The sequence below is a fragment of the Hibiscus syriacus genome, unplaced genomic scaffold, assembly GCF_006381635.1.
Source record: "Hibiscus syriacus cultivar Baekdansim isolate YM2019G1 unplaced genomic scaffold, ASM638163v2 tig00000340_pilon, whole genome shotgun sequence".
Lineage (NCBI taxonomy): Eukaryota > Viridiplantae > Streptophyta > Magnoliopsida > Malvales > Malvaceae > Hibiscus > Hibiscus syriacus.
Genome location: NW_024061783.1, coordinates 12,477,319 through 12,549,407, shown reverse-complemented (window position 1 = coordinate 12,549,407; position 72,089 = coordinate 12,477,319). Strand labels below are relative to the sequence as shown.

The window sequence follows — 72,089 nt, the reverse complement described above, 5'->3', positions numbered from 1 at the left end:
TTAACAATAGTTATCAGTCTAGTATAAAGATGGCCCCATATGAAGCATTATATGGAAGAAAATGTCGTACTCCATTAAATTGGTATGAACTCAAAGACCGAAGGTTCTTGGTCCGGATTTAATTCAAGATGTAGAACAGAAAGTTCGAGAAATTCAGCATAACCTCAAAGTGGCCTCTGATCGGCAAAGTCCTATTCGGATCTTAAAAGGAAAGAAATTGAATTTCAAGTTGGAGATAAGGTGTTTTTAAAGTGTCTCCATGGAAGAAGGTGTTGAGATTTGGTCGGAAAGGAAAATTGAGTCCTCGGTTTATTGGACCATATGAGATTGTAAAGAGAGTAGGACCTAGCATATCAGCTAACTTTACCACCTGAGATGGAAAAGATACATGATGTTTTTCACGTTTCAATGCTTCGAAGATATAGATCTGACCCTTCTCATATCGTGACACCAGAAGAGATTGAGGTTCGTCCTGACTTGACTTATGAGGAAGAACCGATTCAAATTTTAGCACATGAAGTTAAGCAATTGAGGAACAAGACCATTCCTTTGGTCAAAGTGTTGTGGAGAAATCACAAAGTAGAAGAAGCAACATGGGAGCGTGAAGATGATATGCGACATCAATACCCTCATTTGTTCGTGCAATGAAAATTCGAGGACGAATTTTCTTAAGGGGGAGAGATTTGTAACATCCTCCATGTCGGGTGAGTGATTGATTTGCAAAGTTTCAACATTTGGGGATTTAAGTAGAATGATTATATAGTTTAAAAATAAAGGTTAGTAAATATGAAATGAAGGTAGGGACCAAATGGTCATTGGTAAGGAAAATTTAATTAAAATAAAATGTTATGGGGTATATATGATACCCACGTGTGATTTTAGGTTCCAGAACCTCCCATTTCTTCTTCATTCTTCCTTACTTCTCCTCTTCCTCCTCCAACCGTGGGCTTGCAATTATAGGTAAGAAACTGAACTTGGTAGTTTCTTGGATTGTTAAGATTGGAAATGAAAGTTGGTATGTTATATAAGATAAAGGAAACCTTATATGACATTAAAACAACAAGATAAGTGATTTAGAGAATGATTTGGAAAATGAGTTTTTAGATGAAATCTTGATAGGAATGAGTTTTTGATGTTTGAATCAGATTTTGACTTGTCAATAAGCTAATTAAGAAGTATGAAGTAATAGAATTGAAATTAGAACAAGTTGAAATTGGAGTAAGATCTTCAATTCTATATGGATGAGGAGTTTTCTTAGTTTTAGAGGTATTGAATGGTTAATAATTAGTTTAAGTAAGTGTATGAGAGCTAAGAGTGTTAAAGGGATTGAAATAAGTATGTTTGAGCTGAAATTAGATGATTTCCGGGCTCAAAATAGGATTTCTGGGTTAGGGGAATCGGTACCCATTCAAGGGGAACCGATACCCCTTCAACGAAATGAATTTCCAGAATGCAAGAGGGGAATCGATACCCCCAGGGGGGGAACCGATACCCCCATCGTATATGAAATTCCAGATTGCTTGAGGGAATCGATACCCCTAAGGGGGGGAACCGATTCCCCCATGAGAAAAAGAAGAAGAAAGAAAAGAAAGCAAGACTAAGCTATAAATTCTTTAAATTAGTAAGCTATTAAAGCTTAATTGCAAGACATAGACATCTGATGATCATCTTAAAATTATGTTTATGTAGATACCGAGCCTACTCGAGTTCGGGAACAATCTACAAGTAGAATCGATCGAGGAAAAGGCAAAGAAGTATAGGTGAGTGCATATGCATAGCATGAATATAGTAGTATATTCAGTTCTAGACTTGTGATAAGTCTAGATTTCATGTTTTGACATATGATTACATTTCATATTATGATACATGACATGAATTTGTATTAAATGTATTACATGACATGAATTCATATTATATGTATTACATGACATGAATATGCAGAAAAAGTTATATGCACTATGTGATAAAGGTATGTAAATGATATGCCTATGTGTTAAAGGTATGGAAATACTATGTCTACGCGATATGAACTACGGGAAATGTATAAGCCCATGTTATGTAGATGAGAACTATAGGTATAGTTGGCATGCCAAGGGTAGAGGGTATACTCGGTTCTTTAGGACATATGTATATCCTTTGGAACCTGTGTGAAGTCTTGAAAGACACATACTTGATCCATAGTATGTATATGATTCTTAAGGAATTCTACGTGGTCCTTATGGACATAATTCTACGGGCACTTCGGTGCAATTCTACGGGCACTTCGGTGCAATTCTACGGGCACTTCGGTGCATTTATACGAGCTGTGGTGACAGCATAGTGCACAACCTCACATTACTCAAATACCTTAGGTTCTCAATATGCTATCATGGGCCAATAAACTTATTAATACAGAATAATGAATGTTACAGTCATACGCTTACAGGTATGGATATTGATAAAGTATACTACATTGATTAGTTACATGTTTGCATCTCATCTCATATGATCCTGACATTTTCATTTCAATACATTGCCCTTGTATTATTATTGCCTCACCAAGTCGATGACTTAGCGTGTGAGTGTTTCACACGTAGGATCCGGGGAATTAGACAAGACAGGTGAAGCAGCTTGACAGTATTACTCCTGCAACCACCAGATCAGAAGCAACTTAATCAGTAGGTCATTTTGTTATGTAAATAGCAGTTGGCATGTAATTAAAGGGTTAAGTTGTGTATGCTCTGAATATTTTTGTAAACTTATATTACAGTATGTATATTATTGTATTTTCTTAATACAAGTCCCAATATTTTACTATTATTTATTTCAGTTGTGTTTTAAAGTCAATGTAGTATCTCTGACTCATATCCGGGTCGGGTATGGGTTGGGGGCGTTACATGAACTCTGATATATATTTTGTAAACGTTTTGAATAAGTTAAATGTTATCAAAGTTTTTAAATTACTCACTATTTTATACGAATAAATGTTTGAAAAGTCAATGTGACACTTCGGACTCGTATCCGGATCGGATACGGGTTGGGGGTGTTACATAATAAGTGGAATTTGAAACTAAATTTGGCTTGTCAATGGTTGAATTAAGAGATATGAAGTGATAGAATTGAATTTAGAACAAGTAAAAAATTTGGTATTATTCTTGAATTCCATATGGAGGATGAGATTTTGAGGATAAAGATGTGTTAAATGCCTAGGAATTTGTTTGAGTATGTATCATTGAGTTAAAGGTATTAAAGGAGCTAAGTTATGAAGGATTTGAGTTAGAATGAAGTAATTTTCGGGCTTAAAAAGTGATTTTTTGGGCAAGGGGTATCGATACCTATTCATAAGGTACCGATACCTCAAGAGTAAAAATAACGAAGGCATTCAAAGGGTATCGATACCTGGGAAGCTGGTATCGTTACCATAGGTACCGATACCATAAGGGAGGTATTGATACCAGGGGAATATCAAATGTAATTTTGGTACTGATACCCGTCTTGGTATCGATACCCTCAGCTAGGGTAGTATTGATACCCTATAGTGGGTACTGATACTTATTCAAAGGGAAATTGAAAATAGACATTTCTTTTAGCTTAAAAAATTAAGGATTAAATTATAATTATTGGAATTTATGATTATGTAGATACCGAGCACAAGCAAGCTTTGGAACAACCACCGAGTTATGATTCGATCGAAAGAAATGAAGTCATAGGAATAATTGATAGTCAGTGAGGCCAAGGTGAGTGCATACTATAGATATAGTTCAAAGGAATTATGACTTGTGACAAGTCTATTCTTATATTAGTATTTATAGCATAATAGTTATGAACATGCATACATGATGATTATTATAAATACATACATAAGTTATATATGTTTATAGGATTTGATAAATGATATATGATTCATATGAATATATTCAAATACACATGATATATGATACGAGATTGATAATTATACGTACATGTGCTATGTGATAAAAGAAAAGCCATATGTGATTATAGGAGATATGATATGAATACAGGAACATATGAAGAATAATAATAATGCCCATGTTATGTGATATGAGAACTAGGGGTATAGTTAGCATGCCAAGAGTCGAGGGTTACATAGGTCATTCGGGACATATACATTGTAACATCCTCAATACCAGGTTAGTGACTAAATTGTAAAGTTTCAGAATTTGGTGATTTAAATGGGAATATTTCAGTATTGGATTAAGTGGTAAATATGAAAGAATTAAAAGGGTAGTATGGTAAATTAGTTTGAAAGATATTTTTATCTCCCTATTTAGAGAGATAATACGTGGAAAAGAAGAGAATTCTCCAGAGTTATCTTCTCCTCTTCCTTCTTCATACGTGAGGCTTGAAGTATAAGGTGAGTTTCTTAATTTTTGATTATTAGCTGAATTTTTAAGTTGGGTTTTGATCATTAGATGATAACTAAAATTAAGGAAAGCTTAAGTCATTTTAAAATCAAAAGATAAAGAAGTTATGAAAGATTAAAGAAAATGGATTTTTAAGTGAAATTTTGAATAAGAAGGTTTAAAAGAATTTGAAGGATTAATTTGACTTGTCATCTATGAGAATAAGAAGTTAGAAGTGTTAGAATTAAGTTTGGATAACATGGAAAATTTGGTATGATTATTGATTTCTATATGTAGAATATAATTTTGAGGTTTAAGATGAAATAAATGGATATAAATTAGTTTAAGTGTAACACCCCCAACCCGTATCCGACCTGGATACGAGTCTGAGGTGTCACATTGACTTTTCAAATCATTTACTTTGACAAAAATAAAATAATTAAATAAAAAATCAGTTTGACATTTTCAATAACCAAATAATTACTATTGTGTAAAACATATTGATTTACAAAACTTATCAGAGCGTATCTGTAACATCCTGAAATCTGAGTCAGTGACTAAAATGAGAATTTTTGAAATTTGGTGATAAAAGTAAAATAGTTTAATAGTTTAATGACTTATTGGAAATATAGTTGAAGGTTGTTTGGTAATTATTGAATGATTTAAAGGGTAAATTGGTCATTTGATAAGAAATATATTTTCCCTTTTTATAAGAATAAAAAACGTGGGGGAAAAGAAAGAGTTATCTGGGAAACTCTCTTCTTCTTCTTCTTCCTCCCGTATCTCTAAGCTCAAAGGTAAGTTTGTGATTTCTTGATTATTGGTTGATTTAAAGGTTAGGTTATGATCACTAGATGATAATTAAGCTTAAGGAAAGTTTAATTTATTCTTAAACAACAAGATGAAAGATATATAAGAGATTAAAGATTTTGAGTTCTTGAATGAAATCTTGGAATAGAGTTCATTACTCATATTGGAAGACAAATTTGACTTGTCATCCACTTAATTAAGGGATGTGAAGTGATGGAATTGAATTTAGAACAAGTAGAAAATTTAGTATGATTCTTGGATTTCATATGGAAGATAGAATTTTGAGTTTAAAGAAGTGATTATGGAGTAGAAGTGAGTTTAAGTATGCATGTGAAAGTTAGGAATATTTAAAGGAGGTGAAAGATGAAGAATTAAGCAGAAAGAGAGTAAATTCGTGCTTAAAATGTAAATTCTGGGTTGTGTGCATCGATGCATCTTCAATGTGCATCGATGCACTCTCAAATAAATGAACATCGAGTGCAATCAGTGCATCGATGCGTAAGGAGTGCATCAATGCACTTGCTTAAAATACAAACATCGAATAGGAGTTATGTACCGATGCATGAATAGTGCATCGATGCACCTGTCAAGGGATGTATCGATGCATGGTGTAGTGCATCGATGCATGCCTTCATTAAAAGATAAAAATAACTTTCTTATTAGCCTAAGGAATGATAGTTTAGAATATATCAATTAGTATACTGATATGCATCAATGTATTAATATGTAGATTTAGAACGTGATCTCGTTCCAGAACAATTGAAGGATTAGAATCGAGTCAAGCAAGGCTAAGGTGAGTATATATTAGAATTATGGTACAATGGAATAAGACTTGTGATAAGTCTAATTCATATGTTGATTTTCATAGCACAATAGTTATGAACATGCATACATGATCATTATTATGATACATGCATAAAGTATATATGTTCATATGATTTGATAAATGATATATGTGAAAAGACCCAAATGCACATGTGATATGATAAGTGATATGAGCTATGTGATCACAAGAGAAATGACATGAACACATAAACACATGAAACATAAGAATAATGCCCATGGTATACGATATGAGAGCTATAGGTATAGTTGGCATGCCAAGGGTCGAGGGTTCTACGTGGTCCTTCAGGACGTATATGTATCCTTTGGAACATTTACAGTGTCTTTTGAGACAGATCTGATCCACGGGAATATGTATATAGTTCTTAAGGAGTGGTCATTCGGGACAAATACAGTCATAGGTCCTTCGGGACAAATTTCATAGCCCCTAGTGAGACCCATACGAGCTGTGGTGACAACATAGTGCACAACCTCAATGTACTCGAATACCTTGAGTTCTCAAAAATGTACATGGGCCTATAAAAGGTTATCAAAGGTAATTACATTGTTATAGTTATATGTTATCATATTATTATTGTTTACATTGAATTGTATACGACATGATTGAATGTATAGATTGCATGTTCATATTCATACTAAATGCATTATTGTTATATTTATATGTCTCACTAAGTCTATGACTTAGCGTGTAAGTGATTTACACGTAGGTACCAAGAATCAGGAAGAGTGGAAATAGGGTTGCAAGAACAGCAGCACTGCTAGAAGATCAGATCAGAAGTAACGGATAAAGTATGTCTTTTGTCGTGTATATGGTTGGCATGTAAGAAAAGTGTATGTTACAAATGGTCTGATTAGTTTTGTCTTGTTTTGGTTAACTTGTGTAAAGTAACAATGTTATTTTAATGAAAGTTTTAAATTTCCTTGATTTTTCGTCAAAAGTCAAAGTTTGAAAAGTCAATGTGACACCTCGGACTCGTATCCGGGTCGGGTACGGGTTGAGGGTGTTACATTTAATGGTATCAGAGCTACGGTTTAGTCGATTCTCGGCATAAATCGGAGTCTAGAGTGTCTTATAAAGTATTCATGCCAACAAAATAATGAAAACTTCTGATCTGATATAATAGTAAGTATGTTGTTTTGCTAATAAAACGATATGGTTATGTTCTTATAGATGTCCGGGCATGGTAGCTTTAGAAGTGAAGCGGAAGATGATAGGCCCGCTGAAAGTACTAATTCACCTGCCTTAGCCAGGCAAGGTGAAGAACAAACACCTTCTGGAGTGCCTGTAACTGATCAAGATGTGTTCTTTAGAACATTAGATGCGGTATTGACACATTTCCAACCTCCTGCTACTTCAACTCCGAGAATGAATGTTGCAAAGGAGTTGAAGGGTTTAGGAGCTCCAGAGTTTAAAGGTGAAGCTGAGGAAGGTCCTGTTGTTGTAGACCTTTGGTTTAATGATGTAAAAATTATGTTAGATGGTCTCCACTGTTCTAATGTAGAGAAGTTAGATGGAGTGATCTCCTTGCTTCGTGGGCAAGCGAGAGTTTGGTGGACAAACGTCACTCTGAGAATGACAAGTGATGAAGTGACCTGGTCCTTGTTCTTAAAAGAGTTCAAAAACAAATATATAGGAGACCAGTTTATTAGGCAAATGAAACAAGAATGTTTGAACTTGAAGCAATTGGACCGTACTGTATATGAGTATGAGTGCGAAATTTAATAAATTAAGTCGCTTTGCAGCAGAGTTAGTGCCTACAGAGAAAGAGGCTTGCGAGTGGTTTGTTGAGGGCTTACGCCCAAGTTTAAAAGAGATGCTGATAGTGTTGAACTTATCCTCGTTTCAAGAGGTAGTAAATCGTGCTAAAGCCTTAGAGAGAGCTCAAAATGAAAGGTTTGGGAATCAAAGAACTCAACCATCTAAAAGAACTGGGGCTTCATCAAGTTTTGCACCACCTACGAGAAGTAAAGATTTTGATTTCTGATCTCAAGCACAATCAGAGTCGATGGCATCCGTTGCAAGGGAATCAAATTAGATGAGAGTTAGACAGACTCAATCTGTAGGGTCTGGTGATGGACGAGCACAGCAGAGTCAAATTAGACAATGTGAAATTTGTGGACGAAGTCATAGCGAGTTCTTTTTTTTTGTATTATATCACTTTGACTCCTTTTCCATTTATTCTATCATATTTATATTATTCTAATTCTATGTATTTCTTTTTTTTTGTTAATAATAATCAATTATTTAATATTTATTATTAATATTTATTATTAAATTATTGATTATTATCAATTTTCATTTACCTATGTCTAAACCTAGAAATGTATTTTTTTTCAATTAAAAATTCCAATAATAATAATTCTTATTACATCTTGCTCCAAACATAGGAGTCGCTAAGAGTAAAATTCGGGAAAAAGGGCCGATTGTATGGGAAATACTACAAGAAGTTATGCGGGGACATCCTGTATTGCTGAATAGAGCACCTACTCTTCATAGATTAGGTATACATGCATTCCAACCTATTTTAGTGGAAGGAGTTCATCGATGCATGCCTTCATTAAAAGATAAAAATAGCTTTCTTATTAGCCTAAGGAATGATAGTTTAGAATATATCAATTAGTATACTGATATGTATCAATGTATTAATATGTAGATTTAGAACGTGATCTCGTTCCGGAACAATTGAAGGATTAGAATCTAGTCAAGCAAGGCTAAGGTGAGTACATATTATAAGTATGGTACAATGGAATAAGACTTGTGATAAGTCTAATTCATATATTGATTTTCATAGCACAATAGTTATGAACATGCATATATGATCATTATTATGATACATGCATAAAGTATATATGTTCATATGATTTGATAAATGATATATGTGAAAAGACCCAAATGCACATGTGATATGATAAGTGATATGAGCTATGTGATCACAAGAGAAATGACATGAACACATAAACACATGAAACATAAGAATAATGCCCATGGTATACGATATGAGAGCTATAGGTATAGTTGGCATGCCAAGGGTCGAGGGTTCTACGTGGTCCTTCAGGACGTATATGTATCCTTTGGAACATTTACAGTGTCTTTTGAGACAGATCTGATCCACGGGAATATGTATATAGTTCTTAAGGAGTGGTCATTCGGGACAAATACAGTCATAGGTCCTTCGGGACAAATTTCATAGCCCCTAGTGAGACCCATACGAGCTGTGGTGACAACATAGTGCACAACCTCAATGTACTCGAATACCTTGAGTTCTCAAAAATGTACATGGGCCTATAAAAGGTTATCAAAGGTAATTACATTGTTATAGTTATATGTTATCATATTATTATTGTTTACATTGAATTGTATATGATAGGATTGAATGGATAGATTGTATGTTCATATTCATACTGAATGCATTATTGTTATATTTATATGTCTCACTAAGTCTATGACTTAGCGTGTAAGTGATTTACACGTAGGTACCAAGAATCAGGAAGAGTGGAAATAGGGTTGTAAGAACAGCATCACTGCTAGAAGATCAGATCAGAAGTAACAGATAAAGTATGTCTTTTGTTGTGTATATGGTTGGCATGTAAGAAAAATGTCTGTTACAAATGCTCTGATCAGTTTTGTCTTGTTTTGGTTAACTTGTGTAAAGTAACAATGTTATTTTAATGAAAGTTTTAAATTTCCTTGATTTTTCGTCAATAGTCAAAGTTTGAAAACTCAATGTGACACCTCGGACTCGTATCCGGGTCGGGTACGGGTTGAGGGTGTTACATTTAATGGTATCAGAGCTACGGTTTAGTCGATTCTCGGCATAAATCGGAGTCTAGAGTGTCTTATAAAGTATTCATGCCAACAAAATAATGAAAACTTCTGATCTGATATAATAGTAAGTATGTTGTTTTGCTAATAAAACGATATGGTTATGTTCTTATAGATGTCCGGGCATGGTAGCTTTAGAAGTGAAGCGGAAGATGATAGGCCCGCTGAAAGTACTAATTCACCTGCCTTAGCCAGGCAAGGTGAAGAACAAACACCTTCTGGAGTGCCTGTAACTGATCAAGATGTGTTCTTTAGAACATTAGATGCGGTATTGACACATTTCCAACCTCCTGCTACTTCAACTCCGAGAATGAATGTTGCAAAGGAGTTGAAGGGTTTAGGAGCTCCAGAGTTTAAAGGTGAAGCTGAGGAAGGTCCTGTTGTTGTAGACCTTTGGTTTAATGATGTAAAAATTATGTTAGATGGTCTCCACTGTTCTAATGTAGAGAAGTTAGATGGAGTGATCTCCTTGCTTCGTGGGCAAGCGAGAGTTTGGTGGACAAACGTCACTCTGAGAATGACAAGTGATGAAGTGACCTGGTCCTTGTTCTTAAAAGAGTTCAAAAACAAATATATAGGAGACCAGTTTATTAGGCAAATGAAACAAGAATGTTTGAACTTGAAGCAATTGGACCGTACTGTATATGAGTATGAGTGCGAATTTAATAAATTAAGTCGCTTTGCAGCAGAGTTAGTGCCTACAGAGAAAGAGGCTTGCGAGTGGTTTGTTGAGGGCTTACGCCCAAGTTTAAAAGAGATGCTGATAGTGTTGAACTTATCCTCGTTTCAAGAGGTAGTAAATCGTGCTAAAGCCTTAGAGAGAGCTCAAAATGAAAGGTTTGGGAATCAAAGAACTCAACCATCTAAAAGAACTGGGGCTTCATCAAGTTTTGCACCACCTACGAGAAGTAAAGATTTTGATTTCTGATCTCAAGCACAATCAGAGTCGATGGCATCCGTTGCAAGGGAATCAAATTAGATGAGAGTTAGACAGACTCAATCTGTAGGGTCTGGTGATGGACGAGCACAGCAGAGTCAAATTAGACAATGTGAAATTTGTGGACGAAGTCATAGCGAGTTCTTTTTTTTTGTATTATATCACTTTGACTCCTTTTCCATTTATTCTATCATATTTATATTATTCTAATTCTATGTATTTCTTTTTTTTTGTTAATAATAATAATCAATTATTTAATATTTATTATTAATATTTATTATTAAATTATTGATTATTATCAATTTTCATTTACCTATGTCTAAACCTAGAAATGTATTTTTTTTCAATTAAAAATTCCAATAATAATAATTCTTATTACATCTTGCTCCAAACATAGGAGTCGCTAAGAGTAAAATTCGGGAAAAAGGGCCGATTGTATGGGAAATACTACAAGAAGTTATGCGGGGACATCCTGTATTGCTGAATAGAGCACCTACTCTTCATAGATTAGGTATACATGCATTCCAACCTATTTTAGTGGAAGGAGTTCATCGATGCATGCCTTCATTAAAAGATAAAAATAGCTTTCTTATTAGCCTAAGGAATGATAGTTTAGAATATATCAATTAGTATACTGATATGTATCAATGTATTAATATGTAGATTTAGAACGTGATCTCGTTCCGGAACAATTGAAGGATTAGAATCTAGTCAAGCAAGGCTAAGGTGAGTACATATTATAAGTATGGTACAATGGAATAAGACTTGTGATAAGTCTAATTCATATATTGATTTTCATAGCACAATAGTTATGAACATGCATATATGATCATTATTATGATACATGCATAAAGTATATATGTTCATATGATTTGATAAATGATATATGTGAAAAGACCCAAATGCACATGTGATATGATAAGTGATATGAGCTATGTGATCACAAGAGAAATGACATGAACACATGAACACATGAAACATAAGAATAATGCCCATGGTATAAGATATGAGAGCTATAGGTATAGTTGGCATGCCAAGGGTCGAGGGTTCTACGTGGTCCTTCGGGACGTATATGTATCATTTGGAACATTTACAGTGTCTTTTGAGACAGATCTGATCCACAGGAATATGTATATAGTTCTTAAGGAGTGGTCCTTCGGGACAAATACAGTCATAGGTCCTTCGGGACAAATTTCATAGCCCCTAGTGGGACCCATACGAGCTGTGGTGACAGCATAGTGCACAACCTCAATGTACTCGAATACCTTGAGTTCTCAGAAATGTACATGGGCCTATAAAAGGTTATCAAAGGTAATTACATTGTTATAGTTATATGTTATCATATTATTATTGTTTACATTGAATTGTATATGATAGGATTGAATGGATAGATTGTATGTGTTCATATTCATACTGAATGCATTATTGTTATATTTATATGTCTCACTAAGTCTATGACTTAGCGTGTAAGTGATTTACACGTAGGTACCAAGAATCAGGAAGAGTGGAAATAGGGTTGTAAGAACAGCATCACTGCTAGAAGATCAGATCAGAAGTAACAGATAAAGTATGTCTTTTGTTGTGTATATGGTTGGCATGTAAGAAAAATGTCTGTTACAAATGCTCTGATCAGTTTTGTCTTGTTTTGGTTAACTTGTGTAAAGTAACAATGTTATTTTAATGAAAGTTTTAAATTTCCTTGATTTTTCGTCAATAGTCAAAGTTTGAAAACTCAATGTGACACCTCGGACTCGTATCCGGGTCGGGTACGGGTTGAGGGTGTTACAGTATCCGACACCAATCTTTTATCTTACATGCCAACTATATTTCATAAAATGCATATAATTCAAGATTTTTCTGATATGAACTTCAGGAAGGAGATGCTGACCTGATGAGCTCATCTTCGATCCCTTTTTCCTCTTCTCGAAACCTACGCGTGAAACATTCACACGCTAAGTCGATGACTTAGTGAGGCATTAACACTTAAATATAAAATCTCAACTCTAATTCATACTCTACACACTTCATAGAATTATCGTAATTTAATAAGCTCATAATAACTACAAAACATAATTACATACATATATATATCATACCAAATCATATATTCTTTGATGTACTAATTACACATAGACACACATATCATCATTTACATTCATAATCTTTTATATGTTATCATCGCTTCTCCCTTTTTATATTATCCTATTCTTCTTATCTTTAATACGCATACACACATCATATAACATCACATCACCAATAAACATATAACATCACATAGAATTTTCGCATATTATATCTTTAATGTCCCATGTACACTGTGAGAACTATAGATATGTGAGTCTATAGAGGTTGTGCACTAATGCTGTAACCACAACTCATATAAATGCACCGAAGTGCCATGTAGAATTGCACAGTAGTACTGCATAGAAATGCAACGAAGTGCTATATAAAGTTGTCCCTAAGGACCACGTAGAAAATTCCTTAAGAATCATATACATATGCCAAGGATCAAGTATGTGTCTCAAAAGACATCACACGTGTTCCAAAGAATACATATATGTCCCGAAGGACCGCATAGACCCTCGACTCTTGGCATGCCAACTATACCTCTAGCTCTCAGGACACATAACATGGGCATTAATATTTATGTTATCACACATTCACATCTTCACCTAGTCACATAGTTCTTTCACATAGCTCATTGTCATATAAATCACATATAACATATACATATAAACACATGGTTCACTTACGCGTAGAACATTTTCATATGATTCACATATCACAGAGCTTATCACATATAATAGTATTCTTTTTCATATAATCACATAGTCATATAATATTTTATATGACATATATTTTCTCTTTCATATATCTCATATCATGTATCATATCTTGTGATCATATAATCATGTGACTTATAATCACATAACTTCTTCTCATAGGGTTCAAAATCATTAAATTTAATTCACTTTCCATATTATCATACATTTATATAATCTTATATGCCCTATAATTAACCTATAAACTTACTCATATACTCATATAACTATTATCCTTTCTCCGGTAATCACATAGATCACATCTTATAACGTACCCTATGTATATATAATAACTTATCTCATATCATATAACTTATGGTTTACACTTTTATATTCACATAAATTCTGTAACATATTATAACCTATAAACTTTTATATTCACATAAATTCTGTAACATATTATAACCTATAAACATATCACTTATGCATGTTTATGTACACTTTCATATATCTATATATATAATCTATATATATATATATCATAACTCCATGTTTTACATAATTACTTATCTCCATCTTTATTTACTAATTTCATATATTTACCTAGTTCAGTTTCACATAACTTATCATATATACAGTCTTCTAATAATTACATCAAAAGCATATAATATCTCTCTATGACTTCACAGATTTTACTATATATTTATTATAAATTCATTTAAGCCTATAAATCTTTCCCATGTAATTTATCTTACATATTTATATAATCACTTCCTCTTGTTATCACATAAGTCATTGGTATTTTACATAGTTTATGATCTTATAATTTATATCTCAGGTTCATATAACTCATATAACATTTTCCTATAATACATAATTTATTTCCATATAACAATATCATAAATTCATACACATAACATGTATACGACTAAGCATATTCACTTAATATCAAACATAATCTTCTAATCATAAAATCATATATTCAACATATTGGAAACATACTTGTCGCAAGTCCAATTTCCATATACAATACATATATTCTAATAATACGCACTCACCTGGCCTCACTAGTCAATATCGATCTGCTATCTTTCCCTTGATCGATCTTACTTGCCAAGTTCTGAAACTTGTTTAGGCTCTGTATCTACATAGTAATATATTGATACTTATCAATATACTAATAATATATTCTAACTATCATTTCTTAGGCTAAAAGAAAAGCTATTTCATCTTTAATAAGGTATGCATCGATGCCTACACCATGTATCGATGCATCCCTTAATGGGTGCATGGATGCACCATCTATGCATCGGTACATAAATCTCATTCGATGTTTGTATTTTAAGGGGGTGCATCGATGCACTACTTGTGCATCGGTACACATTGAATGTGCATTGGTACACATTGAATGTGCATCGATACACTTTGCCCAAAATTCGTATTTTACGCCCGAAAATCATCAACTCTTCTTTCAATTTTTCTATTTTAAGCCCCTATCATGTCATTAAACTCAACTACCACTACTTAAACCAACTTGTATTCATATAAACCATCTATATCTTCTATATCTCATCATGATTCTTAAAATTAAGAATCTTACTAAACTTTCAACTTTGTTATTAATCCCTTCTAACTTCATAAATCTCTTATTCTTAGTGATGACAAGTCAAATTCCTTCTCAACTTTCACTTATTAACTCTTTTCCAGAAATTTATCTAAAAACTCATTTTCTTTAATCTCTTCTATATCTTTCATCTTGTTGTTTTAGACCAAATTAAGCTTTCCTTAAGCTTAATTATCATACAATGATCATAACCCAACCTTAAAATCAAAAATTAATCCACAAACAAAGAAACTCACCTTTGAGCTTGGAGATACGGGAGGAGGAAGAAGAAAAAAGAAAACTCTGGAGAATTCTCTCCTTTCTCACGTGGTTCCCTTATCTTATAAAAGGAATATAAAAATTTTCCTTGTCAAATAATCATTTTTCCCTTTAATTCCTTTAATAATTACTAACAACTTCTAGGAAATATTTCCATATAAATCATTAAACTATTCAATTATTCTACTTCAATCACCAAATTTCCGAAAAATTTCAATTTGGTCACTAACCCGATATTGAAGATGTTATATTAAGTATGTATATTTGAGTTAATATTATGAAAGGGAATGAAACATGAAGAATTTAAGTTGATATAGTGAATTTTCGGGCATGAACAATGATTTTCTGGGCTTGAACGAAAATTCTAGATTGTGCAGGGGGTACAGATTCCCCCTTGAGGGGGTATCGATTCCTCCCTAAATGAAAAATGGAATTTTGGCTCATTAAACCGGTATAAGTTATCAACATCAAGTTTAAGGTCTAGGTTTCTGATAGTTGTTTTGAAATGTTATATTTATGTAGATATTGAGCCTAAATAAGTTCCGGAATAATCAAAGGATTAGGATCGAATCAAAGCAAGGCTAAGGTGAGTGCAATTTAATTGTACGTATGTTATTGAACATACATTGGCTTGCGATGAGCCAGTGGCGGAGTTACTATGGTAAGAAGTGACTCCTAAAATGTTATATAGTTGATGGAATTCTTATATGTGCATGAGTACATAAAAATATGTATATGTTATTATATGTGATTATAAGAGCAATAAAATGAATACATGCATATGTCTATAGAGTAAGTGCATTTTTACATGTGATTTATGTGAATACATGTATATGTGAATATGTTTGGTATGATTACATGATCATAAGAAAAATAAGCAATGAGATAGGTGATATGTGAATCAAATGGAAATGATTTATGTATAAGTTTATATGTTATTCTATGTGCTATGTGATGTATATATGACATATGTATATGAACAAATGAGAAATGATATAAGCCATATGAAACAACCTACGTGATTCCATGCAAAGTGATATTAAATATGTGACATGGATATGCATAAAAAATTATATGAGCTACGTGATAAAGGTATGGAAATGATATGTCTATGAGAAGAGATAAGAACAAGATATAAGCCATGTGACATGTGAAAGTGAATCATATGAAAATGTTCTACGTGTAAGTGAACTATGTGCATATATAAATATGTGAAATGACATAAATGATAATTCCCATGTTATATAATATGAGAGCTAGGGGTATAGTTGGCATGCCAAGAGTAGAGGGTCTACGCGGTTCTTCGGGAAAATTCTATACGGTCATTCGGGATATATATATATTCTTTGGAACATGTATGAGGTCTTTTGAGACACCTACTTGATCCTTGGTATATGTATATGATTCTTAAGGAATTTCTATGTGGTCCTTATGGACAAATCTTATATGGCACTACGGTGCAATTCTACGCGACACTTAGGTGTAAATTTCTACGCGGTCATTCGGGACAAATTTCATATGCCACTTAGTGGGACTTATATGAGCTGTGGTGACAGTAATAGTGCACAACCTCAATGTACTCGAATACCTTAAGTTCTCAATAATTTACATTGGCTAATAAAGAGACAATAACAAATATAATATATGTGATGTATATGCTTTTGGTGATATAAAATATGTTACATGAATTATATGATGTTATGTGTGTTTTGTTATGAAATGATATATGTGTTCCATAATATATATGGAAATGTTCAACATATGCTTATATGATATAAAGAAATTAGTGATGATAAAATGAGAAATGATAAGCATGTTAATGATGCTATGTTACATGATATGTGCATGTATGTATATATTACTAAAAAAGAATATATGCTTTGGTATGATAAGGTAATATCAAATGTTCATGCATTGTAGAAGTTACAGTTAACATATAATTATGTTTTATATGCCTCACTAAGTCAACGACTTAGCGTGTGATTGTTTCACGCGTAGGTTCTGAGAAGAGGAAGATTGGTAAAAGTTATGCAAGACAAGTCAGTTTCTCCTTTCCAATGACCAGATCAGAAAATAAATGTATAATATGTATTTTGTAATAAGAATAGTGGTTGGCATGTGAATAAAGGTTTAAATATGATATGTTCTAATCGGTTTGTAAAATCATATGATTAAGTTTTGTAATGTTTTAAATGTGTATATGTAAATGGTAATTTTATACGAATAAAACCTCAGATTTTTATAAATTTATACGTATTTTACGGAAGTACTATAGCAGTACTGTAGCAGGGTATCGATTCCCTGTAGCAGGGGAATCGGTTCCCCTTTGATAATTTGGAAAATTTTAGCTTTGGGTACTGTAGTAGTGTACTGTTCATACGGTATTTTACTGTTTATAAATACGTTTTTGCCTCAAAAGTTTATAACAAACACAATTCAACAATATATGATCGTATTTTCTTAATATAAGTTCAAATGTTCTGTTATTTTACAAGAATAAAGGTTTTAAAGGTCAATGTGACATCTCGCACTTGTATTCGGGTCGAATACGGGTTGGGGTGTTACATATATAGGTCATTCGGGACAAATTTCACATGCCCCTAGTGGGACCCCATATGAGCTATAGTGAAAGCATAAGTGCACAACCTCAATGTACTCGTATACCTTAAGTTCTCAGTAATATACATGGGCCTATAAGAGACATCAAATGTATGTACATGAGTATATGTTACCATATTATTATTGTTTATATTGTATCATATCAGTGACATGATTAATTTATGCTATGATTATAAAATTGAGTAATTAATTGCATGTTCATAGTTATAGGAAATGCATTATTATATTTTTATGCCTCACTAACTCTATGACTTAGTGTGTAAGCGTTTTTACACGTATGTTTAGAAGAGCAAGAGGAGCAAGCTTAGAATTTGCAGAGCAACATATTTCCACTCCAAGATCAGATCAGAAGTAAATTCATACACTACAAGAAAATATACCTTTAATGACACACGAACGATGACACACGCTAATTTATGACTTGCAAAAAATGTGTCATAAAAAATGTCATGTTTCTTAAAATCTAAACGATTTATGATTTACAATAATGTGTGTCATATTTAATAGTCATAATCTAAAAATTTAGCAAAAACACGGAGTACACTTTTCATTGTGTGTCATCTATAAAAGTCGTCTTTTAATTTTCCCCCATAATTTAACTTACATGCTTTCCCGCTTCTCTTTTTCTCAGCGCCCCTTATCATCTTCCCCTAAAAAAAACCTTAATCCCCAAAACCAACAACAGGGGATAAACAATGGGAATCAAAGGTCTGCTTAGATTCATGAAACCTTTCATTGAACCCGTTCACATCATGAAATACGCTAGCAAGCAGATATTTTATTTTCTCCTTTTTTCTTCACTTTTATTTCCATTTTTCCTCCCCCAACATATATGATATTCTGCAAGTTTTGCAAGTGGGTATTGATGTTTATTCATGGTTACATAGATGAGGTATTTTTGTTTCAGTTGTATATGTATCTTCTCTCCTGAAGTTTGACTTTTCCAAGTCGGTATGTGTATTTTAACTTTATTATTCTGGAATCTGGAAGAACTTTATTATTGTTATTATTTGTTTTTAAATTTTTATTTTGGAATAAAATGAGCAGAGCATGTGTTTAAGGTAGTGAAAGCATCTGGGATCACATCCATTGATGTTCGAGGAAAAGATTTTGTTTGTGTTGTTACCCAGAAGAAAGTTCTCGTCCGTACTCTCCCATTTACATTTCCTTTACTTCTTTATTTTTGGGATTAAAGTGATTTTAAGGTTTTCTTAGATTTGGGTATTTAATTTTGAATAATGCTATGTAGGACAAGCTATTGGATCAGACTAGTGTCACTCATCTTTTCCCTATTAGCATGTTCCTTGGATTATTGGCTACTGGCATGACAGGTTTAATTTTTTTTTTTTTGCTAAATACAATTTTTTTATTTTGGTAAATATATTTCTTAGATATTATTTGTTCGAATTGCCAAGATCTTTGTTTTGTTGACTAGTGAATTAGGGTTTTGGGGATGTAAGGGATTCTGGGCTATAATGATATATCTCTTTTCACACTGATGATAATTGGCATTTCCACTCTTCAGCTGATGCAAGGACCTTGGTCCAACAAGCAAGGAATGAAGCAGCTAAGTTTTGGTTCAGATATGGATATGAAATACCTGTGGATGTATTATCCAAATGGTATAGTTACTTGTATTATATTCTCTTGAACTTGACAATATTTAGTTGTTTTCAAAAATTTGGATTTTGTATTTTTTGTATATCTCATCTGGATAATGTTTGATCAAGCTTAATGTTCAAAAATTTAGTTGTTTTCTTGTCGATACGATCAAGATCGAGTTTTTGGCTACCTTGTGAGTTCATTTATGTTCACTTCATGAGTACTAAACGAATTTAAAGTATTATGTTCCAACTCATTTAACCAAAATATCATTGGATGCATCTCTAGGTGGTTTATGCCATTAAACATCTTTATCTCATGTATGATCGGTTTGACACTCGGATGGATGCTTGTAAAGATTACAAGAACTCCTCGACACCTCCAGGGCCTCGTAATTGGTTGCTCTTCTTCTGGTATCAAAATTTCTACAGTGATTGTTGTTAAGCTAATGCCATATTAAGGGTTTAGCTCTCTGTAGTCTATCACTTGTGTGTTTGATGTTTCACAGCAAATCTGGGGAACATGCTTCTTATCATATCTCCAGCCCTCTGCAAGGAGACTAATAGTCCTTTGGAGATTCGTCCACTTGCTCTGCATATGGAGAGGCTTATGCTTTTATTTCTCTAGCAGTATTGTCCATGTTAATCCTGCTCGATAAATGTGTAAATGAAGTGTAATATTGAGGTATATCTGTGATTAAATATTAGATGTCTCTCAATTCCTGCCTCAGTTACTTGTTTACATGCTTAGTGGAGCATGTTGCATGACTGCACTTGGTAGTTCAACTCTACTGACAACTTCTTTCATGACAAATCACTGAAAAATATATAAAACAAAAGAAAAAAAAGGGGAAAATGCATTAATTTGTATACTAATGACCTTGTGTACTTGTGTTTCTAGTGATACAAATACAAGCAATTTATATGTGGTCCATTTTGTATTTTATTATGCGGACGTCTGCAAACAGTGTAGTCGAAGAAATACCATCGGAGACTTTCTCGGAACCTTTACTTATTTCACATAGTAGCCATGATGATACTATATATCAAGTTGACTTACCCCAAAGCAGTGATGAAGGGAACTGAAAGGTTTATTTGCACTTTTTTGCTTTGAATACAAATATATCATCTTTTTGGAGCCTCTTCCATTCAGTTTCATGAGTTAAAAGCATGTGAAAACTCACTGTTGCATTTGACCATAATGGAAACTTCATCTTCTTCGCTTCATAGAATGTTCAAATACTAACTATTTTCTCCTGAATTGTTCTTAGATTTCAACTTTTGGAAAGATCAAGCAGTGTTTTATGACTGTTATTAGAAGCAAGAGCTTGAAGATAATTTTTGCTTTGTCTATGATTGCAGCGGTATGCTCATTGCCTTCATTATCTTCTATGATAGTCACATTTTAATATTGTTGACAAAGAGATTATGTATTAAAATGCATTGAAAGAAAGAAGCACCATTCAGTGCTGCAGATATCATTAACAATATTCGCAGGAATATTCAAGATTGTAGGGTTTATTATGGGAATAGTCTCTCCATTTTTTTATTGCAGATATATGATTCTCCAGAGTCAGACTTGAAGCTGAATGATGTTTTTGAGTTTAATGGGGTCTTCACTTTTGACTCAGAGCTTGCAGTTGAGAATGATGACAATAATGAGTTATCAAATAGTTTTTACGATGATGCACTGGTCCATATGCCCCCTAATAAGGTTTCATATACTTCCAGCTGTGAGGCATTTGTGGCTTTAATATCAGCACAGTTTGTTTTAGTCCTATTAATTCTTTAAATAATGGGTCAATTTAGCCTTCTTTTGCATCTTTTGAAATACAAGTTGCAGAAGCACTGGAAGCTTGGATATGGTATCTAGCTACTGTTTAATCATTACCGCACTCCATTGGATCAGATATGCAAAAGGTATGAATTGAAACTTGGGAGAATTGTATTGCACTTAGCAGTTCTCTAACTTATCAAAGTTCTGCAGAATCTTAACTAGTTAACAGACTTAATAGTATGCAATGAATCTTCCAAATTGTGTTCTTTTTGCTAGGTAGACAAGGTGTGAATTTGTCTGTTGTCGGCTTCACACCACATAAGATGTACAAGTATGGAGCAAATGGTGAAACTGATGATATGTTGGAATACCATGCTACTTTTGATTTTTCACAAGACTCCCCTTTAGTAGAACTTGATGATGATTTCTTGTGTACACGCCCGGATGGCGAGGGCATAGTAGTAGAACTTTATTATGCCGTGATATTTTGTATCGACATAAGATTACAATATTTTTGATAACTTAATGTGAATGCCTTGTATGCAAATGGATTGCTTATATATAATATGATATATATATTTAGTATTATGAGGCATTAAATGTGATTTAGTTTGATTATTTGTCAATCTACAATGTATATATATATATAATTTACGACATACAATCACGACACACGAATGTGTGTCATCTTTTCTAATGACGTGTGCTTCAATGACACGCAATGTAAGTCATAAATGCGTGTCATAAATTTATGACACACAAATGTGTGTCGTCTTCGTTTATGACGGGGGCTTCAATGACGAGCAATGAGTGTCATAAATGCGCGTTATAAATGCGTGTCATAAATGCGCTAAATTTATGACACACAAATGTGTGTCGTCTTCGTTTATGACGGGGGCTTCAATGACGCGCAATGAGTGTCATAAATGCGCGTCATAAATGCGCGTCATAAATGCGCGTCATAAATACGTGTCATAAATGCACGTCATAAATTCATGACGCACAATTGCGTGTCATCTGAGATTCATGTCGGCGGCTTCAACGACAGGCATTTGTGTGTCATCCGCACCCATAGATGACGCGCAATGCGTTTCATTAAAGGGATCTTTTCTAGTAGTGACAATATGTATTTTGTTGGGTCATCAGTGTTGGCATGTAGAAAAGTGTAATTTACGAATGCTCTGATCAAATTTGTAATGTTTTGAACTTAAGTATGTAAATATACCTTTTGTGATAATAAAAGTTTAAATATTGTATAGTTTTTATAAATGTACATGCTTTGAATGTGATACATCGGATTCGTATCCGGGTCGGATACGGATTGGGGGTGTTACATTACATGTTACATCCTTGTATCCATGTTCAAAAATGCATAAGACGGACACAAGATTTCATATTAAAGGGGGGAAATTTATAAAATTTTAAGGGATGAAAATAGACTTCTATTGTATGAAAAACTCCATTGTCGATGTTTCCAAAACTTTACCTCTAACTTGTTAAGTTGCTCATATGTATTTGCATAAACTACATTGCAGCTTCTATTTTGATATAGTTTAGCAATGAAGTTGGTGTGATCTTAGTTAATAGTAAAACAGTTGCTTTATATTTAGATTTGAACAGGTTGGGAAGGTGAGTGAGGCTCGTCCATATACAAGTGTGATCTATGATATATTATATGACTTCAAAATTTGGGAGAGACTACACATGAATGTCATTTAGGTCCATTCATGTATAATTTTTATGTCCTAGCGACATTTTTGTTCGAAAGAAAAATAATTTTTCCGTTTGATTCTCGAGAAAGTCGCAAATGAAGATTTTGACAGTATCTTTAATCATTTTCATGATTTTGATAAAAATATCTCGTAGATCCCTCATAATTTTAAATTTAACAAATTAATCTTTATTATAAAATATTTTATGGGTCTCATTTTAAAAAATAGTCCAACCTTGTACATCTTTTGGGACGGGCTGGTCGGGATATTTCCACCTCGCCAACGAGGCTAGACTGTATGTGTTGAAAAGGACACTGCAGGGCAAACCAACATTTATTCAGTAGAGGTTGGTATGTTTTAGATCTTTCAATTACATGCATAACTAATTCTTTGTGAATTTTAATATATAGGAACGGAGGTATTTGTGAATTTTAATCAAACTTATCAATGTCAGGTACAATGTTTCTCTTAACCAATTTAAGAAATGGATATAAATGAACAAGTTATCAGATGTATCTGTGAACTTCAAAGAATAACAACAATTCCCTTAACTATTAAGGTTATTTGATTCATACATTCCCTACAACTTAATTATGAGTATCTCTTAACTATTAACCTAAATTTTTAGGTAGGAGACGAGTGCTTCTAAATCCATCCCTGCATCCAGTGATAGATGCAATGTTCTTAGTTAACGCGAACAACTCATCCTAGCACCAGCTTATGAATTTTACTATATGTAAACAATAGTGATAGTTTTGTTTTTTTGGATTTGTTTGATTTTGATCATCTTAGTTTGGTAGTAAGAAATCCACTCAAATTATGTTTCTTATTTTCAGTTAACTTAAAATAGAATTGATTTTTTTTATCAAACTAAATTTTCTATTTTTCTTAATTCTCTTTTAGCTTTACCTATTTATCAATTTGAGTCAGATCGGATTCGAATCAAACTTTAATACTTATTGTTGAAGAAAAAATCTCCTTGAAGAGCATTGACTCCTGCCCTTGGAACATTTTGTGAGGTCGTAAACAAAGTGGAATAATAGATTGATAATTACATCAAAAGACAAAATAAATGGAAACCACCTTATCTTCCTGTGGGTGAAATAAGTAATAATATGTTGTAGGATACACTTTTGGACCTCTTTCATGCATGCATGTGGATTGGAAGTCAAATCTTGAACAAGGTTTATCTTAAAAGACACCAAACGTGAATGGATCGGTTAGACATATCATGTGCGTAAAATTTCAATAAAGTTAAATATTTAGATTAATATATGAGTAGTATTAATGATTAAAGGAAATATTATTTTTTATAGAAGTCATGAGTTCATACAACTACGTATGTAAATATGTATATTGTCAATGACTAAAAAAGATTTCTTAACAGACAAGGGCGAATGCGTGATTTTATGTTGGAGATACAAAATTATAAAATTTTAAGCATGAAAGAATTTAATTTTTTTTAGGAGAGGTGATAACATATTCTCAATAGAAAATATAAAGAAAATATCTAAAATATATATGAATTTAAAATTTGTAAGGGACGACTACCCCATTTGTCCCCTCTAAGTTAATATCTATTAACATATATTACATTGTAATCGGCCTAAGACTATTTATTTTAAATTAAATTATATTTTTAGAATTACAAAACTAATAAAATCTATTTGAATTTTAGTTTGGTTGGCATCTTATCTACTATTTGACCTTAAATGCAATTATTTTAACTTTGTTACTCACCTTGCTTAAAATACCATGGATGCGTCAAAGAAAAATAAATATGTTTATTATATAAATTAATATTTTTAATTTAGAAAATTCGTAAATTTGAAATGCCAATCAACACAGATATTAATTTAAAATATAAAATAAAATTTATATATTAGTTTATAAAGTTATCAAATTCAAATACCAATTTATATAGAGTAATATACCAAATAAATACTACATAATACTATTATAAAATAACCGCCTTCCGATAATATTTTAGTCACCGTCAAGAAATGTGTATTTTAGTCAAAAGTATATTATCAGATGGGGATAAAAACAAGGGTAAACTATATTATTTCCCACTAAACTGTATTTTTTTCCTATTTCATTTATTTGGTTTTCAATGTTTTCAATTTACTTATTGAACTTTGATATTATTCTTATTTTGGTCGTTCTAACTTATTTTTTAATATGATTTGATAATTTTATTATTATTATATTAATAAATATATATATTAAAATAAAAAATTATATTAAATTAAAAATCTAAAAATCATACCCAAAACCCCAAATCCAATTCTTTTTCCTCAAATCCTAAATCACCTTCCCCACACTTTTTGGTCATCCTCGTCCACAGTGGATCAATAACTAACGGTGGGTCAACAACGCAAAGGTCAATATCTGTAGTTATAAGGGTCATCTCTGCTATCCAAAAGCGGTCATTGGTGCTCCTAAATCCCGTTAAAGCCACTACATGTGAAGGATAAAGATCTATGAATTAGACATCTCCTATCATCGACCCAATCACCAATGGGTTAATCTTCTCGATTTTTAGTTTGAATTTAGGGACAAGGTGCATTAGAATTTCTTGAATTTAATGAATCTGATGTCGGTGGATGAAGGATGGCCAGAAAGGAAGGGGCAGGTTGGTGAGGTTGAGGCTGTTGAAGACGGGTGTTGAGGGTTTGTAATTTAGGGTTTATATATAATTTTTGGTTTTAGATATGATTTTAGATTTTTTAATTTAATTTAATATATTTTTTATTTTAATCAAAATTTATTAATAAAATAATAATAAAAAGTAATAAAAGTAGTTAGAGTGGCCAAAATAAGAAATATCAAAGTTAAATGAATAAATTAAAAAATTAAAAGTTAAATGAGTGAAAGAGAGAATAAAATTCTACGGAAAATGACGTATATTACCTACAAATAAAGAATGATTCGATTCATCAGAATGATAAGGCAATAAAGAACCAAAAAAAATAAAAGGATTCAAGATTTAAGGCACAGTGGTAGCAGACTAGCAGGTGCAGGCGATCAGATCAGAAAAAGGGTGAATTTTGTTGTTGTTGATTATTTGTAAAAGAAATTTTAAATAGATCTCAGAAATCACAGTTGAAGAAGAAGAAGAAGAAGAAGATCAATGGCGAAGGCGTTGGAAGGATTCAATTTCGAGCAGAGGCATGGAAAGGCAAGGGTGAGAGTGGCCAGAGTTTGGAGGAGCAAAGATGGACGCCATCATTTCATGGTGGAATGGAATGTTAACATCAGCTTGCTTTCCAATTGCGTTGCCGCCTATGTCAGCGACGACAACTCTGACATCGTCGCTACGGACACCATGAAAAATACTGTTAGTTTCGTTGTTGAAACTGCTCTTTTTCCTTTTTCTTTTCTAAATCAAGTTTAAGGTTAGGGCGTTGGTGTTTGTTGGCAGAAAGAGAAGTATTGAAACAAAATGATTTTGCAATTTATTTGTCGTCTTGGATGATTTCTGATGCCTTTTATTTGTTTAACGATCTAATCTAAGGATCATTCAAAAAGTATATAATTTTTGTTGAAAAATTAATTTGTGTTTTCCTTTTCATTTCAGGCTAAATTGTAAAGAAAATTTTGTTTCTACTGCGTGGATTTTCGTTATTACTTGTTTTAGCATGATTTCCTATTCAAAGTATTATAGTTCTCTATTATTCAGTTCCTGATATTTTTTTGTTGGCTCTTTTGACTTTTGACTATTTCTTTTCGAAGTCCTTCTTAACCTTCTGATTGGAAAGATAGAAAATTACAAGGAAAAAAATCTATAAATTTCCTTTTGATGGCATGCTTGGTAGGGAAGGTGAATAACAGAGAACAAAATAATTTTCTTTTTGATGTATTGCTTACTATGATTGAAAAATTAGAGAGTAATTTTTTTAAAAATAATAAATAATCTTGTAAATATAGATATTTGATCCATACCATTTGGTGTGGGAAATGATAATTTTTCATATTTTCTTTTCTCTCAGTTCTCTTTCTTGCAAGACACATCTAAATTCATTTTTCTTTCCATTGTCCCACCATAACATATCCATCCTGACACTTCTTCACTCAACCAAGCGCAACTTCTGACCTAGTTGTTATTGATCTCTAGGAGAACTTAGCTCAAATCTCTACTCGTTTTATTATAAAATAAATGGGTTATTTGTTTACAATTGAAGGAAATTATTTGAATATGGCTGTTGAGGTAGAAAAGTAAAAGTTGCACCATATAGAATGATTTGGATTCGGTCTAGAAATTAGCTTTGGTAGAAGGAAAAAATGATTATGCTAGTGTATCTTCATATAAAACTTAATCTTCAAATGATAATTTCTTAATTAAGCATTTATCATATATACGGTCATGTTGATTGAGGAATTCTTTTGTATAACAGTATTGTTGTTTCATCACCTGAGAGTAATTGTTAAAATTAATACAGGTTTATGTCAAAGCGAAGGAATGTTCAGAACAACTTTCACCAGAGAAATTTGCTATTCTACTGGGAGAGCACTTCACATCATTTTATCCGCAGGTAGTTTCTTGATGTTTAAGAATTTATTTTAATCTTGTGGAGGAAGTAGCCAGATGCTGGATGATTCCTTCTCTTCTTTGTATGAAGATAATTCTCTTTCCTTTTCCGTAGGTAACATATTCCCCACATTTGGAAAAAATCAGAGTAGCATAGTTCTTTTGCAAAGGCTAATGATAGATCATCCAATTTGGTGGCTCAGGAAATTAGAGGTTTAGGGATTTATAACAGACTTTATTTTTCTAAAAATATGCTTTATATATAATCCCCAATGGAATAGGCCTTACTGTATATATATCCCGATGGAATAGGCCTTACTGTATGAAATATATAAGATAAAATACATTAAAAAGCTTCATAGAAGTGTTAAGAACTCAATAAAATCTCGAAATATAAGTAAAGATGGATACAATGGGCAAAATATGCTATAGATAAAAGCAGGGTACAGCATCACTGCTAAAAGAATCCTCCTAAGTCCCTAAAGCTCAGTACTGTTGGCTTTGTGTTTATCATGAATAGCGCTAATTGCTTGCTAAAGTGAAACATGAATGTAGGAACTCAACATTCTCCATGTATAAGGGGATTAAAATATCGATTCAATAGTTCTATCTATCTGGATATACCTTAACAATGTTTTGGGTAAATCTATTTGAGTTGAGATTTGAGGTCTTCTCTATCCAGACCTTTTCCTACATCTACTAATATTGAGCAGGGAAAACAAACAATAAATTTGATTCACAAATGACTGAATAACTATTCATGTCAATAATCAATGAAAAAATGTTTGAGAACCTAAGGCTTGGGTGTACCACATTAAATATTCTGTAAACTGCTTTCCATTTGACTGATGCATATGTTATGCAGGTTTATACTGCAATAGTAAAGATAGTAGAAAAGCCATGGGAACGCATTTCAGTAAACAGTCAACCACATGATCATGGTTAGTCTTCCTAATTTTGGGCGACGTTACAATGTTTCTGCTGTTTGATGAATTTCTTCTGGGATCAACTTCCATAAATCGTTCTGCTTGGTCTAATTGAATTTTTTTTTTGTACCTTGTTCCTTGAAGGCTTTAAACTTGGATCTGAGAAGCATACTGCAGAAGCAATTGTACAGAAGTCCAGCGTTTTACAACTGACTTCTGGTATTGAAGGCCTATCTTTGCTGAAGACAACCCAGGTAACTTTGTTGGTCTTCATGTATTTCATATGGTACGTGGTTCTTATATTTTTAAATTTCCCTTTAAATGTTCAGGAAAAAGGGCATCTTCTTGTTGAAGTAATTATATTTCTTATCTAAAAATGTTCTTTCTCCAGGGAATATAAAATTGTTGCAATTCCATAGTTTTCATCTTAGCTGTTTGTTTTCGCTATACAAGCTGCTTACTGTTTTGACTTCCATGCTATGTAGAAATTACATTATCCCGCTTTTATTAAGATATAATTTTGAAATGTCGTTCCATAGTAAAAGAAATGAAATGAGCACCTCTAAATTTCAAGTGTAGTTCAGCGTTTTCAAATTTCAAATTCCCCCAGGCGTTTTTGAAATTTTTTCTCTCCTCCGACATACACCCGTTGTCCGCCGCCGTCATCAGCCACCCGCCGCAGCCGTCTGACGCCGCGCCGGACGTCACGTCCGGTGGCCGTTGTTCACCAAAACTTCCAGGTTTTTTCGACTCGACGCCAGCATCAAGGATCTAGGCTTCGTTTCACCATGGAGAGCCTACAACTCAGTGGATCTTGGACGTGGCCCTTCGACTTTTAGCTATTGGCGACGCTTCTTTCTTTTTCTCCGACGACGGCGCGAACTTCAACAGTTGTATAGTCATTATCTATACCTTCTCCATCTCCTTGCGTCTATCGTCTCTCCACAAAGCAATCAAGTCAGCCAAGTCATTATCTATACGTTTGCCGCTGATCTTTAGCTGCGTTTTAGTTCTGTTCATCACCCTTTCTTCCTTTGCTATTCTTCAACGATAAAGCAAAACAAAAGAAATGAGTTTCCGGAAACTTGAAGTGGGTCTTGCTACCCCTCACCATTACAAGTCCTCTCGGCAAAAGCCAAGGCTAGCTGCAGAACATGCTTCGGCTTCGCAGTCTGTGGAGGCGGGGATTTCCAAGATACGAACTGCTATTGTGGCATTTGATCGCCTTGTTAATTCCCTTGGTTCACTTAAAGACACTGCTGAATTACGTGACAAATTGCATAAGACAAGGCTTGATATTGAGCAGCTCGTTAAAGAGTCTTCAACTAAACTAAGGGAAGCAAGAGAAGCTGTGCAAGATGCAGAAACCTTAAAGAAATTTGTCGATGACAAGCTTGTAGCTGGGAGGGAGACAGCAGATTCATCTTCCGTTCCTAAAGAAGTTCGTCCATCAAGTTATGATGTCCATGTGTTGGAGGAAAAGGTGACCAAGAAACGTGAGGAAGAAGATGAGATGAGGGTTGAAGCAACAACTCTCGGGGCTAAGGTTGGCTGTCAGTCCAATAGTGGGGATAAAGAGGCTGGAAAAAGTTTGAAAATTCCAGATAAGAAGGTGAACCGAGTGGAGATTTTGGTGCCGAAGGCTACGGAATCGGAGCTTCATAAACAGAGAGTGGAGCAGCAGGCGCCGACTTGGAAGATAGTGGAGAAGGCCAAAGAGAAACAGTGTAGGACTGCGACGGGGGAAAATATGAGAGGATGCTGTTGGAGTCCACCTCAAAGGGGTGCAGTAATGATAAGACTGGATACTACACGTTATTTATTGATAATTTACCAGAGAACATTCACTGGAAGAGGTTTGGATATTTATTTTGCTCCCACAGTCGGGTTCTTGATGCTTTTATTCCAAATAAAAGAAATTCAAAAGGAGTTCGCTTTGGTTTCATTCGCTTCGCAACAATCGATGAAGCAAGAAGAGCGATCTCAAAAATGAATGGTTCTCATATCGACGGAAGCAAAATTGGTGTTTATTTTGCTAAATTCAAACCTCGACACTCTTATTAGAGAAAGTCATCGACAGTTGTTCATCGCAAGTCCGGGTTGGAAGGTGATTCGAGGAAGGATCTTTATAAAGTTGAAGGCGTTATAGATGAAGAAAAACTTCATGTGTTGAGCAATTGTCTAGTTGGGTGGTGCAAGGAGATTATCAAAATCGGTCATCTCGCTAAACAAATGCATGCGAAGGGCCTTACTGGCTTCTCCTTAATGAGAGCTGCTGGAAATGCGGTATTAATGGTTTTCGAAGACTTTGCTTCATTGAGAAGTGTGAAGATCGATAAATCAGAGACTCTCGCAAAATGGTTCTCCAGAGTTGAAGCTTGGTCAGAGAGTTTGGTAATGGAGTGTCGTCGAGTATGGTTAGTTTGCAAGGTTGTTCCTTTTCACACATGGAATTGGGATACTTTCAAGAACATTGCTGATAAGTGGGGTCATTTACTAGCTATCGACGAAAGTTGTCAGTCACCATCATCCTTTGATCGTGCAAAAATTCAAGTCCTCACAAAGGCTGAGGCGAGAATTGATGCAACGATGGAATTGAAGGTTGGTGACAACTCCTTCAAGATTATGGTGCATGAGATAGTGCCTTCATTCAAACCAAACCCTTGGGCTCCTGAAGAAGACAAATCTCATTAGATCTCGTCTCTCTATTTGAGGCTTTGATTTAGTTTATATGGTTGAAGGTGTTGCTTTTCTTTTGTATTATGTTCTTTTGCGCTGTTTTTGATCCATTGATGGAGGTGTATTTAGATTTAAGGTGATTTGACTTTTGGCTTTGGATGAGGATTTAAGAGTTTAAGGTGTTTGTTGTAATGGTGTATATCACCATAGGAGGATTTTCCGTGTTGTCTTTTGTATTGGGTATTATTATTAATAAAATATGAGGTACTCTTTTTTTCCTTCCAATGTTCGTTAACATACTTCTAAGTATGTGAACGAATACGAAGGGAGTTTTTAATGAGACCTCCAACTTCTATAAAAAAAAAAATCAATTGTAGCCGTTATTATTGACCTGTACTTAGCTATACCGAAACATTTATCTGCAACCGAGAATACACTCACACTTTTCTTCAAATTCTCAGATGGATCTTTTGGATTACATTGCAAATATGGGATCTCAAAATTTTCATCATTACAATGTGGACTGCTTGAAACTTTTCTTGCTTTTTCTTCTTAAACACATTCCTGGTCTTCATCTGCCTCATAGGAAGAGTTTGTTTTCGTACATCAATGATTTGTTTGGATCTTAATGAAATCTTCTGAATATAATGTTGTTTATTGCAATTTCAAAAAATATTGGCAAATACAAAGTCATGTCAACATGGAATAGGTTGCTTAAAATCTGATCTTATAACAATCCCCTCACGAGTGGTAAGGAAGAAAATCAAAGTTTTATACTAAGCTTTGTTATTTTCATAAGATGTTTCTTGTCAAGTAACGGAAGAAAAGGTTATTATGACCAGTATATTTTTGCCAAGTTACTATTTGTCGAAAACAAATCCATTTAAGAAATGCTGGAGATAGGTACGGGAGATAAGCCAATCTGATGCGGTTTAGAGAGGAAAGCAGGATTATGACTGAAAAACGATCAGGAAAGAAGATGGAACTGTAGAAAACTTAGGGTTATAAAAAACATCTAGTTTTTCTTTAATAATTCAAAGATAATAGTATGAAATTGTGGCTGTAAATCTATTACAGCATATTTATAATAGACATTCTTACAAAAAATAGTTATATTCTTAAACCTATATTTAACCCTCAGGAAAACTACTAATCTTAGCTGTCCAAAATTTATTTAATAATTAAACTAAATATTGTAAAATAAAACTAAAATAAAAAAATAAAAAATTATAAAATTATAAAATTAAGCTCATGCGTCAGAATCTTATCAAAAGGATACCTTTTCACTAGTTGTATTGCTAATTTGATGCAAATAAAGTCTCAGAAATAGCATTTGTCTTTTGTTTGATAAATGATTATAATATCTATTTTCTTATCTGTTTCCTCATTTATTCATCATATTTAACCTTTTAACCTTAATAAAGTTAGTGCTAATATTGCAAGAGGGTGCAATTTCTCAGGCTAAGCAATAACTAGTGAAGAGTCTTAACATGGTTAGTGCACATACTGCATGAGGGGGAAGTTTCTCATAATAGGATCTTCTAATTCATGGAATGATGTATTCCAAGGCCATAAATATGTCATGTGTCATTGAATGCTGATCATATCTGTAATTGGTTACGATTATTTCCCCCTTATCCTCTAGTGCTGCATAGAAGCACTAGTGATATGATATATATACATATATATATGCCCAGCATGTGCACCTTTTTGAAGCAATCATCAACTGCCTTTTTATAACACAATTGATGCATTGTGACATTGTGAGGTGTGGACGGTATAATGTTGTCTACTTAGTATAAGGAGAAATTTGAAGTTCCGCTCTCATTGCTGCGTCTGCAAAATTTTCTTTTTCCCGATTTTGGTAGTTGAGGACTCTTAAGATCTAATACTTGGTTCAGTGTTATTCGAACTGATTTTTGGTGTATGTGAATGTGAGCAGTCAGGATTTGAAGGGTTCATCAGGGACAAATACACGGCTCTTCCTGAAACGCGAGAAAGGATGCTGGCAACAGAGGTCACGGCTTCTTGGAGGTATAATTTATTTTCTACTTGATAATATTGAATGCTAAGTTAAAGAGGGCACATGGGGTAATTACTTGGCGACTATATGCTAGAGTAAAAAGTCTTTTCTCAAAGATAGCTTTTATCACTGACCTGCTGGCTTGATTCTTAGACCTTTTGTTCCATGGTGTCAACTTATTTGACCAAAATAAATGTGATTTGTGAATGCAGGTATTCGTATGAATCTGTCTCTAGCATCCCTCAAGAGCCGCTTTACTTCAATGACCATTACTTGAATGTGAAAAAGGTTTTGGTTGATACTTTCTTTGGTCCTCCAGTAGGTGGTGTATATAGCGTATCTGTTCAAAGCACTCTCCTCCAGATGGAAAAGGCTGTACTTGGCAGGTTCTCTCTCTCACTCTCATGTGCACACAATGTTTACTCTCTCTCTCACATCGTCACGTGTGAACCTGCGCATGCACATACATACTCTTAGAACTCTAATATTACACCACCGAACAACAGTAGTTTTGGATTTTACCTACTGTTGTTGGTTGAATTGATTTCATCTTTGTTTTAATGTTTTAAGGTTCACCGACATATCATCAGTTCAACTCAAAATGCCAAATATCCATTTCTTACCCGTTAATATATCAAGCAAGGATAATGGCAACATTGTGAAGGTATGACTCTGTCATTTGATATCTGCCAGATGGTAGTTATTGGAATGCAAGTAAACTGATCATCCAAACAGGCTGTGAAAAACTCAAATAGAAATTAATTCAATCGGCTAGAATGTTCAAATGGTGTCGAAGATTTCTCTTACGTTCATAGCCCTGTTTAGTTTACCTACTTTTGTTGTCCGCTTGCTGCTTTTGCATTAACCAGTGTTATAAAGTTTCTCTTTGGACTTTATATTTCGTTCGCATACTCCCAAAGCTCATTTGACCCATCTGCCTACAACTCGATTTGCTTCTATTGCTTCTAATAGTTCGAATTTCTTAATTTAGAGAGTGATTTCAATGAAAAAGTAGGGGATTCATAATTTTTGTGCTTTTGCTTTTCTTGAAACTTACATGGAAGGTGAAGCTATCAGCATTTGGAAGTGTCATTTTACGATCATCTAATGATGTTTGTGCAGTTCAATGACGATGTTTATCTTCCGACGGATGAACCCCACGGATCGATCGAAGCTAGCTTGAGCCGTTTCAGGTCAAAGATGTAGTAGCTGCAAGACAAATGTAGTATGGTGGAAGAGGTGAATGCATGCATGTTTTTTTCATTATCTAATAATACAATCAGAAGGATAATCTCCTGTGCATGTTTAAGAAGTAACGTTATTCAACATGTGAAATACTATAAACAGTTACAATGTTTTTTGTGTGGGTAAATAAAATAGTAAATATGAGCTTTAAGTTTTAATTACGTGATTTTATTTATTTATTTATTTATTTTAATTAATCTGGGGTAAGTATAAGGGGTAATATCTCTTCAAATATCACTCTCAACCATATGGCATTAAACGCTCACACTCTTGACATTTCTAGTGCTCGAACATGAGACTCAAAGAATAACAATTCATTTACCACTGACGTCACATTACTTTACCATTAAGTTCGCTTGGTTCCCTATACATGATTTTATTAGATCTCCACTTGCGTTCTCTCTGCCGACATTTCACTTTCGACTCTATCATGTGCTGGGAACAATTATTTTTTTTTATATTCACCTTGTTTGGGTTATTGGTTTTAGGGTTAGGTAAGCGGGGGAATCATCTTGTTTTGAAGAGTTTTTTCTTCTTCTAATCTTCAAGAAGCTTTTAAAGAATAAATTTGTACATATATATGGTAGTGACTAAATTGACAAGAATTTTAATTTGATAACCAAAATAAAACACCTCCAATAGTTTAGTGAATAACAGACTAGTTTATCTTTATGTTCAAGGTAAACTGCATCAAATATTACTAAATCTTAGATGATGTATTATTTATATCATTGGATTTTTAATTTCTCCAATTATAATATTGAGGTTTGATTTTAACTTCAATTATGTTAGTTGATTGCAAAAGTCTAAACAACACGATGACAGAGATAAAATGACATGTCTTCCTATAACTATTGATATCTAAAATGATATTGTTTAGGAACTGAATTTTAGGGTGTATCAATTTTATTATTAAATTTATGAATATTTTTATTTTTATTATTATATCTTTTTTTACAGTAGTTGGTAGTCAATTATCTTCCGACACTGATCATCTTTCATAGCAAGGTCGATAACAAAACATTAGCATACCTATTAAATTTTACTTTTAAAAGATTACGTGGTTGACCTATATCGTTCTAACTCTAATAATCATTTTGTCACATCTAGACTATACTCTAAATTAACTTTAGATGCTTAAAGAATTTTTTATTAAAAATAAATACATAATATTTGTCATGGCCATAAAATTCTAACTTATTTGACATGTGTTAAGCTTATAAAATTTAAAAAGTATTTTAAAATAAAAATTTATAATTTATTTTAAATAACCTTAAATTTCTTTAAAATCATAAAAAATTAAAACCTTAAAATCCTTAATTCCAAATCTCATTTTTAATCGTCATCGGTCATCTTCAATCACCTCATCATCGTCGAATGTCCACTCATTTGTCATTGTCCACCCACTAACCGATCATCTCCCTTATCGTTACCCTAAACTTTAAAATCATAAATCCTAAATTGAATCTTCAAATGCCCATTCATTTGTTACTTCCACCCACTAACCGATCATCTCCTTGTCATTACCCAAATCTCAAAATCATAAATCCTAAATTTAATCCTATCACATGAATAGCAACACGATGAATGCATTTATACTAGAAGTTAATCAACCGGGGGCTACGTTCACAATTGAAAAATGATTTGTGGATGGGGTGGGAAGGGGACGGAGGAGGGGAGGGAAATTGAAAAGGGAAAGGGGAGGAAGGGGGCGGGTAATTGCAGGGGAAGACGGGGGTTATTATTTAAAGACAAATGTTTTTTTAAATAACGTTGTATTTAAAAAATTAAAAAATTTGAAAGAAAATATAAATACAATACATGTAAAATAACGATTGAATTTAACGATCACGATAGATCAAACACTTAAAGTATAACGTCAGAGACGCTAGACAACTATTTTTAATAAAGAATTCTTTGAACACGTAAGTTAATTTAACATATAATTTAAACACTTGATTTTACGTTAAACCTAAAATAAACATCAACTATTTAAGTTGGATCCATTCCATTACGACCTTTTCCATATTATTAATCATAATCATAAATATGAGTAAATCATATTTATGGAAGATGATTAATGGTAATTAAGTTTGTATTGAACGAAAAACTAATGGAGGAATTTACCCCAACTATATTGGAGATAAGCTCCACATCCAAAATTCTAGAGCATTTATTTAGATGGTAGCAATCAATCCCATTATGCTCAACCACTGACATTTAAGAAAGAAAATCCAAAACTAAACACACTAGAAATGGTGATGTTTATATTAATGTAAGTAGGGAGTGAAAACTTCCAAAACTTTCTTGTAAACAGGTTTCTTGAAATCCACTGCCTGAAACAAAATTGAGAAATAAGAATCAACCATACAATTTGCATCTAATTAATTAAAAAATGGTACTAGTAAGTAGTGGAGTACTCACAAGCTCAACTATTTGCTCCAGTGTCATCCATGACCATTCACCAAACTCTGGTTTCTCAGTCCCATCACCCAGAAGATTGATTTCTTCTTCTTTTCCGGTGAATTTAAGGAGAAACCTGTTTGTTAATGGTAAATTTAAAGACAAGTCCACATAGCATGGAAAATCAAACAAACAGGGAAACAGAAATATAACAGAAAATCAACTAGCCGACATGTCACTTCTGGAACCAATGGTAGGATGCACACATTAAAAGAATAAACTTGGAAACCTGTCGGTAGATCTAAGTGCGATCCAAGCACTCACCACTTTTGAGCTTGACCTTTCCAGTCTGATCCCCACTGATGTTTCAGTTTTTCCCTCACTTCTGGTGGGAAGTCGTATGTCAGCCAAAAAGGCACCTGCATGGCAGAACAAATAAATGGACACACTCGAGGTAAGAAATAAGAAAGAAAAGCAGAAAGTAAATCTCAATAACATATGCAAGGCAATATATACGGATGGAGCACTAATGTAGTATAACTCGTTAACACAAGTACCACGCAATTATAATTTAACCGTAAACACGAGTTGGACTTCCTTGTATATGTGTTAAAAGGAGCTGAACACTGAAACACAGGAAGAAAAACAAATGCCGCCAAAATGTTATCTCAATATTTCAGTAATCAGTACCAACAAAAGCATATAAACCTTCAATTTTCTTTCAACTTATACATATTTAGAACTTTCAGTTGCCTGAATCTCCATATATAGAAAAAGTAATCTATACCAAATATTCCAGTCAGACACAGTATAATAAAAGAACTATAATCCTTTGTTTCTTAGGTAGAAAGCTCCGGCTGAGCTTTTCTCCATTGAATCATGAGCAAGAATCTAACCATAGAAAAGGCTGATTGCAGGTTATCTGGCCTATAAAATAACTCATTCCCCCACCCTCCCTTTTCTCAATAGCCTTTCTGTATTTTATGGTTTTAATATCACTAGGTAAGTCACACCTTAGCCTAGCATCATTAGGTTCCAACCACCAAAGAATGAGTGTAATGTAAAAAATGAGAAAATAGAATGATAGAAGGAGCAGCAACTCTTTCAACTGGTCATAACGTTAAATAACCAAAAAAGAAAAAAGTCATATTGATGGTTCAAAATGCTTTCCACCGTTTCATTTAAACAGTTCGCACTTCCTGGCAAAAGCCTTTCTCCATTTCACCCCAAACCAATTAGGACTTAGAGAAACGGTTTGCCAAACTTTGTGTATAAGAACATTCAGTGTTACTTAGCAATGATATTACCTAATCAAATGCCAAGTTGATCATGACCTTTGGATTATGAATGCAATGGACATTTCTCAGTTCTTCAATTTTGAATGAGTTTTCAAACATCAATTCTGGAAGTAACATTACAATATCATTATTGCACTAAAGATAAGATCCCGATTAGACATTTAGGTTCCAGAGCTTATTAGTCTAAAACACAGCTGGTGAAAATTTGTGGCTAAAGACTAATGATAAATCAAGTTGCTCACCCCATATCACTCACACTAATATAATAGGGCACAATTTTGATGCATCTAAACCGTGAAATCCAATCTAGACCCAAGAAGCTGTTAGAAATATATGATATTCAATCTATACTAGCATGCATAAAACTTTTGATTGTTCTTGCGATCACAAGTCAACTTCTGTAAACAAGTAATTTTTAATAAAAGAACATCCACTGGTAAAGGCATTTCAGTATTTTAGGTTTCCTTATTAGTAGTCTTTTGACCAACAACTTTTTAAAGTCTCATTTCTGCCCATTTTTCTCCAACCCAATAAACATTATATCAGCTATTCATGTCTTTTATATTTTTTGCAAAAATTGTAAATAATTTAAACATTTATCAAATGAAAAAGTTATTCATTCATTTCACCTGCATATGGTGTAGCTTCTCTGTCTTCTTTTTAATGCCTTGTAGTAATTTCCATGACTTCTACTTTTTATACGTTTCTGTCATTAGAATTTATGAAGGCTTAGAAGACTTAGAACTAGGGTAACGGAGTAGTGTTGCCTCTGTTTAAGTTTTAACTCATTTGACTTTATTCCTTCTTGTAGCTTGATATCGTTGACTTCTGTGTATCCTTCTCTTCACTTTTCCTCTTTTTAAATTTAGTCGGTCTTACGTTTCTGTATATATACAGAGATTTTTATGTAGGGATTTATTTGCAGGAATTACTTCCCATTACAGACGCGCATATGAAGGTTGCATATGAAGACTGTTCAACTATGTATTTATTTATTTATTTATACATGCATTGTATTTTATCTTTATTTTAATTTTCTGATTGCCGGAGGTCTTCCACGGAAGCTGCTCTCAACCTTGCGTTGGGGGCAGCCTACTACCCTACCTCCCCTTACCCCCATTACATATGGGAATAGGGTTTTGTTTTTGTTGTTGTTGTTGTTGTGTCTGTACTTATATTCTCAAATTCTTAACTCCTTCCTATAAGAAATGCAATTTTGAAGCACTTGTCCCCTGTCCCTAGAGTGTGTTTTAGCAGCCTCTTCCACTAGTAATGTTAGCAGGGTAAAAGAAAATAACAATGCAATTCTTAAAAAGGAAAAAAGGATGTCTTAAAACAAACCTCTGCAATAATTTCAGCTGAACTAACACCTGTTTCTTCTTTTAATTCTCTGAGGGCTGCAACTTTTGGATCTTCACTGTCATCGATCCCACCCTATACATCATAAATCTCATGAACTGCAAATTTGAGTAAATTCTTATATTCATAAAACAGCTCCTACTACAACAGAAGTTTCAAAGTATGGTTAACTGAAGCTCTTTGATCAAAAGTTTCAACTTCTAAAGTAGGGGAGCTCCGTACTTCAGGCAGCCGAGAATGTTGCTCAAAAGGATCAAAGATGAGGAAGAAGAAGGGGCTAATTCAAACAGATTTGAACGATCCCCAGATAAAAAAATAAGACAAAGGCAAGAGGAGAGAAAGCCTAGAGAATTCATTTTTGAACATGGGAAGGAAACACCCCATAATAATCACCAAGGCGACACATAAATCATAAATAAAATCTCAGAAAACTGATTATGGTTTCATATTTCATAACTCAAGTAAATGGAACAATAGTCATAAATCCAGAGCACTGTCAGTCACGGGTCCTCACGTAAAGGTCTATTAATGTCAATGAAATAAAATAAAGGCAAATCCCCTGCAAGATTTTATTATAGAACTTCCCCAAGTGTCTTTTCCATTGTTTTCCTTCCTAACTCACCAAAACAAGGTGAGGGGTTTCCCCTTCTCCATCTTTCCCTTCCCTCCACTCAATAAAAACAATTATTTTCTTAAATTAATAATAAAAAAACTGCTGCCATTGAAATAATTAAACCCGGATCAATTAACTAGTAATACTGCTAGAAAGACAAAACAACAACAACAACAACAACAAAGAAAAAAAATCAAAACAAAAGGGAACCTGAGGCATTTGCCAAGCATTGGGAATATCTAGTCTCGATGCAGAAAAAATCTACAAAAAATGAAAAAAAAATTAAATGAATAAATTCATCATATAATATAAAACCCAGAAAAGAAAAACAGGATTGAAAGTAGAAACAGAAAGTAATAAAGACCTTTTTGGATGAATTGATGAGACAAATGCCAACATTCCTTCTGTAACCTTGAGGAGGAGTTTCCATGGAGGACGATGTTGAAGAACAAGTGCAGGAGAAGAGAGTTAGAGGTTGAGGCTTCCGATGGTTGAGAAATGGAGATGAAGAAGAAGGGTATTGAGGGATGAAGGAAATGGGCTTGGAAGGGACACTAAAATGATGGAGAGGGAAACAAAGGGAAAAGGACCGCCATACTAAAGCCATTTCCCTATTATTTTCCTTTTAGCTTAGTTTCCAAAACAAAGACCCAACTATATTTGTTTCTTCGCTTCGTAGACCATGTTAACTTTTTAATATATGATAAAAGATAATTTTTGATTATGAGATATCGTGCGAATGTTTACACTTTTATCATTTATGATTCTTTAACTTGAGATTTAAAAATATAATAATAATTTATTTATTATTAAAATTATTTAATTCGTACAAATAGAATAAATTATTAAAACAATACCTTTTTTATATTTCTTTATTAAAATGACACCTAAAAAATTTTTATTTTAGAAAAATGACGTACAATTGTGTCACATAAGACCCATGTGTTTTCACGAAGATGCACTTTCATCATAGGGGTAATACAAGGGCAAGGACGTTGTATTATAACGTCTTGCTTTTAAAATTTTAGATTTCAGGTGTGATTTCAAAGCGTATTCTTTTTAAATTTTAATTTAATGTTTAGGATTAGAGTTTTATTATTTATTTTATAAAAAATTAATTTGTATGCCTAATTTTTTTCTTAACTAAAAAAATTGCTCAAATTATATGTTTTTTTTAAATTTTAATTGTTTAATTTTTGTCATATTTAAACTCTATTTTATAACTTTTAAAGTCAATTATGCTAGACTTATTTAAAAATTAATAAAATATGAGGGATAAGTTTGTTGATTATTTTTATTTTTATATTATTTTTAAGATTAATAATATATTTGATATTTATATTATACTGAATCCAATAATGTAATACAAATGATTTGTTTTTCTCAATTATGTATATAAAATATTATTTCGTTAATAGTTTTGTCCACTTTCATCATGGAAGATGGTATAACAACAATTAGCCACTTAAAAATTGATAAGTGATATTTTTCAAATATATATATTTTCATTTACTTAAGGTATAATAATAAGATTAATCATCAATGTTTCATTAATTTTAAATTTCTTCCTTAATCTTTAAATATATATAATTAAATATTTATTTTTTATAAAGTACACAAATTATTAGGTAAAATGCTAAAATATATTACTAACATTTGACAAAATAATACATTTTTAAGCACTTTAACCTCCAATGTTTTTATTTTAGGGTAAAATGTCCCCTGATTGAATGAAAATTATTAGTTAATTAACAACCAACGCTTGTCGTTGATATAACAATGTATCACATCATCAATTATGTAAATATGTTACGGTCACATCAATACTTTTAGACGAGTAACATGTGACACAACATCACTTTGGACACGAGACATGTGTCACGTTATTACTTTAGACACGTGGAATATATAACATCATTATTTTATATGCACAATATATGTCATATCGTCACTTTGAACATGTAACATATGTCACATCATCAATTTGGACACATTACACATGATATATCATCACTTGGAACATGTGGCATGTGTTACGTCAGCACTTTAAACTCATGGTATGTGTTACATCATCATTTTAGATATTTGTCATGTCATCACTTTGGACACGTTACATATGTCATATCATCACTTATGTAAATGTAGAACGTGTTACGTCTTCACTCTGGACACGTGACACATCATCACATTTGACTCAGAGCATGTGCCACACAGACTCACGTCAACACTTTGGACATAATTGACTTTCCACGTCAACGTTAAGCATTAAATTGTTTCGATCCAATCGCAATTCCCAATTTTCGTTCAACCTACCTTTTTTCAAGACCCAAACCTCTTTTGGATAAGAAATAAAAGCAGATTTTGAAGCCTAGAATGTCACACCCCAAATTAGGTCCTAAAATTTTCTTAAAATTTTTCCAAGGACTAAATTGAAATTTTAACTAAATTTAGGGAGCAAGGTTAAATTTTGATTAAAATCATATCCAAATTCAAGAAGTATAAAAAATTGGAGGACCTATGGCCTAATTTTACCATTTTTCATAAGCGTGGGTTTAAAAGCCCTAAAAACCAGAAACTTTCCATTTCTAGAAAGTTTAACCCCTTTTTTCTCTCTTCAACATTTTCTCTTTTAGTATGAAATCTTCAATCGACATTTTGTCAACGACCGTTACTCCGTTTTTGACACCTCTCGTACCATCGTGTTTTTTGCATCGTCCCGATTCCACCGGTGTCCACCTTGTCTTCGTTATCGTCAGCGTGTGAGGGGGTGAGGAAGATCAAGTTTTTGATGTTTCAAAATTTAGCTCTCCGCCATTCACCGTTGTGAACAGAGCTTGGTAAGTGTCTCAAAATCCCTTAAAAAGCATGTATATTTTTTTCTCAAATTTTTTAACCTTTAAAGGCCTCGCACACGCCGCCAATGCGCGTGGAGAAGTCCCACCGCCTGGTGGTTTGTTTGAATTTGGGTCGACCCAACCCGACCTGGTCCAACCTGAACCAAATCGGCCAGTCGTTGACCATTGATCGTTAATTGATCGTTGATTGTTGATCAACCATTAACCGTTGACTGACCATTGACAATTGATCGTTGACCGACGTTGACTTTTCTCAAAACCCTACATCTTGAAATTTTTCAACGTCCTGAGTCTGATTTCATGATCCGTTTTCCAAATTCTGACATGAAAGCCCTAAATCGAGTCTGTTAATTAAAAATACTTAGTATTTTTAGCATTTTTGCTTATTTATTTGAGGTTGGAATATGTAATTGATTCGAGATTATATTTTTATGAAGGTAATCGTGTTTTACTCTATCAAGATTCAGTTAGATCCGATGTTTCCCGTCCTTTATATCCACACGATTCACGTTTTTCGAGAGTTACTCATAGGTTTCTGTAAATTGCTTAGATAGAGGTTATTATTATTCATATTAGGATTTTGATATAGATTTTCTGATTCGTAGGATCTAGCGTTGTCGTTGACCGTGATCAACAGACTTAGTAGTAAGATTCCCTATCAGACTACTCATATCGATACATGTATCTTTCCTGATGGTGTTACATTGTAACATCCTAAATTACGGGTTAGTGATTAAATTATAAAATTTTAGAATTTGGTGATTAAAGTAGAATAGTTGAATAGTTCAATGATTTATTTGGGAATATTTCCGAAAAGTTGTTAGTAATTATTCAAGGAATTAAAGGGAAAAATGGTCAATTGACAAGGAAAGATATTTTTATCCCCTTTAATAGGAGAAAAAAACGTGGGGAGATGAAAACATTTCATCTTCTTCTTCTTTTCTTCTTCTCCAACCGTGGAAGCTAGACAAAGGTGAGTTTTCTATTTTGTTAATTATTTGTTGAATGAAAGGTTGGATTTTGATCATTAGATGATAACTAAGCTTAAGGAAAACTTAAGTTATCTTAAAATCAAAAGATAAAGGAGTTAGAGAAGATTAAAGATTTGGAGTTTTTGAGTGAAATCTTGAAATAGAGTTGATAAGTTGAATTTGAAGTTAAATTCGACTTTTCATCAGCTTAATTAAGAGATATGAAGTGATAGAATTAAAATTAGAACATGTTAAAAATTTGGTATGATTCTTAATTTTAAGAATCATAATGAGATATGAAAGATAAAGATGGTTTAAATGGATATAAATTAGTTTAAGTATGTATATTTGAGTTAAGAATATAAAAATGAATGAAACATGAAGAATTGAAGTGGAAATAGTGAATTTTCGTGCAATGAACAGTGATTTCTGGGCTTGAACGAAAATTCCAGATTGTGCTAAAGAAAAAAAATGGAATCTTGGTTCATTAAACCGACTTAAGTTATTAACATCAAGTTTAAGGTTTAGGCTTCTGATAATTGTTCTGAAATGTTATATTTATGTAGATATTGAGTCTAAACAAGTTTCGAAACAATCAAATAATTAGGATCGAATCAAAGCAAGGCTAAGGTGAGTGCAATTTAATTGTACGTATATTATTAAACATACATTGGCTTGCGATGAGCCAGTGACATAGTTATTATGGTAAGAAGTGGCAGAGTTACTATGGTAAGAAGTGACTCCTAAAATGTTATATAGTTGATGGAATTCTTATATGTGCATAAGTATATGAAAATATGTATATGTTATTATATGTGATTATAAGAGCAATAAAACGAATACATGCATATGTCTATAGAGTAAGTGCATTTCTACATGTGATTTATGTGAATACATGTATGTTCGAATATGTTTGGTATGATTACATGATCATAAGATATAAACAATGTGATAAGTGATATGTGAATATATGAAATTATGAGACAAGTGATTAAGTGCTTAAGAAATATAAGCAATGAGATAGGTGACATGTGAATCAAATGGAAATGATTTATGCATAAGTTTATATGTTATTCTATGTTCTATGTGATGTATATATTGAAAATATTTGACATATGTGCTTATATAAAAACATGAGAAATGATATAAGTCATATGAAACTATCTACGTGGATACATGCACTTGTGATACATGTGATATGATATAAGATATACGGTTATACATACATGTGGTATATGACAGAAGAGAAAGAACAAGTGATATGAATATGTGAAATGATAAATAATAATGCCCATGTTATATAATACGAGAGCTATAGGTATAGTTGGCATACCGGGAGTCAAGGGTCTACGCGGTCCTACGGGACATATATGTAATTCCATGGAACATGTATGTGGTACTTCTGTACACTTATTTGGTCCATTGTATTATGTATATGGTTCTTAAGGAGTGGTCTTTCGGGACAAATGTGATATGTGGTCATTCGGGACATAGTGGTCATTCGAGACATTTCTACGCGGTCCTTCGGGACAAATATTCAGTGCCCCTAGTGGGAATTTATACGAGCTGTGGTGACAACATTAATGCACAACTTCAATGTACTCACATACCTTCAATTCTCAACAGTGTACATGGGCTAATAAAGGGATTTAATAAGTATATTGAATATGATATGTATATGTAGTTTGTTATATGGAATAGATCACAAGATTTATGTAATGGTGTATTGCTTGGTTAATACATGATATGTTATGTATAAGATTGTTAAATTATAAGGATTAATGATAATGAATGTGAAATGTTAAACATGTTGATAAGGATATATGTGCATGTGAGTATATGTTACAAAAATAATATAGGTTTTTATATGATATGATCGTAATAATTGCTCATGCATTTGATATGAATTATACTTGTACTACATATTTTTAGGCCTCGCTAAGTCTATGACTTAGCGTGTGATTGTTTCACACATAGATTTGGAAAGCGAAAAAGAGAAGTAAAGAGGAACAAGATAGGTCAGTTCTCCTTACCGAAGATCAGATCATAAATGTAGATCGAATTACATGTATTTTGTTAGAAATAATTTAGTTGGCATGTAATAAATTAAAAGATGTGTATTAGATACGCTCTGATCAAGTTTTGAAATGTTTTAAATGTATATATGTAAATGGTAAATGTATAATGATGAATGTTTTAAAATTTATGAGTTTTATACATGTTTTAAGAAAGTACTGTAACAGTACTGTAGCAGGGTATCAGTTCCACTCAAGCAATATGAAAAAATTTTAGCATTCGACATTGTTCACGGTACTGTTCACCACTGTTCATACGGTATTGTTCACTGTTCATACCGTACTTTACTGATCATAAAACGTATATTTTCTTAAATTGGTTATAACAAACATGATTCAACAATAATTATCATATTTTCTTAAAAAGAGTTCAAGAGTTTCGATATTTTGAAAGAATAAAGGTTTTGAAATGTCAATGTGACTTCTCGGACTCGTATCCAGGTTGGATACGGGTTGGGGTGTTACATACATTACTGTTTTAAACTATTTATCTGAACTATTTTAGATTTTTGATGATATTGAATATTTTTACGAGACGATACCTGAATATCTGAATACCGTTTATCTGATATATGATTTACTGCATATTTCTGATATGATCTTTGGTTACTGTATTTCTGTATATGTTTTCTGAATATGGAATATTTTTATATTTTAATGGATTAAACTACCATTTTCACTTGAATTTCATACATGTTTATTTTTGTCATCGGGGGTATTATTGGAAGAAGTATATCAGGCCTAGTCTATGACTTGTAAGACTTTATCGCAGACTCTTCTGTTTTGTGCACAGGGCAAGTCCTTACTGTATGTCCTTATACTATACGTATAAGGCCCTTACCCAGTGTATAGGTGGGTGTATGGTTATGGGAAACCTACACATTCTGATGATCGGATTGGGGTAGTGTTTATATTTTTAAAATATGCTTGATGAGCTGATATTTACTGAAGTAATTTATTTGTATGTTTTTATACACCGTAAGGAGCACACTTGACTTTTTAGCTTATTCTGTAAATTTTAAACTTTTCAGATAGTAACAGACCGTAGGCTAGCAGACTTGGCATTAGGAATATCGAGTACTCTTAGTTTGTATCACTGTATATCTCTATATGCCTTTTTGTTACACTTTGGTGACACGTGTTTTTGTTATCGTCTCGATATATTTGTATCACCGACATTTTATTGTGTAAATGTTTTATACAGTTTTTTGATATATGTATACATATGTGTTTATTGTATAAATCTTTCTTATTGCTAATTTCATATTATATCGTTGTATGAATTTTAATATTGTTTTAAATATGAAAAGAATATTTGAATACGATATGTAACCGCCTAGATTTGGTCATAACGTCCAGGTCGGGGGTTACACTTTGTGGTATCAGAGCTTTCAGTTTTAAACATTCGAACTGTGGATGAGTCATAGAATTTGGATTTTCAAGATATTTTTGATATTTTAGAAAAATTGTATCACCTTATTTTATGAGTTTTAAATATATTCGAGATTTTTTATACTAGTCTAACTTAGGTTCAAATTCCTTCCGTAGAGCATTATAGATTTATCCGATGAGTGTGAGTCGTAGGCCAGGCCGTGGCCGTGGTCGAGGGTGAGCGACTCGACCTTTTGTTAAGATAGGCGATATGATGTCACCGCGAGATCTCCTGTTTCACATGTAGATTTGTTTATTTCTCATGATGATCTAGTTACACCTGCGATAGACCCTTCCATCACTGAGAACAATGACACTGCTATGGATGATGATGCCATTAATATAGTTGTCTTTCACATGTTACAAAGAGCTACTGGAGTTCTTGGTAATATGTCTACGGTTGAGATTTCAATGTCTTTGGTAGCTGCTGGAGTAGTTCCGTTTGAGGGCATTATTGGTGGACCTCCAACAGACGTTGAGTATTGATTGGAGGATACAAAGTGGATTATGGATGAGAGGGATCTCAGGCTTGAGCAGAAGTTGAAGAGGGCCCTAACTATGTTGAAGAAAGAGAGTTTTCGATTGTGGTAATCTATTTCAGGTAGTATTTTGGGGAATCAATTAACTTGTAATCTTTTTAAGGCACATTTTCAGAGTCGCTACATCGAAGAGAGATACCTACATTAGTGACACCAAGAGTTTCAGAATTTGGAGCAGGGCGATATGTCTGTTATGGATTATGAGATTGAGTTTATCATATTGAGATGCTATGCTACTGGACTTGTTGATATTGAGTTGAATCAGTGCTTGAGATTCGAGAATAGACTCAGGTATGAGATCAGAAGTCGAGTTGCTACCCACCGGGAGAGGAACTTTGATGCCTTGGTTGAGATAACCAAGACCGTTGAGGAGATAGAACAAGTGTGTATGAAGCGTAGGGGACATAGAGACCGAGACCAATTCAGGAGGCTTTCTGGTTCTATTGAGTCTTCTGCATACCCTAACAAGAAAGGCAGGGGTGAGTCTCCTCAGAGAGGTGGTGCGAGTGCCAGACCTGAGATGTCAAGTTTGCCAGTTGTGACATCTTCTAGTCAGGGTGGTTCTTCAGGGTTTTAGCATTTACTAACATGTGAGAATTGTAGGAGACGTCATTTTAGTGAATGTAGGAAGAAGTTGGGTACCTATTTTAGATGTGGTTCTGATGACCATCTCCTGAGGGATTATCCAGAGCCAGCTGTTACAGTTTAGACCCCAGTTCGTACTCTCACTCGTACTCAGAGTACAATCAGACTCTAGCAGGGAGTCAGAGTCAAGAGAGAGCATCATGATCAGCTAGTAAAAGTCGAACTTCTCATAGTAGAGGTCTAGCCAGATCCGAGGCCAGACAACCTGGGTTGATTTACGCTGCTAGATGTCGACAGGATCATGATGAGCTTAATGTAACTGCAGGTACTATTACTATTAATTCAGTTTCTTACTTTGCCTTGTTTGATAATAGATCTACCCATTCCTATGTCGCATCCCATCTTAGTATTCCTGTTGAGAATACGAAGAGTTCGGTGACAGTTTAGAGTCTCGTAGGTCAGTTCATAGAGTTAGATCGACGGAGGCTCAATTTCCGCATTTATTTCCATCAGGTAAATTACGAGGACGAAATTTCTTTTAAAGGGGAGAGTTATCACACCCCAAATTAGGGCCTAAAATTTTCTTAACATTTTTCCAAGGAGTAACTTGAAATTTTAACTAAATTCGGGGACCAAAGTGAAATTTTGATTAAATTCAGATCCAAATTCAGGAAGTATAAAAAACTGGAGGACCTATGGCATAATTTTACTATTTTCATAAGTGTGGGTTTAAAAGCCCAATAAACTTTCCATTTCAAGAAAATTTAACCCCTTTATCTCTCTCACTCTTCAACATTTCCTCTTTTAGTAGGAAATCTTCAATTGAAGTTTAAGGGGTGAGGAAGATCAAGTTTCTGACGTTTTGAAATCAAGCTCTCCGTCGTTCAGCGCTATGAACCGAGCTTGGTAAGTGTCTTAAAATCCCTTAAAAAGCATGTAGGAATTTTTTCGCAAATTTTTCTACCTTCGAGGGCCCCGCATGCACCTCAACGCAACACCGCTACGCGAGGGGATGTCCCACCGCCTGATGGTTTGTTTTAATTTGGACCGACCTAACCTGACCCATCTGTTTGACCCGACCCGTCTTTTTGACTCGACCCGATCCAACCTAAATCGAACCGGTCACCTGTGGATCGTTGAATGTTGACCGTTGACTGAAGTTGATTTTTTTTAAAACCTCCATCTTGAACTTTTTTGACGTCTTGAGTCCGATTTTATAATTCGTTTTGCCAAATTCTAAACCGAAATCCCTGAATCGAAACCGTTAGTCAAAAAATGCTTAGTATTTTTAGCATTTTTGGTTATTTATTTGAGGTTGGAATATGGAATTGATTCGAGATTATGTTTTTATAATGGTACTCGTGTTTCACCTGATCGAGGATCGGTTAGATCCGATACTTCTCGTCTGTTAAATCCGCATGATTCGTGTTCTTTGAGAGTTACTCGTAGGTTTCTGTAAATTGCTTAGATAGAGGTTATTATTATTCATATTAGGATTCTGATATAAATTTTCTGATTCGTAAGATCTATCGCTGATCGTGATCGATAGACTCAGTAGTAGGCTTCCTTATCAGACTACTCAGACCGATACATGTATGTTTCCTAATGATGTTACATTATTGTTTTAAACTATTTATATGAAATGTTTTAGATTTTTGATAATACTTAATATTTTTACGAGACGATACATGGTTTTTTTAATACAGTTTATCTGATATCTGATTTACTGCGTATTTGTAATATGATATATGATTACTATATTTTTGTATTTATTTTCTAAATATGTAATATTTTCATGTTTTAATGGATTAACCGTTTTCACTCGAATGCATACATGTTTATTTTTGTCATTGGGGGTATTATTGGAGGAAGTATATCAGGCATAGTCTATGACTTGTAAGACCATACTGCAAGCCCCTCTACTTTGAGCACAGGGTAAGTCTTTATTGCAGGTCTTTATGCTATACGTATAAGGCCCTTACCGAGTGTACATGTGTGTGTATGGTTCCAGGGAACCTATACATTATGGTGATCGGATGAGAGTAGTGTTCATATTTTTAAAACACGCTTGATGAACTAATTTTTACTAAAGTATTTTATTTGTATATTTTTATACACCGTAAGGAGCATACTGAGCTTTTTAGCTCATTATGTAAATTTTAACATTTTCATATAGTAGTAGACCGTAGGCTTGCAGACTTAGCATCAAGAGGACCGACTACTCATATTTTGTATCATTGTATATCTCTATATGCCTTTTTGTTACACTTTAGCGACACGTGTTTTTGCTACCATCTCGATATATTTGTATTACCACTATTTTTTTCTGTAAATGTTTTATATGGTTTTCTGATATATGTATACATATATGTTTACCGTATGAATATTTCTTATGGCTAATTTCATATTACATTGTTATATGGATTTTAACATTGTTTTAAATATGAAAAGAATCTCTAATACGATATGTAACCGCCTAGATTTGGTCATAACGTCTAGGCCGGGTCTAGGGGGTTACATAGAATATCAGCTGACCTGTGATGAATTTTTGGATGGTCTTTGGGCAATTCTTAGTTAAAATGTTCTCTTATGTATAAATCACCTTTCAGTTAGCTTTCCAACATATATTGAAACGCCTCAATCGGACATTGAAAACTCCATTATGTTCGTTTTAATAAAGACAATGTAAGCAGAAAACTAGATATAAGTCTAGTACGTGATTTTGTAATAATTATGACCAAAGCGATTAAGCGCCCATATCTTTTCCTCTATTTCTTTGTCAAAGCTTATCCAAACTTAATATGTACAACAAGCAACTCCACACAAAAAGTTTCGGGTTAAGTCACTTTATAGCATTCTATCGATTAAGAGGAATAAATATTGTACCTCCAAAGTCAAATGTTGTTCCTCTGAAGTTATTTGATGTTGCAGCTCTGGAGTCAATGTTGTTCCTCCGAAGTTATTTGATGTTGCAGCTCTGGAGTCAAATGTTGTTCCTCCAGAGTTATTCTTGTCCTCTAGCCAATCATCACCTCTTGACAAGATTACCAAAAAATTCAAGAATTTTGACAAGACTCAAATCTACTGATTCACATTTATATTTATTGACTATATCAACCTACGAACAATAATAATGATCTTAAGTATGAAAATAACACATATATAAAGTCAATATATATACCCTTATGTCTGTCAAGAAAGGCACCACATTGATTTCATCATTTTTTTCTGATAATTATTTTTGTATATATATTTTATATTATTGACCAACTGTAGCATAATCATCTAATGTGATCTTATATTTAAATTAAAGAAGATGAATCATCAATTGATGATCTTATATCTAAATTAAAAAGATAAATTGTCAACTATCTACATTATCGCATTATTCTTATCAACAATATCAAATTATGTCACAAATTCTATTATTTTTTAATTATAGGTGACGAAATAGAACAAAAAAACCTAATATTGGTATATATATATATATGAATGAAGTTTAACCGAAAGAACAAACCCATGAATATAGAATTCATCCATACCATGCGAAGTGCGTGGAGCAGCAGGTAATGTCATCGTATCTTTATTGGCGATCGCCAACCACCTTCATCTACTAAGCCATTTCTGCAACAACTTCACGATTCCCATTAGAAACCAAGGGAACATATAATACTAATTTTGCTTGCTCTACAAGCTCAACCTAATTTCTTCTTTCAAAAGTCTCTCAGATTCGCTTTTCCTTATCTTCAACGACTCTCTTTATTAAGTGACCATAGTACTTTCCAGAAACAAAATTCTTTTGTTTTCTCATCTTCAATCATTTACCATCGCTTTCAATTCGTTTTGATGCCTTAACAGAATCCTTAACCACCGCCATTACCTTCTTATCAACCATTTTTACTTTCTTTTATTTCACTCTTTCTTATCTTACTGCAGTTTCAAAAATGGACGTCGTCTCTCTTTGAAGGTGATTAGTTAAAGATGGGGAATTGTTTGGCTAAATCGAAGAAACCCACGGCGCTGGAGATCGCGACCTGCGATTGCACCAGGCGTTTCAGGCCTGTTCCGGTGCAGGTTGTACGGTTCTACTTCGAGTGCCGTCGCCGCGTACGTCCGGTTCGTGTTGCTCCAAAAGAACTTGTCTCTGCAATTGGTTCCCACTGAGGCGTCCGATGGCGAAACGCTGGTGCTGGAGATTGGGTCGGAGAGAGTTTCGGATTGCCGGGAGACGCTGGTGCGGTTCATAGAGGAGAAATTCCCGCATCCGCCGCTGAAGGTTGGAATGGTGGTGGATACGGCACCGTTGGTGGTGAAGGTGACGCGGCTGCAGCACAGGAGCATAAAGTGGCACATAGAGAGGATGGTGAGGTGGACGGAGGATCTAAGGACACGTGGGAAGAGGAAGACGGTGGATCCGGCGGTGGGAAGTCCGAGGATGGAGCTGAGGAAGTTCGCGAAGAATTACTCTGAATTGCTGGAACTGATGTTGGAGTATGCTCAGATGGAGGAGCATGGTTTTTAGAATCGGACTGATTAACGAAACGGTTGAATTGGTTTAATCGGTTGAATCAGTTTGATCGATCGGAAGAATCAGACGACGTTATAATTATTTAAAAAATTAAATAAAAATATCAAAAATATTTAATAAAAAATAATTTTTTATATCACAAGTTATAACACATATAAGTTAAAAACCATAAAATCAAGTGAAACAAAATGATTCAAATTAACTATAACATAATATTTAAGGTAAAACATATTAAATAATAAATATAATTATATAACTATAATTAAAAAATAAATTTGGGGTTAAAAAATTATAACAAAATGATATTGTTTGGTTTAATTTTTTTTTTAAAATAATCTCACATGGCTAAGAAACATAAAAGAGCATCCAAAAGTCTAAAGAGTAAAAATATGAGAACAAAACAATCTCACATTGCTAAGAAACATAGAAGCGCATCACAACTAACTTCTATAAATAATAGATGTAATTTGGCATTCAAAATCATGGAGCCTTTTGGTGAGCATTGAGTGAACTATTCTTTCACTTCAATCAAGCTCGAATTTTAGGCTTCAATCGAGCTTCTAATTTTTTTTTGAGTTCAAGCTTTTTTGAGTTCAAGTTTCAATATTATATTTCAAGTTTGAGTTGAACTTGATAATTTTTAGCTTGTGAGTTTGAGTTGAGTTGAGCTTACTTTTAAAGTTTTCAAGTTCGAGTCGAGCTCAGCAATACTCGAGTTTGACTTGGCTCGTTTAACAAACGACGTTGTTTGGTTTAATTTTTAAAAAAAAAACAAAAATCTCGGTTTTTCCCGGTTTTTTCAGATTTTCAGCCGGTCCGAACGGTTCAGCGATTTTGACTGATTCACTAATAACGGTTCAACCGGTTTAGATTGAACCGAACTAAACAACAATTTTCGATTAAACCGGTTGAACCGACTGATCCGATTCGATTTTCAAAACAGAATGGAGGAGAGAGTCGTCTTTCCCCTTCTCCAAACTGCCGATCCAGGTACGATCTCTTTCTAATTTTTTTATAATAAAATATATTTAAATAATTTAAATAAAAGATTATAAGAATTTATTACACGACAATCATTCTAATTTAATTAGTATATTACTTATAATATTAAAATTTCAACTTTAAATAATATTTTTAAAAATAATATTTTATTCTTTTAAACTAATTAAATGTTAATTAAAATTTTAATATTATTTTCTTGTTTTAAATTGATAGCATTTTAGTAACAAAGGTTTCATTAATTTAAAATTATTATATTAATGACGAGGATTAATATAAAAATAAATGATCAATTTATATAAATTTTTTGGGGTCAATTCAGGTATTTAACATTACAAACATTATCAATTTAGGTATCTCAATGGTAACGGGCATTAAAAAATTCCGTTAAGTGACACATGTCACGTTCATATAATTTAAAAAAAATTTAATTTAAAAAAAAACTTAAAAATATAATTTCTTTTTTAAAAAAATCAAAAAATTTGAAAATATTAAAAAAATTCAGAACTTTGAAAACTTGTATTTTAATCCTTAAACTCACGCCGGTTGTCGCCCTTTGTTATCTTCGAATCTCCACCCAACCTCACCTTCACTAGACGATCAATAACCTCACGAACAACCACCAGAACAAGAGCTAACGTACAACGAATCACATAACCCCCCGACGAAGAACAAAGCTGTAAATCGCGACCCACGCGATCACGACGGTCAATTGACGTCGAGGATTACAATGTCTAACTATAAAGATGACAATGACAACATCAGCGACGATGGTCGTTATTGGCAAGAGAGGTAGAGATTTGAGGTTTTTTTGTAATTTAAGAGAAATTATGTTTTTTTAATTTAATAATATTTTTAAGTTTTTATAAATAAAATTTTTCAAAATTACCTAAAGACGAAATGTGTTACGTAACATGTTTTTTTAACGACCATTACGGTCAAGACACATAAAGTAGTAACGTTTGTAATGTTAGGCACCTGGATTGACGTAAAAAAAAAAGTTTAGGCACCACCTTAAAAAAAGAAGTATAGTTTGAGGACTTATTTTTATATTAAGCCTAATGACAATACATTTTCATTAAAAACAATTAGTTCATATATGTGAACTAAGAAGTTAATTTTTTTTGAACAATTTTTACCTAAAGAGGGCGAAATAGGAAATTTAATTCTTAATGGGTATTGAACCCATAACATAGGGGAGAGGAGATGAGTTACTCGAGACATTATAATGTTGGCTTTCATAGGCGATTCATCTATTCTGAATTAGATAGAGAACTGCAACCAATCATCTTTTAGGAGATGATGAAAAATCTAACCAGAGAAGAGTTTTATTGGACTATTCATCCTCTTCACTACTTTTCTCTGACTAGAGTCTTTTCTTCTTCTTGTCGAAGATGATCGAGTGTGACCCTCTACTTAAATTAGAAAGGATGAACCACCTAATCTTATGCCACAACCTAATATTTTCATCAACAAATTGAATTTTGAAATTTTTTATATTATATTGTTGCATAATACGATCCTCAGATAGGGTAAAAACATAATTGACAATTGACGCCAGACAGAATAGTGATTATCCTGTAGGCTAGCTCCGACAGACGATTCACAAGAGAAAATTCGCCCAAAAACCAGAGAAAAAAAATCTCTAGGGTTTAATAAAATATTATAAAATCAATAATGCCAAAAAGCAGTCCACAAGCCGGACTGTTATAGCCAAAAATCGTCTTTATTAGAATTTTGCCAAAAATAGCAAAATCCCGAAAATCACTCTAAATTAAAATTCGAAATAAAATAAGCAATCTCCCAAAAATCCGGCCTAAATCGGATTTAAATTGACTTCCTAATTAACAATCGAAATATTACCATAAATAGTAAAAAATAACTAAATCTAGTGATTCGGAGGGGAAAACGGCAGAATTTGAGGTTGAAAAAAAGGCCACATGGAGCGTAGCTCAATGTGGAGAGCGTGCGCGTCGAAAAGAGCTTTCCGGATTGGGGTCTTATGCGCGATTCTGACACCTGTAGCCAAAGTTATGGCCAAAAGACTGAAACATACTCAAAACGACCCCAATGAGGAACATGTCACAATCAATTCCCGCCTTTGCGCTGATCTGCCAACTCATGGTATCTCAGCGCCATCAACGTGCAATCTGACAGCTCAGCATCATCTGTCTCGGATCCCCCTGCATCAACAATTTAAGAAAATAACAATGAAAATAAAGAAGATACATACTTTACATGAAAACCCCCTAAATAATATAGAGTAAAAATCATAGAGAAATGTAAAAAATTCAATATAAGAAAATATGAATTACAATTTCTATCAATCTAACAAGGAAAAAAACAATGACAATTTTCTCTTGATAAAAAGGAGAAAACAAATCTATAAGAAAATTCTTTAGTTTCTCTAGTATCCTAAGGATGTTGGAATGATTTGGGATGAGAAGGAACAGAAAAAGACAAAGTTATTTATAGTTGACCTTGACCTTTATGAACTAACTTATAAATAACCAAAAGTTTAGGACCAAATGAATGATTACAACATACCAAGTTTCAACCAAAACTGATTTCATTTCTGCAGCCGTTTGAAAAAATTTCATCTGCATCAAACGGTGCATTAATCGAAAGTTGTTTTAACTTTCAACATATATTTTTTATTTAATTATGGTTGAACTGGTGGTTTAACCTATTCGACCACGGATGAAGTTTTTACAACATTACAGACATCTTACATTCCAACCCGAGAGTTATATTTGTAGTTAAATTGGAGAAAGCGGTGTTGTAAATATAAATGAATGCAGGACTATGTAAAGCTGCAAACGAGGAACATGCAAGGGACCTCCCAGTTATGAATGGCATAAAAGAAGACATGAAAACCATCGGAGTTATGGACTACGGTAGCCCTTCCTACAACGAAGCCCTCTCCAGTCTTTCCAACCGCCTCAAATCGTTGCAGGTACAACTTCACTGTGATGATAACATGGTTATTTTCAAGGATAGATCGAAGGGGCCTAAAATTTTATAAGTCTGTTCTGTTAACATAAAATCTTGCGTCTGTCCCTGGTTATGATGCTTGATGTCTCCGTTGTGTTGTTGAGGTGCAGAAACATTGCAAACAACATTTGGATGACGAAGAGAATGATTTGCTGCCATTGTTGGAGGCAACGGAGCTGAGTGGAGAAGAAGAGATGAGGGTATTTGAGGATTGCTTTAATGCAACGAGGGTCACTCATTCAAATTTATTTAACTTTTTCCTGGAAGGCCTACTCCCCTCGGAAGCTATGGAATATGTGGATTTGATCATGAAATGCACTGACAAACAACTAAGAGCCTCTTTGATTCAGATTATTTCCAATGCCAAGTGATTAGTAATGCTGGTTATATTTTTCAAATAGTGTAATATCTGTGTACAACTAAACCAAATGTGTTAATTTGGTTGTGGAATATGTATCTTTTAGATATATAATAGCTTGTTTCTACTCTATATTTATAAAAACTAAAATAGCACCTTTTGGTTCAACTTTCATGTTTATTCTAGTGGGATAAGGTACTAGATTTCTTAAACAAGGTCAGGGATTTGAATCCTGATATTTACGAACGAAACAAATTGTGTTGGAAGAGTCACCTTCACCTCTGTAGTATTCGGTCCGGATTAATCGATCACTGGATCAGATACCATTGGTTATCTAAAAAAATATCTCTAAAAACATTTCAAATGTCTGACACCCCTTAAAATGTAATCCCTTGATACAAACTCTGACAAGTCCACGTGGCCCATCAAAATTAAATCTATTGTATGTCTGATCATATTCATTGAACATGTCATTCTATAAGTAACCATGATAACCTTATGCTTGACACAAACACGAAGGGTCATTATAGAACCTTTGATCAAGATTAAGAGAAAAGATTCAGAACTTCTTTTCTTCATTTATTCTTCACCTACCTCCTCATGAAGATAGAAGAATTTGATACCGATCAACGATCACATAAAAGAAAATTATATTTTTCTATTCAAAACCGAAGAAATAAATCATGTACAATTAATGTAAATGAGAAATCATGTACAATTGACGTAATTCATTTATTTTTATCAACAATCGTGAAAGATAACTACATTTGAAATCAATTTGAAATGAATACCCTATAGAATAATGTCACACATTCATTTAAGAGTTTTTCTTTTCTTAAAATTTGTAGTGTTGTTTTGATAAAATTGAGTAGAATTTTGAAGTTGTTTTGTGTTTAAGCAGCTTGATATTGTTTAAGTAGGTCTCGAGTTTGAGTTCTTGAGTATGCAAAGAATACGCGCTGAAAAACTCACTCACTAAAACCAGGTGTACGACTTAAATCGATCTAAATTAATCAGGATAAAGCTTAATAATCAGAAGGACAACCAAAAGCATATCCCATAAAAGCAAAAACTATGAGAACATAACGAACAAAAGAACGTCAGAATGATGATGGGATTCGCAACCATGAATAGTAATGAGCTTAATCATAACCAACACAATGCAAATATAAGGTTAAAGTATCCTTGGCCTTATCGATACGATTGGTATCTTAATTAATTACGTGACTAAAATTCGAATCAATTATAAAAAAATAATTTTTTTGACTCAATTCAATGTTAAAAAAATTTAACTCTATTTGACTTAATTTTTAATTTCATAAAGTAGACTCAACTTAAAAAATTAAATAAAGTTTGACTTATAAAACAAGATTTGAAAAATTCAGATTTTTTAGTAATTAATGGGTTAGATTTCAAGTTCGAGTCGACTCTCTCAATTCTACATGATATATGTATATCGTATATGAAAAAATATAAAGAAATACACATACATATATGCATGTATGTATGTATGTATATCATATATGGTTTATAGAAAGCCGTTTAAATTAGAATTATTTAGTACCATAACATTATAAATATTTACAATTAAATTCAAACAAAAACTTAAACTAATTGACTCGACTCAACTAGATAAAATACTCACCCCTAATCCTAATAAAATTAGAACCAAGATGAAACTTTAGGGTAAAATAATAATAATAATAATAATAATAATAATAATAATAATAATAATAATAATAATAATAATAATAATAATAATAATAAAATGAGATCATCTCCGATTGTTAGAGCATCAATTTAAAGTTTTAAAATTAAGGCTCAAGGTTTAATTTATCAATCTTCAAAATTAGTAGAGATTTAAGTACTTAAATGAAAAAACAAGTCCTAACACAGGGAAAATCAACAAGAATAAGTCAGACATGGACAAAACATCTTTTTCGATACCATGATAATCCGACCAGGGATTTGGTTCGTTACGAAATAGTGTGTAATACCCCAAGTGGCTAAAGTATAAACTTTGAAACGTTTAGAGCGAAATTGTAATTTTTAAAAAGTTATATATTTTAGCATATAAATGAACAGTTTGAATTAAAACATAAATTTTAGTGGGAAACAGATTTTCGGTACGAGATTTGTGTTAAAAGCTATAAAGCGGTAAAATTCGGTATTGAAACCAGATATTTGGACTGAACTTGAATTTTACGAAAATGTGAAGGATGTTAGAAAATAGTTGAAAATATTATTTTCATATTTTAGATCAGAAAAATTTTGCTCAGAACAGTGCCATTTTTCATATTTGACTAAAATAGTGAAATTTTAGTGACTAAAATGTAATTTTTAAAAATTGCATGGCCAAAGTGAAAAATTCAAAGCCAAGTTGATTCATCTTTGACCAAATAATATTTTAATGGAGAATATGACAATGACAATTGGTAATTTTTAAGTTTCATTAATGAAAAAAATGGAATTTCCTAATAATTGAATAAAAACTTCAATTATTATGTTATTAAGCCATGTGTTAGGATTTATTTACTATTAGAATAATAAAGAAACTTGATCATTTTCAGCACCAAACTTTATTTAATTTTTTAATTAAAGGGTACTATAGTGAGGCAAATGTGAGTGCAGTTTATTTATTTAATTATTTTAATCGATGACGACGTGCGATAAGTCAACCTCATTGCAATTTACAACATGATTTATAAAGCTTATAAAGAATGTTTTTATAATATTTTATATCAGTTTTATGAATGATTTAGAGTATGAACTGCCCAAGCATGATAATTTTTATGATGGATTTATTTATGATACGAGTCCATTGTATGTATAATGAGAATTGTTGGTACACTTGGCATGCCATTAGTTGAGTACTTATCAATTATCAGTTATCAACTTTGGTACATTCGTGTACCAATGTCCAACACCGTTGGTGTTCAATTTACGATTGTACTGAAGTGAATTGTAACACCCGACCCGTACCGAACCGGATACGAATCTGAGGCGTCACATTGACTATTAAACTCTTTGACTCTTTGGGAATTTAACTAAAATTTGAATTTTATTGTAAAAATTGAAAACACATTTACAAAACATATCAGAGCATCTACAATTTAAAACATTATTAGTACATGCCAATAACACTTCAAATCAAAACTTATACAATTCAAATTTCTCTCTGATATAATAATTCTTATTACCTGTCCTTGCTTATTCAACTTACTCCTCGAAGCTCGTGGATCCTGCATGTGAAAACAATCACACGCTAAGTTTATGACTTAGTGAGACATTATGAGAAATATAAAACAATAAAACATTTACATAAATTTACAAAAGAAATATTAAATACAAAACACCACAAGTTTTATAACTTATAACATATTTTAATAAACATTGATAACTTTATACTCATGTTACTCTTGCTTATACATTTCATATCATTAACATATAGACTTTTAGACAATGTACACATTTATAATCAGTTTTCATTTCATATAAGCTACATATAACTTATACACTTTTCATTTAATATCAATTTGTTTAATTTATGACCATTTATTTAATTAGCCCAACGTATATCGTTAAGAACTCAAGGTATGCGAGTACATTGAGGTTGTGCACTAATGTTGTCACCACAATTCACATAAATTGCACCGAAGTGCCACGTAGAAATTGTCCTGAAGAATCGTGTAGAATTTATCCTGAAGGACCACGTAGAAATATCCCGAAGGACCACATAGATTGTCCCGAAGGACCGCGTAGAACCCTCGACTCTTGGCATGCCAACTATACCCCTAATTCTCATAAAATATTCTTTGGGATTTAGCTTTATAATTAATTTTATTTCATTATTTAAAGTGTGTCTTATTCGCATAGAGTACATTCTCGTAGTTTACTTTCACGTAGAGCATCTTCGTATAAGGTATATTCATATAGAGGATTCATTCATAACATTCCTTATAACATTTGCCACATATCATTTATTTTTCATAGAACATATTCACATAACATTTCACATAGAAAACATTTACATATTATATCACATAGTATTAAATTTAAATCCATATATCATTTACGTTAGCAAACTTTCAGAATTGGGCTCTTCACAAACCAAATTATTCATAACTTATTTCTCAAAGCATGATAGAAGTGTTTCATAGTAAAATTTAAAACATGTTTCTTTCAAAACATTTAAGGTTAACTCATCATGAGTCTTTATCCTATTAAATTTAATAGTATAGTAAAATGCACTCACCTTTGCCTCAAGTAAGTTCTAAACGAAATCCTTTTCTTTTCTTTTAATCTCGTACTATGTCGATTCTTCAGTACCATTTCGATCCAAATCTACACATAGACATGTCCCATATCAATACAGAATCTCCGTTAACTTTTAACCGATTAACAATACATAAATGGAACGAAAGACTTTAAAATTTCAAGTTTCATACTTAATAATATCAGAACTCCTTCTACAGTACCGATACTTTTCTCTTATGGTGCCGATACCCCTTCAGTTCAGTACCGATACCATTTTGGCATTATAGAATTTCGATTTCAGTTATAGTATCGATAACTTCCTCTTGGTATCGATACCTCCACCTCAGTATCGATACTGATTCAATCAGTCTCAATATTGTTCATCTGATTCATACCATTTCTTGTAATTTAACTTTATAGTATCCGTATTGTTCTACCAGTACCGATACCCTTACCCAGAAATCACGTATTTCACTTCAAAAATTACCCAACTTCACTTAAATATCCTACTTTTAATTCCATTCATTTCTTTAAACTCATTTATACTTATTACCACTAACTTATATCTATTAAAACCCCCTTTTAACATCTCAATTTATCCATAAAACTCTTTAACTAAAAATCATATCAGTTCTTCAAACATGTTCTTAATCATTTCTAACACTTCTAACCTCATAATTAGACCCTTGACAAGTCAAATATGTCTTTAAAAATCCAATTACAATCAATTTAAATCAATTCTCTTGAAAAACCCATTTTACTAAATCTCCTTTAATTCCACAATCATTTAGCTTCTAATCATCTTTAAACTTCCTTATTCTTCTGTACCCCCAAGGATTAAAGACTAACTCAAAAACGAAAGAAAAATCAACTTGAATAGTAACTCACCTTAGCATGAAGGTTCACGGGAAATAGGAGAAGAAAAGAAGAGAAAGTTTCCAAACTTTTCCTTTATTTCCTTCTTTCTTTTTTATCCCATTTATATATAGCCTTAGGAAAAGATATTTTAAGTTCCTTTATGATAAAAGACTATTATACCCTTGCATTTTTTCCATATTTGTATATAAGTCCTAGAGAAAAATTCCCAAATCAGTCCTTAAACTTTTAAATTTATCAAAATTAAACCACTAAATTTTCAATCCTTACACTTTAGTCACTAACCCGATGTTTGGGTATTACAATTCTCACCCTTAAGAAAATTCGCCCTCGAATTTTCACTACATGAAGAGATGAGGAACTGCCTTATCTTATCCTCTTCACGTTCCTATGACAACTCTTTCATTTTGTAATTTCTCCAAAGAACTTTAAGTAATGAAATCATCTTATTTCTTAGTTATTAGATTTCATATATTAAGAATCTGCACTGGTTCTTCCTCATGGTCAGGTCATATTAGACTTCTATTTCTTTTAGTGCTATGATATGGAAAGAATTTGATCGATATCTCTAGAACCTCAAAACATGAAAGACATTGTGAATCTCTTCTATTCTGATGGTAGCGCTCACTAACATGCTACTGATCCAACTCTTTTTAAGATCTCATAAGGTCTAATAAATCTAATACTGAACTATACTGTGTTTCCAAAACAAAGAATCTTCTCCCAAGACGAGACTTGAGAAACACTTATCACCTACTTGAAATTCAATTTCCTTTCTCTTCAAATCCATATAACTTTTGTCGATTCTCAGCTATCCGAAGATTATCTTAAATAATCTTCACTTTTTTTCAGTTTCTTTGATCAAATTTGGTGACACTAAGACTCGATATTTCAGTTCGAACTAACTTAATAGTGTCCGACATTTTCTTCTCCAAAAAATTTCATATGAAGTTATCTTAATACCTTTGTTAAACTTACAGACATGCCCCTCATTTAAAACAAACTCAATGATAACTCTTTCCGTGGCATATAAACATTCATCATATTTTAAGTCTTTAATTTTCCCTTTTCCTACCTATTATATACTTAACAAGTACAAATTTTTTCATCTTTCTTTTAAGATATTTAAATCGATCTAGCAACAAAGGATTTAATTTAATTATACAATCAAAACATTATCTATCTTAAAAAGACAATTATGTATTCATAACTCTTAAAGTAGAAATACCTTTCAGTTTTTGTATCATCAGCCCCTACTGTAATCTTTCATAGTTGCAATTAATAAACATGTTTTCAATCTCTAAGGAATTCAATCCATTTCATTACTTTCACTCCTTAGATTTTACATCTACTTTTGACTTTTATAAATCCCTATAGATATAACGTCATTCACTATATAAATAATGGTGTTATATTAATATAGTAACTTCAATCATTGCCAACTCAAGATCGTGAATCAGTTAATTTCTTCCACCTTTCTCTAATTGCTTTCAACATAAACCACAATCTTTACTCTTGCACAAACCCACATCCTATTTATGATACACATAATCTTTTCCAAGTTCTACTTACTAACCTTGGAATTTATATCAATATTCTTTGGAATTTCATTCAACTATATCTCGTGCTTCTTTAATATACATATCCTTATTTTCTTAGCTGAGTCTACATGGCCACGAAATACAACCTTAGAAAATCCACAATTATGCTTGTTCAATTTAGCATACAAATTTTCTCCTGATTCTTTAAACTTGATCACACATGCCTTAACATAACTTTTAAAATCTGAATAACCTAATCGGACCAACCATCTATTTATGGATGGAAATTAATGCTAAATTTAAATCGAGTTTTAAAGATCCTGCTCAAATAATTCCAAAACCTTAAAGTAAACCTTAGGTCTCATCAGATACCATTAAAACTGGCACTCCATGCAGTTTACTATCTCCTTGATGTATAGTTCCGCATACTTATCCATTGAAAAATCTTTTCAAACAATAATGAAATGCGTGGTCTTTGCTAAATGATCTACCAATACCCCAAATTGAGTCCTTTTTATTCCATGTCAAAGGTGACCCAGTTACAAAATCCCTGGTAATCTTTTTCTCATTTCTACTGAGAACGAAAAATTGTTTTCTTTCATTTCAAATTTATGTAATACCTTATTTTCAACATATCAAGCTTATAAGCTTAACCTCTTTGTACTTAGTGCTTCAATCCATTCACTTTAATTTCTTATATGTTTATTACCTTAACATGTACTTATATAGTTTTCCTTTACTCTAACAAAATAAACTTGAACTTTCCTCTTCATTCATTGTGCTATCTTCTTCTTCCAACAACAATCAACATAACATATTAATTTTCATATCTTTCTTATGATCCCTAAAAGTCTTAACCTTTTTCTTTTTCTTACTTTTTGACTTTGTAATTTGACCAACCCTTTAAGTTCCTTTCTTTAACTCCAATGTAGTAATCTAATACTTTGACATCTTCTTTAAACAAGTACAATATTTGCAAACTTATACTCATAATTAAGGAAACTTTCATTCTTAAAAAAACTTCCTTGTACATAGGTCATCTCTTTTCTTCATGTTTTACTTCTCTTCTCATCTCGATATGAAAAATATCATGTTACCACTTATACTCATGACTGATTACCTATTTTATTGCATCTTTATAACTTTGATATTCAACACTAATTACACATAACCTTATTCTTGATCATTTCTTATACTTAGAATTTCTTCACTAGATACATCAGAATTAAATTTCAAATATGCATCTAAACCTTTAAAATACTTCTTCTACTTTAACTTTTACAATTTCTGACAATTTCTAATCCAATTACACAATTTACACTTAGACTGAACTCGATATTCTAATTTTTGGCTTCAAATAAACTAAAAATTCCTAACTCCTTATTAATATTTCGAAATAATTTCTCTTTCTTCAAACAAAACTCACTTACTTTATTTTCTGTACTACTTGAAAATCATTTTCAAATATCCTTTACTACACTACACTTATTTGTCCGACTTACTTTTCCCTACTATCAATTTCCAATTGGTAAGACATACCTTGCATTTCCTTATTTCTTACTAATCCAAAAAATTATTGCCTCTTTACTAATAACTTGCTTAATGGGGAGGGATCTTAAAGAGTTTCTTTATACTTCTTTTGAATAGTCAAAGAATTCCAAAAGATTTCAAATTCAAAATACTTTCCATACTTCTACTCAAACACTGCTCATATGTACACTATACTTTCTACATTTATCTATACTCTACTTCATGTCCTTCATTTGTCTTAATCAAATTCAATATAACTGAAAAATACAAGTATCATTGGCTTTCAGATATAATTGGGAATTCAATTTCCTAGCACATAAATATCAACAAAACCTAATTCAACTTCAAAATATTTCACCAACTAGCCTTAAGCTCTTCAAATTCTAACATTCGATCAAATTTAAAAAGAAATCTTTCCTTAACAAACAATCTTTACCAATACGAATCATTTTTACATCTGATCGTGGAAGCTAGACGTTCACACTTATTTCTTATAAAATCTTTCCTTCCGAACCTTTATGAATCATTTTCCTTGAACAACCACCTCTTAGGGCTTAATAATGAAAATGTCTAATCCATAACCAAATTTATCCTAAATTCTTGGTAGAAACTTATATACTGATCATCTTTGCTTTTGTGGCCTAAAACATTAAACCATCACTTTCTATTATGAAATAAGTTTTAAATCTAACAATTCTCAACTTCTTCCTTACACTCGATGTTTCTGAACTTTATATAATGTTTTACCTCGGTAGCCCTCGTAGTTTGACATCTATTAATATTTAATTACTTAACTAGACTAGCAATGACAACATACTCATTACACCATCAAATCAAAGATACTTGTTATTTCGTTGGCATGTACAAACCCAGCATTTTTTACAGTCGACCGACCGGTCTATTTCGAAAACTTGACTCAACCTAAGCTATGATACCAATAAATGTAACACCCCAACCTGTACCCGACCCAGATACGAATCTAAGGTGTCACATTGACTGTTAAACTCTTTGGGAATTTAACTAAAATTTGTATTTTATTGTAAAAATTGAAAACACATTTACAAAACATATCAGAACATCTACAATTTAAAACATTATTAGTACATGCCAAAAACACTTCAAATTAAAACTTGTACAATTCAAATTTCTCTCTGATCTAATAATTCTCACCAGTACGCTGTCTGCCCTTGCTTATTCAACTTACTCCTTGAAGCTCGTGGATCCTACGTGTGAAAACAATCACACGCTAAGTCTATGACTTAGTGAGGCATTATGAGCAATATGAGGCATTATGAACAATATAAAACAATGAAACATTTACATAAATTTACAAAAGAAATATTAAATACAAAACACAACAAGTTTTATAACTTATAACATATTTTAATAAACATTGATAACTTTATACTCATGTTACTCTTGCTTATACATTTTATATCATTAACATATAGACTTTTAGACAATGTACACTTTTATAATCAGTTTTCATTTCATATAAACTACATATAACTTATACACTTTCATTTAATATCAATTTGTTTAATTTATGACCATTTATTTGTAACCCCCAGATCCGGTCTGTAAGTTAGACTCAAACCTAAGTGGTCACATATCTCATTCAGAGATTTTTTTATATATATATTTAAAACAACTTATAATACATTAGATAAAATACAGAACAAAATATTAATAATACAAATATATCCAAAATGATAGTAAATACATGTCACCAAACACATCTGAAAAACATATAGAGATATATGTTCATACAAAATAAGTAGTTGATCTCCCCTGATGCCAAATCTGCTAGCTTAGGGTCTAAAGGGTAAAAACTATAGAATGAGCTAAAAAGCCCAATACGTTTCATACAGTGTAAAATTAATCACATATAAAATATTCCAGTAAAAAATCAGTTTATTAAACATGTAAAAAATGAACATTATTTTCATCAAATCACTCCGAGGAGCCTGCGGTAATAATTTCCCCATCCAATCACTCCGATCACCAAAATGTGTAGGTTCCCCAGAACCATACACCCACCTGCAAACCAATAAGGTCTTACCCTAAGCACACAACAAAGGAGCCTGAAATACTTCCCTCAATAATACCCCAATGACAGTAATAAACATGTATGTATTCAGAAAATAGGTATCATGTCGTAACAATATTCAAAATCATCATCAATTTGAAACAATTCGTCTGATAGTTTAAAACAGTAAGATAACACCGTCAGAAAACACACCTGTAACAGTCTGAGAATAAGAGAAGGAAGCCTATTACTGGGTCTGTCGATCACACTCTACTGCAGCGCTAGATCCTACGAATTAGAAAAATCCATATTGGAATCCTAATATAAATAATCTAAATCTTATTTAATAATATACGGAAACCTACGGGTAATTCTCGTAATACGTGGTTCAGACTGATCTGACGAACGAACAACTCCGGACCTAACTGATCCTCTCTCAGGTGAAACACCAGTACCTTCATAAAATATTTTATTGAATGAGTTCCTTAACCAAAACTCTAATAAATAATCAAAATTTTAAAATACTAAGCCTTTTGGGTTCACATGCTCAATTCGGGGATTTTGGGTTAGAATTTGGCAAAATGAACTTCGGAATCAGATTTAGGACGTCAAAAAACATAAAATATGACCTTCCGAAAATTTGAATTTTTGGTCTAAATCAAATTCAATGGGTTTGACTGACGATTTGGAGACTTTCGGGTTCGAATTTGATGAAACGGACCCCAAAAACGGATTCGAGACGTCAAAAAATATTAGGATAGGTATACTAAAAAAAAAATTAACGGTCGTTTAATAGCCGGTCAAAGCCAGTCAAAGTTCTGGTCAAAGGTGGTCAACAGATGATCAACCATTTTACACAATTATCACCTTTTTAAGAAATATTTATGAAAATATCACCCTTTTCAAAATAATTACTAAAATATCACTTTTTTAAAAAAATTTATGAAATTATCATTTTTTTTTTAAAATTACGAAAGAAAATAACACCATTTTCAAAATAATTATCAAAATATCACCATTTTCAAAATAATTACTAAAATATCACCCGGTCAACGGTCAATCGGTCAATGGTCGGGTCGGGTCGAACCGGTTTGAACCGATCAAAGCGGTTGTTAGCAGCAGCTGAGCCTTCCCCACGAGCAGTGGCGGCGCATGGGGGCGCGTGGGACCTCCTCTGACGTCCTATAAATCACGAAAAAATTTCTAAAAATTATTTTGAGCGATTTCGAGGTACTTACAAAGCTCGGTTCAAACTTTTAAATGGCGGAGAGCTCGATTTCAACAAGTTGAAAACTTTGACTGTCTCACCTCCTCACGCGCCGCCGTCAACGGAGACCAAGGATGACACCAGCGGACTCAAAACGACACAACGAACACGATGGTGCTGGAGGTGTCGAAAACGGAACAAGGATCAACGATGAATTTAAGATTTTCTCGGTGATGGAGCTAAAAAAAACGTCGAGACTTTGACTTGAAATTTCTGGTGTTTGGCAGCGTTTCACTTCACTTAATTTAAGGGATTTTTCACTCGTTCGATGATGAACACGATGGTATTTTCAAAACAACGATCGAAAGTCGGACGGTGTCGAAATCGTGGTTGGAAGTTGGGTGTTGAAAGGAAGAAACTTATAAATTTTTGCTTAAGAAATTTACCCCTCACGCATATATGATTCTGCATTTAATAGAGTGTCTGCTGAAACTTTTTGGGTAAATTCAGAGCTTAGTCCCTGAATTTTCTTAAACTCTACAACAACCTACATGTTTTGAAACCTTTCAATTTAGTCCCCAATTTTCACCAATTACACAATTAAATCCTCAAATTTCAATTAAATAATTTTTTTTTCCGATTTTCAAGTTGTTACAATTCTCCCCTTCTACAAGAAAGTTCGTCATGAACTTTGAGGGGTTACGATTACTCCACTGAACTTTGACCATTGAAATACGCCTATTCCGAAGAACTCGCTCATCCCTCTTTAAAACATGAACAAGCTCCCCCTCATATGACAAATCAGGTCTTAACTCTACCTCATCAACTTGAATAATATGATATGGATCTGGACGGTAGACACATGAAAAACGTCATGAATACGACTGAGCTGGGGAGGCAACAAGTTGATAAACAACAGGTCCGACTTTCTTCAGAATACAATACATCCCAATAAATCTCGGACTCAGTTTACCATTACGTCCAAATCTCAATACCTTCTTCCATGGAGATACTTTGAGAAAAACTTGATCTCCAACCTCAAACTCAATATCCTTCTGTCGCTTATCTGCATATGATTTCTGCCTATCAAATGCCTTCTTTAAGCAATTACGGATCAATCTGATAGTATCTTCAGTCTCTCGAACCAAGTCTGGGCCCAAAATTTTCCTATCATGGAACTCAGTCCAACATATAGGTGTATGACATCTATGTCCATACAGAGCCTTATACGGTGCCATGCGAATATTCGTCTGATAACTATTATTGTAAGCAAACTCAGCTAACGGTAAGAAATCTTCCCAACTACCATGTAAATCAATCACACAACCCCGTAACATATCCTCCAACACCTGAATAACTCGCTCAGACTGTCCATCAGTCTGAGGATGAAAAGCTGTACTGAAATTCAAACGAGTACCAAGAGCCTCGTGCAAAGCCTTCCAGAACCTAGAAGTGAACCTCGGATCTCGATCAAATATGATAGACAATGGAACACCATGAAGTATAACGATTTCAGAAATGTACAACTTAGCCAATTTGTCCAGAGAATAATTAACCCAAATAGGGATAAAGTGTGCTGACTTGGTGAGTCGATCAACAATCACCCAAATAGAATCCTTTTTGGAAGGAGTCAGAGGAAGACCAGTAACGAAGTCCATCGTAATACGTTCCCATTTCCACTCAGGAATCTTAATTGACTGTAACAATCCAGATGGATGCTGATGTTTTGCCTTAACCTGCTGACAAGTCAAACACCTCGCCACAAAATCTGAAATATTCTTTTTCATACCAGTCCAAAAGTAGAGCTCCTTGAGATTATTATACATTTTGTCCCCGCCAAGATGCATAGCATAAGGACTACTATGAGCCTCCTGAAGAATAACTCATCTCAACTCATCATCTTTAGGAATGCAGTAACGACCGTGAAAACACAAAATACCATCCTGATCCACAGTATACTCTGAACTCGATCCATACTTAACTTGTTCAATAATGGGAAGTAATGAGCTATCCAAAAGTTGTTTGGTCTTAATCTCCTCGGCCAAAATAGGATTAACCTGCAACTCTGCTAACAGACTATTATCATCAAATAAACTCAAGTTGGTGAATAAAGCTCTGAGATCTGATATCGCCTTACGGCTCAAGGCGTCTGCCACTACATTAACCTTCCCTGGATGATATTCTATCTCTAAATCATAGTCCTTTAAAAGCTCCAACCAGCGACGCTGTCTCAAATTCAATTCTTTATGAGTAAGCATATACTTCAGACTCTTATGATCAGTATAAATATAACACTTTTCTTCGTATAGGTAGTATCTCTAGATCTTTAAAGAAAAAACCACGGCCGCTAACTCCATATCGTGAATAGGATAGTTACGCTCATGCGGCTTTAACTGACGCGAAGCATAAGTGATAACCTTCCCATCTTGCATCAAAACACATCCTAATCCAGAGTGAGAAACATCACTGTAGACAGAAAAATCTTTCCCAGATTCGGGCTGAATTAGTACTGGGGCTTGAGTTAGAACAATCTTTAATTTCTAAAAACTAGCTTGTTGGTTCTCAGACTAGACAAATGGAACATCTTTCCTCAATAGTTTCGTCAAAGGAGATGCAATAAGGGAGAACCCCTCAATAAAACGACGGTAGTAACCTACTAAGCCCAAGAAACTACGGATCTCAGAAACGTTCATGGGTTGCTTCCAGTTTAGAATAGCCTCCACTTTGCTCGGATACACTTGAATGCCATCAGCAGAGACAATATGTCCAAGAAAAGTCACTTCGTTGAGCCATAACTCACAATTGCTCAACTTAGCGTATAGCTTATTCTCCCTTAGAGTTTTTAGAACAATCCTTAAATGCTCCTCATGTTCAGCTTCACTTCTAGAATACACCAGTATGTCATCAATGAACACAATTACAAACTGATCCAAATAAGGTCGAAATACCCGATGCATCAGATCTATAAAAGCAGCAGGGGCATTTGTTAATCCGAATGACATCACTAAAAACTCGTAATGCCCATACCGAGTACGGAAAACAGTCTTCGAAATATCCGAATCTTTCACTTTGAGTTGATAATAACCAGACCTCAAGTCTATTTTTGAAAATATAGAAGCCCCTCGAAA

General features: G+C 33.1%; 3 protein-coding genes and 1 pseudogene across 4 annotated transcripts; 3 read left to right on the top strand and 1 right to left on the bottom strand.

The window, feature by feature from the left end:
- The first annotated feature begins 18,906 nt into the window (after positions 1–18,906).
- On the top strand, positions 18,907–20,248 carry LOC120200042 (annotated as a pseudogene).
- Positions 20,249–26,078: 5,830 nt separating this feature from the next.
- LOC120204471 (uricase-2 isozyme 2-like) lies at positions 26,079–34,625 on the top strand. The gene is made up of 8 exons (XM_039204556.1): positions 26,079–26,449; positions 27,552–27,644; positions 28,506–28,581; positions 28,711–28,820; positions 33,188–33,279; positions 33,481–33,654; positions 33,839–33,932; positions 34,391–34,625. The coding sequence occupies exons 1-8, from the start codon at positions 26,243–26,245 to the stop codon at positions 34,472–34,474; spliced, it is 930 nt and encodes a 309-aa protein (XP_039060487.1). The 5' UTR covers positions 26,079–26,242; the 3' UTR covers positions 34,475–34,625.
- A 2,098-nt stretch (positions 34,626–36,723) lies between these two features.
- On the bottom strand, positions 36,724–40,828 carry LOC120204455 (nudix hydrolase 26, chloroplastic-like). Of its 2 annotated transcripts, XM_039204544.1 has the most exons (6): positions 40,551–40,828; positions 40,397–40,447; positions 39,556–39,648; positions 37,241–37,335; positions 36,938–37,052; positions 36,724–36,849 (listed from the first exon to the last, which is right to left on the bottom strand). In XM_039204544.1, exons 1-6 carry the CDS (start codon positions 40,791–40,793, stop codon positions 36,784–36,786), a joined length of 663 nt encoding a protein of 220 aa, XP_039060475.1. In that variant the 5' UTR covers positions 40,794–40,828; the 3' UTR covers positions 36,724–36,783. The 2 variants fall into 2 exon arrangements, with proteins under 2 accessions (XP_039060475.1, XP_039060480.1); XM_039204549.1 differs by lacking the exon at positions 39,556–39,648.
- Positions 40,829–52,621: 11,793 nt separating this feature from the next.
- Positions 52,622–57,534, top strand: LOC120200033 (the record flags this gene model as incomplete). Its single annotated transcript, XM_039200981.1, has 4 exons — positions 52,622–53,149; positions 54,121–54,160; positions 56,971–57,125; positions 57,274–57,534. Coding segments are annotated over 4 exons (984 nt in total), but the record flags the coding sequence as incomplete, so codon positions are not given.
- Between the last annotated feature and the right edge of the window lie 14,555 nt (positions 57,535–72,089).

Excerpts from the sequence above, each read along its gene's own strand:
- LOC120204471 (XM_039204556.1), top strand. The coding sequence starts at position 26,243 with ATGGCGAAGGCGTTGGAAGGATTCAATTTCGAGCAGAGGCATGGAAAG. Across the intron at positions 27,645-28,505 it reads TCACATCATTTTATCCGCAG|GTTTATACTGCAATAGTAAA; the intron begins GTAGTTTCTTGA and ends TATGTTATGCAG. Across the intron at positions 33,280-33,480 it reads GAGGTCACGGCTTCTTGGAG|GTATTCGTATGAATCTGTCT; the intron begins GTATAATTTATT and ends TTGTGAATGCAG.
- LOC120204455 (XM_039204544.1), bottom strand. The coding sequence starts at position 40,793 with ATGGCTTTAGTATGGCGGTCCTTTTCCCTTTGTTTCCCTCTCCATCAT. Across the intron at positions 39,649-40,396 it reads ATGCTTGGCAAATGCCTCAG|GGTGGGATCGATGACAGTGA; the intron begins GTTCCCTTTTGT and ends TATGATGTATAG. Across the intron at positions 37,053-37,240 it reads AAAGGTCAAGCTCAAAAGTG|GTTTCTCCTTAAATTCACCG; the intron begins GTGAGTGCTTGG and ends ATTAACAAACAG.